General features: G+C 47.6%; 3 protein-coding genes across 3 annotated transcripts; 2 read left to right on the forward strand and 1 right to left on the reverse strand.

Annotated features, from left to right (window-relative positions):
* Window positions 1–10,550: 10,550 nt before the first annotated feature.
* CACFD1 (calcium channel flower domain containing 1) lies at window positions 10,551–25,379 on the forward strand. The gene is made up of 6 exons (XM_044306673.1): window positions 10,551–10,688; window positions 13,570–13,812; window positions 19,878–19,950; window positions 20,728–20,853; window positions 20,948–21,055; window positions 22,156–25,379. The coding sequence occupies exons 2-6, from the start codon at window positions 13,689–13,691 to the stop codon at window positions 22,229–22,231; spliced, it is 507 nt and encodes a 168-aa protein (XP_044162608.1). The 5' UTR covers window positions 10,551–10,688; window positions 13,570–13,688; the 3' UTR covers window positions 22,232–25,379.
* A 4,652-nt stretch (window positions 25,380–30,031) lies between these two features.
* On the reverse strand, window positions 30,032–39,999 carry SLC2A6 (solute carrier family 2 member 6). Its single transcript, XM_044306181.1, has 10 exons — window positions 39,858–39,999; window positions 37,696–37,858; window positions 37,323–37,529; window positions 36,256–36,355; window positions 35,334–35,545; window positions 35,097–35,249; window positions 32,754–32,862; window positions 32,495–32,668; window positions 31,474–31,619; window positions 30,032–30,441 (listed from the first exon to the last, which is right to left on the reverse strand). Exons 1-10 carry the CDS (start codon window positions 39,947–39,949, stop codon window positions 30,286–30,288), a joined length of 1,512 nt encoding a protein of 503 aa, XP_044162116.1. The 5' UTR covers window positions 39,950–39,999; the 3' UTR covers window positions 30,032–30,285.
* Window positions 40,000–53,340: 13,341 nt separating this feature from the next.
* On the forward strand, window positions 53,341–63,607 carry LOC122919528. The gene is made up of 2 exons (XM_044268601.1): window positions 53,341–53,397; window positions 62,466–63,607. The coding sequence occupies exon 2, from the start codon at window positions 62,477–62,479 to the stop codon at window positions 63,257–63,259; it is 783 nt and encodes a 260-aa protein (XP_044124536.1). The 5' UTR covers window positions 53,341–53,397; window positions 62,466–62,476; the 3' UTR covers window positions 63,260–63,607.
* Window positions 63,608–71,587: the final 7,980 nt, after the last annotated feature.

Raw genomic sequence — 71,587 nt, forward strand, 5'->3', positions numbered from 1 at the left:
CGATGCGCGAGCTAGCGCATGCGTAGTTCGTTCCCTGTGCTGATGCCAGCACAGGGAATGAACATGATGCCGACACTGCGCATGCGCTAGCTCGCGCATCGCGAGATTTTGGCGCTCCAGCTCTGTGACGTCAGCCAGCAAGGAGGAGATTCGGAGGACGCGGGGCGGTGCTGGGCTCCTGTCACAGCCTATGGTGTGTTTTGTGACACTTTCCTTCACTTGGTTGCCCGTGGCAACGTGTGGTGTTGTGTGCATGTGGTGGCAGTGTCTCAGCCCTATGGCTGATCCCCAGGACATGGTTGCCACGCATGCCGTTGCCCGCGGCAACAGGTGAAATGTGGGTTTGTGTGTGTACTTCCCCTTTAAGTGGCCGTCTTCCCTTGCCTTGTGTTGGAAGGGTTAACTCCCTTCTGTGTGCGTGATCACCTGGTGTGTCCGAGTGTGGGTGTGGCTACTTTGGGCTATAAAGCCTCTGCTGTTTTCAGTTAGCTGAGGGGTTCTTCAGCCATGGTTGCTGGAGACATCCTCCTGTTATACCATCTGCCAGTGGGGGCCACCCTTGTGGTCATAAGCTTTATGTATGGTGTTAAGTAGATGTTTCTTTGGTCTTTATTTATTGCAGCATATGGTTTTCTGGTTTCCCGTGTGATGTGTGTTGTGTGCTGTGTCTCTTGTGTTGTTGTGGACAGCAGCACTTATACATGGGTTCCAGGCTCTGTGTCGGTGGCAGGTAGGTGTGGTACTAGTCTCACTTACCTGCCATTGCCATATGTCTGTTTCTGTTTCCCCTGTCTTTATAGCTTGGCCAGTGAGACTCCTGTTCGTCCGTATCTAGGAGGAACAGGTAGTCTTACCCAGCTCCTAGTCCAGGGCCACCCTGAGGGCTAGCAGGAATATCAGGTTCTGGAGTATGAGCCCTCCTACCATCAGGGTCGGCTCATACATCAGAATTAGGGATTGTTAGGAGGTGACCTGCTCCCTGATTCCTGTCCTGGCCATGCTCTGACCATCCATCTGCTGATACTGCACAGCTGAGGGTTTTCCCCATCCTCAGCCGTGACAGCTCCTTTCCGCTGGACTCATCTCCGGATACAGGACACCTATAAGGTTCATTTGCATATGGATCAAAACGTTTTTTTTAACACAATAAAAGCACAGAGAGCTATGGAGACTGGGTATTGCAGATGTGCTAGCGGCCATCTAGCAGCCTATGTCCTCAGCTCTATGGCCAAAATCCTGGTGACAGGTTCCCTTTAAAGAAGAAGTTACAGTCTGTGAGAGCCAGAAATCTTGCTTGTTTGTATGTGACCAAATACTTATTTTATCGAGGAATTTACCAATTAATTCTTTAGAAATCCTACAATGTGATTTGCTGGATTCTGTCCCCCCATTCTGTCTCTCATAGTTGAAGTATACCTATGATGAAAACTACAGGCCTCTCTCATCTTTATAAGTGGGAGAACTTGCACAATTGGTGGCTGACTAAATACTTTTTTGCCTCACTGTATATAGCCACTAACTTATTTACTACCTTCATATATAGGGGCTCAGATTATCACCTTAGTTCTCTGTCCTATCAGCCCCTATTCAGATTTAGTTCTAAGGCACTTGCCTAAAATCAGCAATTTGGCTGTATGAGTAAATGTGCCACGAGTATACCGACTGTGGCTGTTGTAAGTGCGGAGGTGCAGGTGATTCTGTTGCTAGGCAGCTGCTCGTGTTGCGCCTCCGTCTCCAGGATGAGCTCCATTGTCACGTGACGACTCCTTCCGATCACAGGGAACCTGTCCTGTCTCCTGACCAGGGCCCGCAGCGACCCTCCATTCATTGTTATGGGAAATAATGTATTTTTTCTAAGGAATACCCTGATAGACTGGTCAGCAGCCGAGCTTATAATAACACTGTAACCGTCAAGCTCTGTAGCCAGTGGTGACTGTAACCGCTAAGCACTGCTATATTTGAGGGCTAGACCTTTTTCTATACGCAACTATCGTGTATACAGTATAGGCTTTTTGTATTCCACTTGACGGTTTCAGTCTTTCACTGAGGCACAGAAACATCCCTAAGGTTATAAATCTCAGCCACAGTCTCTGACAACTCCCGCTAACCACATGTGGCGGGGCACGTGGATCAGGGCTCTCTTGTCAGGGCCACACTATGGAGGGCATCAGACGCTCCCCTCTTCCCAACTGCCATCTTCCCCTCAACTGCCTCCTGCTGTCTCCTCCCCTGGACTGAGCCTTGACATCTGATTGGACGTCAGCCTGCTAACACTTCCCTGATTGGTGCTCGGCTCCGTTCAAGCCCCCTTTATACATCAGACGCCAGTAGGCAGACGACAAAGAGGACAGACGTCATACATGAAAGGTGGGACTCTACCTCTTACACGCAAAGCTTGAAACAATTTAAAGGGGCTGCTCGATCCCATTACAAACTGCCGTATCCTGGCAAGGCCACTACACAGAGGACGGAGCCTTTTGTCTCCATCCAATGTTTTGATTACAGGCTGTCAAAAACAGCTGATTGGTGGGGAGTGGCGAGTCCTGACGAAGGCTACCATATGGCCGGTAAACCACTGGCTTAGCCGGTATTACTGGCAGGAGGCTGGTGTCAGTAATCTTCAATAACAAAGGAGGTGTCAGGCTATATCTCAGGCTGCATGGCACCTAGAGGTATGAGCCTACGCTTTAAAGGCGTTTTCTGCGTGTTTAATACTAATGACCCATTCTCAGGATCTGATTGGCAGGGGTCCGACTCCTGGCACACCCAGCGGCCAGCTCTTTGAAGAGACCACGGTGCTCTGGTGAGCGCTGCGGCCTCTCCCTAGGCCATGTGACGTCACGTTCGTCAGTAACATGGCCTAGATGCAGCTCAGTCCCATTCGAGCTAATGGAGCTGAGCTGCGATACCAAGCACTGCCACTATACAATGGGAGGCGCTGTGCTTGGTAAGCTGTGAGGAGGCTACAGCCTCTCTAAACAGCTGATCTATGGCGGTCCCACTCCCAGCACCCCCACTGATCACATACTGATGACCTATCCTGTGGATCAGTGTTAGGGCTCATTCAGATGGCCGTATGTTGCTTTTCACATTTTTTTATTTAGATGCGGACCCATTCACGTCTATGGGGACCCAAAAGATGCGGAGCGCACTCCGTGTGCTGTCCACATCTATTCTTCCGTTCCACGTCTCTGCAAAAGAAACAAAACATGTCCTATACTTGTCAGTGAAAATCAGGACTTGGCCCCGTTAAAGTCTATGGGTCTGCAAAAATGCGGAATGCAGAATGCAATGTGTTTTTTGGGGGACACGCTGAACTAACCGCAAAAAAAAGGATCCGCAAAAAATATACGGACATCTGAATGAGCGCTCAGACAACCCCTTTAAAACAAGACTGTCCTGATGCTAGCTGCCATACAACCTGAGATACACCTCGGATCAGGAGTGAGATCTGCAGGTAATACGGCCCCCCAGCCAGTGCGGAGGAGGAGCAGATATGGGGGGCCGTGAGGGAAGTGCTGACCGGCTGCAGGGAGAGAAGAGGCACAGATCCTCCTGACCCTAGGGCAGGGGTACTGTCACGGCTGTTTAAGGGTAACAAGAGTATACACAGTAAAAAGAGCTACTGACCGGACCCAAACTAGGGAAGAGAAAGGGTGACCCCTGTCAGACCCTCAACACTCTCCCTATGCTGCTAAAGCACATGCCCGGATCCAAATGGTGGAACGAGGCATGCCCGCGTACCTTAGACTGATGAGCCCTGTAACCCCTACAATAGTGGAAGGGGCACGGCCTCCGATGCCCTGCACAGAATAAGGAGGGAACCGGGGCCACCTCAGATCCAGTCAGGAAATCACCAGGTACATAACAAAGTCTGCACACTTAGCTGATGGAGCTGCAGCCATAGAGAAGACGGATCCAAGGACCGCTGGCAATATCCGGAGTGCTTGCAGCAGCAGAACACAGGTCCAGAGAACTAGTAGCTAAAGGAGTGAAGATACTCAAGGCAGAGCTACAACTGAAAGGAGAAATATAATCCACGCCCTGCAATAGGAGGAGGGGTGATTTAAAGGCAGAGAAATCAAACGCAGGAGAGACAGCTGAGAGTAAGACCTCATCACAGGGGCGGAGAAACAGAACAGTGAGAAAACCTCCAACCCTAAGTGACATCATCACAGGGGTGGAGACACAGAGCTTTGAGAACGTCTCAAAGCTCTGGTAGTGACAGTACCCCCCCTTCTACGGGTGGACTCTGGACACCCAGGACCCACCTTCCCAGGATGAGCCCTATGAAATGCCCTGATAAGGCGAGTGGCTTTAATGTCCGACATCGGAACCCACATCCTCTCCTCAGGACCATAACCCTTCCAATGAACGAGGTACTGAAGAGAACCGCGGACAATGCGAGAGTCCACAATTCTGGAAACCTCAAACTCCAGATTGCCATCAACCAAAATCGGAGGAGGAGGCAAAGAGGAGGGTACCGTGGGCTGGACATATGGTTTTAAGAGAGATCTGTGAAAAACATTATGTATCTTCCAAACCCGTGGAAGATCAAGGCGGAAGGCAACAGGATTGATGACTGACAAAATTTTATAAGGCCCAATAAACTTGGGGCCCAATTTCCAGGAGGGAACCTTCAGTTTAATATTTCTTGTAGACAACCACACCAGATCACCCACATTCAGGTCCGGACCAGGCACACGTCTCTTATCAGCCACACGCTTATACTTCTCACTCATCTTTCTGAGATTACTCTGAATCTTTTGCCAAATGGTAGACAAAGACGAGGAAAATCTCTCCTCCTCAGGTAAACCAGAAAGAGCCCCTCCCGAGAATGTCCCAAACTGCGGATGGAACCCATATGCACCAAAAAATGGTGACTTATCAGAAGATTCCTGACGACGGTTTGTTCAAAGCAAACTCAGCAAGAGGGAGAAATGAACACCAATCCTCCTGGTTCTCTGCCACAAAACAGCGCAAATATGTCTCCAGATTCTGATTGAGGCGCTCAGTCTGACCATTCGACTGCGGGTGAAAAGCAGAAGAGAAGGACAGCCGAACCCCCAGGCGAGAACAGAAAGCCTTCCAGAACCTGGACACAAACTGCGTGCCTCTATCGGAAACAATCTCAGAGGGAATGCCGTGCAATTTAACAATATGATCGACAAAAGCTTGCGCCAACGTTTTAGCATTGGGTAAACCAGGGAAAGGAACGAAATGAGCCATCTTGCTAAAACGGTCCACGACCACCAGGATCACCGACTTCCCCGAGGAACGAGGAAGATCCGTGATAAAGTCCATGGACAGGTGTGTCCAAGGACGGGAAGGTATGGGTAACGGGAGAAGGGAACCTGAAGGTCGTGAACGAGGGACCTTAGCGCGAGCGCACGTCTCACAAGCCGCCACAAAACCCTCCACAGACTTACGAAGAGCCGGCCACCAAAATCTCCGAGCAATGAGATCTACCGTGGCTCTACTCCCGGGGTGACCAGCAAGAACTGTATCATGATGTTCCTTAAAGAGTTTGTGACGTAGCTCAGGAGGCACGAACAACTTCCCGGAGGGACAACGGGCAGGTGCCTCAGACTGGGCAGCCTGGACCTCGGCCTCCAAATCGGAATATAGAGCAGAAACAACTACCCCCTCCGCCAAAATGGGACCCGGGTCCTCGGAGTTTCCTCCTCCCGGAAAACAGCGAGAGAGAGCATCAGCCTTCACATTCTTGATCCCAGGGCGGAAAGTAACAACAAAATTAAATCTGGAGAAGAACAGAGACCATCTGGCCTGTCTCGGATTCATACGCCTGGCCGACTCCAGGTACGCCAGATTCTTATGGTCGGTAAAAACGGTGATAGGGTGCCTGGCCCCCTCCAACCAATGGCGCCATTCCTCGAAAGCCAACTTGATGGCCAACAACTCCCTATCTCCCACATCATAGTTTCTCTCTGCCGGGGAGAGTTTTCTAGAGAAAAAGGCACAAGGTCGCCATTTGGCAGGAGAGGGGCCCTGGGACAAAACTGCACCCACACCCACCTCGGAAGCATCCACCTCAACAATAAAAGGTAAGGAAACATCGGGATGCAGCAAGATGGGGGCAGACGCAAAACTCTCTTTAATCTTAGAAAAGGCTGCAAGCGCCTCCTCCGACCAAGAGGAAAAATCCGTCCCCTTTTTTGTCATGTCAGTAAGGGGTTTGACAATAGAGGAATAATTCAAAATGAACTTTCTGTAGTAGTTAGCAAAACCCAGAAAGCGCATCAATGCCTTCTGATTTTCAGGAAGCTCCCACTCCAGCACAGCACGGACCTTCTCCGGATCCATGCGAAAACCAGAAGCAGAGAGGAGAAAACCCAGAAATTGAATCTCTGATACCATAAAAAGACATTTCTCCAGCTTGGCATACAGTTTATTTTCCCGCAGTATCTGCAGGACCTGAAAAAGATGATCCTGATGAGTCTGAACATCAGGGGAAAAAATCAAAATATCATCAAGATACACCAATACAAATTTCCCCATTAAATGATAGAAAATACTATTAACAAAATGCTGAAAGACGGCCGGAGCATTCATCAGGCCGAAAGGCATAACGAGATTCTCGAAATGCCCGTTAGGGGTATTAAAGGCCGTTTTCCATTCATCCCCCTCTCTGACCCTGACCAGGTTGTACGCGCCTCTCAGATCCAATTTGGAAAACACCTTGGCCCCAACAATTTGGTTGAAGAGGTCCGGGATCAGAGGAAGGGGATAGGGATCGCGAATCGTGATACGGTTCAGCTCCCTAAAATCTAAGCAAGGTCTCAGAGAGCCATCTTTTTTTTTAACAAAAAAAAAACCCGCGGCAACAGGCGACTTTGAGGGACGAATATGCCCCTTCTCGAGACTCTCAGAGATATAGGTTCGCATTGCGAGTCTCTCCGGTTGTGAGAGATTGTAGAGGCGTGCCTTTGGCAGCTTGGCGCCGGGAATGAGGTTAATGGGACAGTCAAACTCCCGGTGAGGAGGTAGCTCCTGAACACCGCTCTCGGAAAACACATCCGAGAAATCAGAGAGAAATGATGGCAGAGTTTTAGTAGACACCTCAGCAAGAGTGGCTGTGAGACAATTCTCTCTACAAAAGTCACTCCACTCATTTATTTGCCTTCCTTGCCAATCAATAGTGGGGTTATGTCTAGTGAGCCAGGGTAGCCCCAAAACTAGAGGAGAAGGCAATCCGTTAAGGACAAAACAAGATATCACCTCCACATGAGTGTCACCTACAGCTAGCCGGATATTGTGAACAATGCCTTTCAGAGATCTCTGCGAGAGTGGGGCAGAGTCAATAGCAAAAACAGGTATATCCTTTTCTAATGTACAAACCTGAAAGCCATGCAAAGCTACAAATTGAGTGTCAATAAGATTGACGGCCGCTCCACTATCGACAAAAATCTCACAAGGAATGACCTTGCTCTCTAGCGCCACCCTGGCAGACAGGAGAAAACGGGAACTGCAGGTCAGAGGAAAAGCATCAAATCCCACATCAACTTTGCCCAAAGTAGCAGATGAAGCAGAACTTGATGATCTACCTCTTGAGGTTTTTCTCTTATTATCGCTCTTAGTACAGTTCAGGAATCTCCTAGACGGACAAACATTTGCCAAATGACCTATGCCCCCACAACAAAAACACACCATATTCTGAGGACTAAATCCTCTTTTATCAGGGGCAAGTCGGCCTAGCTGCATGGGCTCCTCCTCAGAGGGGAGCGAGACAGGATGAGACCCCTGCATACTGAATGAGTCCGCACCATTGCCCCTAGACTGACAATGGCTGGACGGAGAGGTCTTGTTTCTTTCCCTTAGACGCCTGTCAAGGCGTACCGCCAATGACATGGCAGACTCTAAGGATGTTGGTCTCTCATGGAAAGCAAAGGCATCTTTCAAACCCTCTGAGAGACCATGACAGAACTGACTTCGGAGTGCAGCATCATTCCAGCCTGAATCAGCTGCCCATCTCCGAAATTCAGAACAATAAAGCTCCGCAGACAGTTTGTTCTGGCATAGAACACGTAAGTTTGATTCTGCCAGAGCAACACGATCCGGGTCATCATATATCTGCCCCAGGGCCACAAAAAACCTCTCCACGGATCGCAGGGAAGGATCCCCTGATGGCAGCGAAAAAGCCCAAGTCTGAGCATTACCTCTGAGCAGGGAGATGACAATCCTCACCCTCTGTTCCTCATTACCAGAGGAGTGGGGACACAAACAAAAATGGAGTTTACATGCCTCTCTGAAGCGAACAAAATTCTCACTGCCCCCGGAGAACGTTTCCGGAAGTGAGACCTTTGGCTCGCAACAGACTCCATGAGCCGGAGCAGAGCCCAATGCTTGTAGCTGAGTCAGAGATTGACGGAGATCCGCTACTTCCAAAGAAAGACCCTGCATGCGGTCAACCAGGTCAGAAAGCGGATCCATGTCAACAAGGACGGTTTTGGTGGATTATAATGTCACGGCTGTTTAAGGGTAACAAGAGTATACACAGTAAAAAGAGCTACTGACCGGACCCAAACTAGGGAAGAGAAAGGGTGACCCCTGTCAGACCCTCAACACTCTCCCTATGCTGCTAAAGCACATGCCCGGATCCAAATGGTGGAACGAGGCATGCCCGCGTACCTTAGACTGATGAGCCCTGTAACCCCTACAATAGTGGAAGGGGCACGGCCTCCGATGCCCTGCACAGAATAAGGAGGGAACCGGGGCCACCTCAGATCCAGTCAGGAAATCACCAGGTACATAACAAAGTCTGCACACTTAGCTGATGGAGCTGCAGCCATAGAGAAGACGGATCCAAGGACCGCTGGCAATATCCGGAGTGCTTGCAGCAGCAGAACACAGGTCCAGAGAACTAGTAGCTAAAGGAGTGAAGATACTCAAGGCAGAGCTACAACTGAAAGGAGAAATATAATCCACGCCCTGCAATAGGAGGAGGGGTGATTTAAAGGCAGAGAAATCAAACGCAGGAGAGACAGCTGAGAGTAAGACCTCATCACAGGGGCGGAGAAACAGAACAGTGAGAAAACCTCCAACCCTAAGTGACATCATCACAGGGGTGGAGACACAGAGCTTTGAGAACGTCTCAAAGCTCTGGTAGTGACAGGTACGGCTCAGCTCACATTTTTATTTCCGTTGTTCTTCTGTATTCCAGGAGGTGTTTCCTTTGAACGCCACCTGACGGACCACACTATAATGGCATCTGGTTTCCATTATAAAACCTGGCGTACTGCGCTATTCTGTCCCGTATTTTTGACAGAATCTGCAATGCTCCGAGAACAGTTCCCCCATCAGTGGGCGCATACCTGCTCTCTGGAGGTCACATGGGGGGGGGTCATTTTTCCAGAACAGGAGTGAGAAGATGATCCCTCTCCGTTATATCCGCTCTGCTCCTAATTAGTGCATTTTATTGATGTTTCCGCGCGTCCTCATCACCGCGTCAGATTAGCCGCACCAAGCACACAGACATCAGTACAGTCTCCATGTTAAGCCTCCTGCACACGGCTGTATTTGGGATCCGCGTTTTTTTTTGCGGGTCGGACGCTCTTCCCATTCATTTCTATGGGGTCCACAAAAAGAAAAGGAAAAAACGGACGGCACGCAGACGTCATCCATGTGCTGCTCGTGTGGCCGCAAATGACGGAACATGTCTTCGTCAGGTGTGCAAAATGCGGCCCACGGACCCACTAAAGTCAATAGGGGTCATTTACTAAGGCCGGCTTTTTACGCCGGTCTTTGATGGGCCCCCCCCCCCCCCCCCCCCCGTGCTTAATTTATAAATTAGACTAATCCACGGCAGTCCGTGCCCCCGGCTGGAGTCGTTTTTCGCCAACATTGAAGACTGTTTCCAAGCATAAATTTGCAGGGGCACGCCCCGTCCCACCCGACTGCCGATCATAGACTAAAACTTTTTGTCTAAATGACGCCCAATGGGTGTGCAAAACGTGGATGTCACACGGACGCTAGAATGGATACGGTTATATAAGGGCAAACTGGGCTCCTGCATAGGGCCACATGGTTCAGGGGCTGCATTGGAATGGGTGAGGAGGAGGGATTCTTCCTGTTTTATGGATATTTTCTTCCCTTCATTCCTCACACTGGTCACACACGAGGCCGGGGCTGTATTTAATATTAAAATGACAGGAAAACAATGGTTTTTAAGGTGCAAAACTCAGAATATGATGAAACCATTGGTGCCCCCAAAACATGTCCAGTATTTTGCGCAACACGTGTTAGTTACATCATTATAGGCTAATTGGCGCATTACTTTCAGTCATGTACCTCCAGGGTTTCCAATGGGCGCCGCTCTAAGCCCCGTACACCTCATCCGTGCGTAAAAACTGGCGCGCAGAGCGTCACCCACAGCAGCCAATCAGAGTGCAGATTACTTACAGCTGTAAAATGAAAGCAGCGATCTCATTGGTTGCTACGGGCGACGGTTGCCTTTCAGGTCTGAGGATCATTAGCTGAGGGAAATTCGCCTGGGGAGGGTGTTTCCAACGTGACGTCACCGTGTAACCCCTCCCCCCTCAGCTGTAGGTTCCCTCCCGGCATGCATTGCGCTGGTAGCGACGTGTTCTATTGTCATCAGGATCCCGGCTGGAGGCTGCGGGCAGCGGAGGGAAACCGGGGCCGGTGCCGGAGGAGCGGGGCCCGCGGAGGTGCGTATCCTGTGTATATATATATTCTCATTCCTATAGGGGCAGGTTACACGAGGATTATAATGTGGCTGGGTGGCAGCAGAGCTAGCCGACAACCATCATAGCTTCTGCAGGGGTTGTCAGCCAGCTTTCCCAGGGCACTGACCTGACCACACAGGGGTAGAGCCTGGGAAAGGGACAAAGGAGGTGTCAGGAAAGTGACCCCCCCCCCCCTTCTCCTGTGACAGAAATGGAGTCGGACTGCTCCTTGTTCATACATCCGTGAAGGATCCGTGTTTGGTCCGTTTGTCATTGGTGTTTCATGGACACTGCTAGGCTGAATATTAGTTTCCAGAGCACCTTCTATCACGGACCAAACACGGATGATATCACCCCTCCCCCATCGATTGTAAGGTGCGTGACGGATCCGTAATCACAGACACAACAGGGTGGAAAACCACTGATGTGTGGAGGGGAGCAGAGCACTGACGGCACACGTCTGGGATTCACTGACAGGTGACAGAGCTCTTACAGGTCAGGGCTGTAGAGTATGTGCACCTGGTGATCTCCTAGTCAGGCAGGCTCAGGTCATGTGATCTCCTAGTCAGGCAGGCTCAGGTCATGTGATCTCCTAGTCAGGCAGGCTCAGGTTATGTGATCTCCTAGTCAGGCAGGCTCAGGTCATGTGATCTCCTAGTCAGGCAGGCTCAGGTCATGTGATCTCCTAGTCAGGCAGGCTCAGGTCATGTGATCTCCTAGTCAGGCAGGCTCAGGTCATGTGATCTCCTAGTCAGGCAGGCTCAGGTCATGTGATCTCCTAGTCAGGCAGGCTCAGGTCATGTGATCTCCTAGTCAGGCAGGCTCAGGTCATGTGATCTCCTAGTCAGGCAGGCTCAGGTCATGTGATCTCCTAGTCAGGCAGGCTCAGGTCATGTGATCTCCTAGTCAGGCAGGCTCAGGTCATGTGATCTCCTAGTCAGGCAGGCTCAGGTCATGTGATCTCCTAGTCAGGCAGGCTCAGGTCATGTGATCTCCTAGTCAGGCAGGCTCAGGTCATGTGATCACGATGCCGTCCGCAGCGCCCAGACCCTCCATGACCCGCCGCTCTAGCTCTCGATCGCTCTAGTTTGCTCTTTAGCCCACTCTAGCTTGTTCTCGATCGCTCTCTCTTTCGCTCTAGATCTCGCTCGCTCTTTCGCTCTAGATCTCTCGCTCGCTCTTTCGCTCTAGATCTCTCGCTCGCTCTTTCGCTCTAGATCTCTCGCTCGCTCTTTCGCTCTAGATCTCTCGCTCGCTCTTTCGCTCTAGATCTCTCGCTCGCTCTTTCGCTCTAGATCTCTCGCTCGCTCGCTCTTTCGCTCTAGATCTCTCGCTCGCTCGATCTCTCGCTCGCTCTTTCGCTCTAGATCTCTCGCTCTTTCGCTCTAGATCTCTCGCTCTTTCGCTCTAGATCTCGCTCTCTCTCTTTCGCTCTAGATCTCTCGCTCTCTCTCTCTCTTTCGCTCTAGATCTCTCGCTCTCTCTCTCTCTCTCTCTTTCGCTCTAGATCTCTCGCTCTCTCTCTCTCTTTCGCTCTAGATCTCTCGCTCTCTCTCTTTCGCTCTAGATCTCTCGCTCTCTCTCTCTCTTTCGCTCTAGATCTCTCGCTCTCTCTCTCTCTCTTTCGCTCTAGATCTCTCGCTCTCTCTCTCTCTCTTTCGCTCTAGATCTCTCGCTCTCTCTCTCTCTCTTTCGCTCTAGATCTCTCGCTCTCTCTCTCTCTCTCTTTCGCTCTAGATCTCTCGCTCTCTCTCTCTCTCTTTCGCTCTAGATCTCTCGCTCTCTCTCTCTCTCTTTCGCTCTAGATCTCTCGCTCTCTCTCTCTCTCTTTCGCTCTAGATCTCTCGCTCTCTCTCTCTCTCTTTCGCTCTAGATCTCTCGCTCTCTCTCTCTCTCTTTAGCTCTAGATCTCGCTCTCTCTCTCTCTCTTTAGCTCTAGATCTCTCGCTCTCTCTCTCTCTCTTTAGCTCTAGATCTCGCTCTCTCTCTCTTTAGCTCTAGATCTCGCTCTCTCTCTCTTTCGCTCTAGATCTCTCGCTCTAGATCTCTCTCTCTTTCGCTCTAGATCTCTCGCTCTCTCTTTCGCTCTAGATCTCTCGCTCTCTCTCTCTTTCGCTCTCTCTTGCCCTCGCTCCTATATAATATATATTTTTTTTTTTATCGATGGACTAGTTTTGTAATGAATAGCCCAGTGATTAGTGTGGCGTCCGTCGCGCTGCGATTCTCTTATCGGCCATTGATCGTCTTCCAGCCGGCGCTCTGTGCTAAGGAGCAACTGACAGAAGTGGCTTCTCTGGTCTTGTGCCATCAAGTCTCGCAGTCGCACCCGCCTTAGATTGTGGCTGCGTCACTTCAGCAAATAGCGTTTATTGTGTAGAGAAAGTTCATACAAGGCACTTACTAATGTATTGTGATTCTCCATATTGCCTCCTTTTCCATCACATTATACACTGCTTGTTTCCATGGTTACGCCCACCCTGCAATCCAGCAATGGTGGTCGTGCTTGCACACTATAGATAAAAGCGCCGGCCTATGCACACCCCCTGCTAGATTGCTCCTTTCAAGTGAGACAACCCCATTTAAAGGGGCTTTCCAGGCTCCGCAGGCTGATGGTCTATCGTTATCTGATCGTCTGGAACCCAAAACACCGCACTTCTGTCGATCGGATGTTCTGCAGTAGCTCTTACCAGCCCTTATCCATGCTTCGGGCTCTTACGATATTGGTGTCATGGTTTACTGCAAGAATTATGTTCATGAATCAGGTGGCTCAGGATGAGCAGTGTTAGTTCTTAGATCCATTGATTCATGCTTCATGTATGGTGCGAGGTGAGTGGATGACCATCTGAATCTGTTCTCTCTACAGGAGGTCATACAGTCGTGTGGAGCATGTAGGTTCCAGCTTATGAGAAGACGCCCTGATCCACCCCAGATTCTGCAGCGCAGGCGCCAAGAACGCAGATCGATACCCAAGACACCTCCAAGATGAGCACAGTAGAGCCAGACGCAGCAGCGCAGGGGAACCCGCCCGCCACCACGGCGCCGGACGATGGCATGACATGGTGGTACCGCTTGATGTGTCGGCTCGCCGGGGTCCTCGGGGGCATATGTAAGTACTGATCTGCCCAGCCATAGATTTTAGGCCTTCATCCTGTGGCTTACCAACTATTGCAAAACTACAACGGCCACCAGGGACCACATCTGCATGCTGGGAGTTGTAGTTTTTCAACAGCTGGAGAGCCGCCGCTTGGAGACCGAGATTCTTCACCAGCGGGGGCAGCCCCTCACAGGGGAAGAACTCTGGTTGATGAGGCGAATTAATTAATTTAACTTAGTTAAAGAACATCTATCAGCTAGATCTACCTTATTAAACCAGCAATACTGCCTGGGTAGGGTTGATCCTGCTGAGTAAAACAACACCTCAGTTATGCAGATCCGTTCCACCATTCCTCAGTAGTTTCAGGGCCTGATTTCTCATCCGGCCCTGTAAACTCACATATGCGCCGTAGACTACACAATTAGCGCATGAACAGCAGATCTGCCTCTCCAGCATCGCCGATGACGTCATCCTCCACCGGAATGAAGCTGATCATCTTCTGGGTGGAGGATGATGTCATCAGGTCGTAGTCAACTCTGATGCCGGAGCGGCAGATCTACTGCACATGTGCTGATAGTGTAATCTACTGCGCAGGCGCTAAATCACAGGACCAGATGTCAATCAAGTGAAAGAGAGAGTGGCCATCGACACAGAGTGGAGGTGCTCTGGTGCTCCAAGGAGGAGAGTGCCCACCCCCTGGTGCTCCAAGGAGGAGAGTGCCCACCCCCTGGTGCTCCAAGGAGGAGAGTGCCCACCCCCTGGTGCTCCAAGGAGGAGAGTGCCCACCCCCTGGTGCTCCAAGGAGGAGAGTGCCCACCCCCTGGTGCTCCAAGGAGGAGAGTGCCCACCCCCTGGTGCTCCAAGGAGGAGAGTGCCCACCCCCTGGTGCTCCAAGGAGGAGAGTGCCCACCCCCTGGTGCTCCAAGGAGGAGAGTGCCCACCCCCTGGTGCTCCAAGGAGGAGAGTGCCCACCCCCTGGTGCTCCAAGGAGGAGAGTGCCCACCCCCTGGTGCTCCAAAGGCCTAATGTACATATTAGTAAAAAGTGAAGTTACTCAGGAATGCCGTGATGTATCTGTATGATTGTGGTATTGTTTTACTCAACAGGATCCACCCTACCAGGCAGTATTAGGGTTGATCCTGCATATAGATGGCCTTTAATCAAACATACGTATTCTATATCCACCTGTACAACAAATTTGTACCCCTATTGTGACCTCCGTATCCAAAAAATGGTAGGCCTGTAAATTAATACTACCTTAGATCTACCCCCAAAAAACTGATACGACCAGGCCGCCAAAAGAGACAATTGCTCAATAGATATGGACAATTCCTATGAACCTGAATCCACGGACGATACCTGATTATTGGAGTTTCCGTTATATTGGAAAATATCTCTGGATTCCTGGTTAAGGCCTCTTTCACATGACCGTATGGCTTTTTCAGTATTTTGCGGATCCATTGTTCCGTTTTTTGTTTCCGTTGTGTTTCCGTTTTTACAGTATACAGTAATTACATAGAAAAAATAGGGCTGGGCATAAAATTTTCAATAGATGGTTCCACAAAAACGGAACGGACACAGAAGACATACGGATGCATTTCCATATCTGTTCATTTTTTTTTTTTTTTTTGCGGACCCATTGACTTGAATGGAGCCACGGAACGTGATTTGCGGGCAATAATAGGACATGTTCTATCTTTCAACGGAAATATGGAAACGGAATGCATACGGAGTACATTTTGTTTTTTTTTGCGGAACCATTGAAATGAATGGTTCCGTATACGGAATGCAAAAAAACAGTCCGCAAACGGGAAAAAAAAACCCCCCGGTTATGTGAAAGAGGACTAAGGCCTTATGCACACGACCGTTGTTGTGTTCCGCAAAATGGGGTTCCGTTGTTCCGTGATCCGTTTTTGTTTCCGTGTGTCTTCCTTTATTTTTGGAGGACCACCAGACATAAAGGAATGTAAAAAAAATTCTAAGACAGGTTTGCCATGCAAATGATAGGAAAAAAAACGGACGCGGATGACAAACTTGTGTGCCTCCGCGTTCTTTAGCGGTCCAATTGACTTGAATGGGCCCGCAAACCGTTTTCCGTGAAAATAATAGGACAGGTTATATTTTTTTTTGACGGACTGGAACCACGGATCACGGACGCAGATGGCAAACGGTGCATTAGCCGAGTTTTCAACGGACCCATTGAAAATCACAAAAAAACGGCGCAATGGACACGGAATAAAACAACGGTCGTGTGCATGAGGCCTAAATCTGAAAGACTGTTGTCTGGAAGCCCCTCCGTCCCAAGTCCGACTGTGTGTCTGCAGCCTGCGGATGACACTACAACTCCCATCATGCCCTGCCCGCTGCTCTAATGCCTTGCCCTAGTACACACTGATATTTTTACTGATCGCCTGCGTAACTTGCCCTTTATTTGCTGGCAGTGACAGCCTGAGCAGGGATGTGGGGCCCCTGCGCAGTCGGCTGAGCGGGCGCTGTCACCAGGTGATCCGGTTTATCTGATTGTGTTGCTGGCTCCCGTCCATCTGTTGTGTGGGATTAGTGAAGGTCAGGTAGTTTGGGCGTCACCGGCCTCTCCTGTCCTGACCCTTGCGGGGGAGGGGACTGATATTTCGGAGGACCATTATTATTGATGACTATGCCGACCGCCATCTACCAGCGTTTATTACCTCCTTATATCAGACGCTGTGCACATCTGCGCGTCCGTTGCCGTTTCTGCCAGGAAAAATAGCGCAGCCCCGTAAGGGTATGTTCACACTGGGTCATTTCTGTGCCCATTTTCAGGTGGGGGGCAGATTCTGCAAGGATGGACGGGAGACATTTTTTTTCAGCAGTGCAATTTAAAAAAAAAAAACAAAAAAAAAAAACGGCGTACGGTTTGATATCAGTTGGGAAGTTCCTCGCGCATTTTTTGCCGTGGAATCGGCGCCAAAAGTCCTCCCTAAATCAAGGGTCAGCAGGTAGGAAGTTACAAGAACAGCCCCTCAAGAGTGCATGCTGAGAGTTGTAGTTTTCCAGCAGCTGGAGTGGCAAAGGCTGCAGATCGCTGCCCTAAATCATCCAGGTCCTTTGGGCGCCCATGGTGTGACGGATCCAGCGGAATGTCGGGACGTCTGTTATAAACGTATCGACGGTGTGAACAGCGCCTTATGGAGTATATTGAAGAGGTTCTCCACCCGAGCTGTGTTAGAGGGGTTCCCAGATGATAAACTGATCACAGGGTTACCCCACTGTTAAGGACCCCCCCAGTAATCAACTGTACTCGGGGATGGGGGGGCAAGAATCGCAACAGAAAGTCTTCACTGTCCCCGCAGCACCTCCACAGGGGAAATAAAGCATTACCCAGAGTCCAGAATAGGAGAACTCCTTTCCATTAAAGAGGTATCCCGATTCTGGTATCCATAATTGACAGATCAAAAAATGGAGGGGGGGCGGGCGTGTTCTGCATTTGAAAAGAGCGACAGTCGAGCGTGCCCACTACTCTGTGGGACGGCTGGAGATACGGGGGCGCTCTAGTCTAGATTCAGCAGTCCCATGGAAATGAATGGATTGGCAGCACACCTGCTCGACTACTGCTTCATTCTTCTGTGGGTACTAGGGACCCCTGTTCTCATGATCGATGGGGGTCCAGCAAGTTTTCCTCTATCCATTTGATGAGGGGACAACGTGTTGCTGGAATACCCCTTTAAGTCAGAACTCTGCTTGGGTAAAGGTAGGGGGATGTCGAGGCCTTTGCCCAGCGGCTTTCCCCTCCCATGCCTGTCTACCTCTGATATCTGACAGACGGGTTGCTATGTGTGTACTCCCCAACAACACCTGTCCTGTCCGTCTCGTGTCTGTCCTGTCCGTCTCGTGTCTGTCCTGTCCGTCTCGTGTCTGTCCTGTCCTGTCCGTCTCGTGTCTGTCCTGTCCTGTCCGTCTCGTGTCTGTCCTGTCCTGTCCGTCTCGTGTCTGTCCTGTCCGTCTCGTGTCTGTCCTGTCCTGTCCGTCTCGTGTCTGTCCTGTCCTGTCCGTCTCGTGTCTGTCCTGTCCTGTCCGTCTCGTGTCTGTCCTGTCCTGTCCGTCTCGTGTCTGTCCTGTCCTGTCCGTCTCGTGTCTGTCCTGTCCTGTCCGTCTCGTGTCTGTCCTGTCCTGTCCGTCTCGTGTCTGTCCTGTCCTGTCCGTCTCGTGTCTGTCCTGTCCTGTCCATCTATTTCCTATTTATCTCATATCTATCCATCTGTCGTTGTCAGGCAATGCATCCCTAGCAAACCCAGCTGTCTGTCTAATCAAATTTTTCGTCCAGATGCATTTGGGTGGGGAGCCCCTTTAAGGGTCCATTCACACGTCCGCAAGTGTTTTGCGTTCCGCAAATTGCGGATCCGCAAAGCACGGACACCCACCCATGTGAGTTCTGCATTTTGCGGACCACACATGGCCGGCACGTAATAGAAATACCTTTTCTTGTCGGTGTCTGCAGACAAGAATAGGACATGTTCTATTTTTTTTTTTTTTTTTTTTGCAGAACAGAAGTGCGGATGCGGACGGCACATTGAAAATAAGTAGGTCCGCACCCGTTCTGCACAATCCGTAACGGGTCCGGCCCAAACTTGCGGATGTGTGAATGGACCCAATGGAAGGGCCAAACCTGGAAATCCCAATGTTCTGACCACCCTTCTTTTCCTTTTTTTTTTTTTTTTTTGAAAACAAGTAAAATCTCCTTTTAACCCTTGCAGCGAGTCCTTATGTAACTCCGCAGCCTGCAGTAATTATGCGCTGCCTGCGCCTTCCCACGCTCTGCGCCCGTCACCCGTGCGGCTGATGTTACACTGGTTAAGAATACTGGGCTTTGTTCCGGGTGCTGTCAGCTGAGAGGGGTGGGGGTATCGTATGTAGAGGGGCTATGCACTATTAATGAGCACGGCAGCTCACAGTGACGGGGCTGGGAGGCCGGGCACAGCTATTTGTGGCTTTGTCTTCTGCCCGCATTCAGCCTGGCATTACACTGAGCTCTGCTTCCCAAACCTGGCGCTCCCTGCGGATGCTGCCCATGTACAGCCCCACTTGGATGCTGCTGCGTCGTCCTATAGTGACACTGTGCCCCATAGGCCGAGCATTGCGTAACCGGAGCCGCTCAGCCATAACCTGCAACCTCTGAATGCACTTTGTGCTTACGTTCCATTTTCAAGATCTCCGCTGGCTGTCTGTCCAATTGTATTCGGACAGGAGCGGGGTTGCAGAGCGGTCTATGGCAACGAACCGGACATTTAATGGGTTTTTAGACTCTAGATCAGGGGTAGGCAACCTCCGGCACTCCAGCTGTTGTGAAACTACATCTCCCAGCATGCATACCTGCTCTGCTCTTCTAAGAACTCACATGGAAATGAATGGAGCATGCTGGGAATTGTAGTTTCACAACAGCTGGAGTGCCGAAGGTTGCTGATCCCTTCTCTAGATGTAATATCATTCAAAATGACTCCATTCGTTGACAGCATGCAGGTATCTTAAATATGGTGAGGACTTGGTACTCAAAGTAAATTACAACATTGCAGAACTTTTCATTACGCAGTGATTAAGGGGGGGGGGGGGGGGTGCTGATGGGAAGACCCCTTTAAGTCTGCAGCACATCTTGGACCGGCTCCTGTCTCCAGAACGGGGCCCACGAAATGTCCACAGGTGTGGCCGGCCTCTGTTTACTGCCATGGGAGTTGAGAAAACAGCCGAACACATTCCTATGGGGGAGTATGGCGAGGTGGCGGCGTTATAGTCAAGTGCGCTCACTCCCATGTAGATGGATGAAGAGCAACGCTGCACGTGCACAGTGTTCTCTCCTTCGAGGGGCCCTGTTCTCTAGAGAGGTGAGACCCGCTCCTATCTGGCATTGACGGCATATTCTAGCCCATATGGCCAACCCCTTTAACATCCTCACCAGGGGCCAGGGCCGCTGCGGATTCCAGACGCAGTGGCCACTATAGGGGAAATCTGGTACTGCATGCCAACCAGTCTGCGTTCACTTGAGCGGGAGTCGCCCGTAGCCGAAATTTAGACTGCACTGAGTGTTCCCTGTCCTTCTCTTACAGCCTGCGCCATCGCCGGCCTGTGGAACTGCATCACCATCAACCCATTGAACATTGCAGCTGGAGTCTTCATGATGTAAGTAGATCTGCTAGCTAATACGAATGATGAGAGTTATAGTCCAGGACTGCGTTTACAAATGGAGTCAGCAAGTTTGTCGCCACCGCTATCCGTTCAGCAGAGCTCCTGTTATGCAGTGAGGCAGTTTGCAGATCACTAGCGCAGGGAGTAGGTTTTGGCTGCGAAAGCTGCAGAATTATGAATGCAGCTCTGGAGTATAATAAAATGTTTTTTTCCAGGATAAGTAATGGAATGTATTTACAGAGTTTCTCAGGGCTGGGCCTTTTGGGCACTTGCTGAACTCTCCGGCACCTTCTTCGTCACGCTATCGGGGTAATATTTAGATTTGGGTGGAGGTAATAGTTTATTTTCAGCCAGCGATCGTCCGGCAGGGTGTCATTAGGACGGCTCGGTTTACAACGCCCTATCCCCTTGTGCTTTATCATAGCTTTCCTATCATGTTTCCCGTTTGCTTTTCCCAGCTGTAGTATCCTTGTCCTGACACAGGGTGGTGCTGCAGCTCTCCTCATATACTGTATTCATATATAGCTTACAGGTGAGGGTCCTGAAAGGGGGATCCCAACACGGAATGGACTAATAGGATATTAGAAAATCGTGGCGTTTTCTGAGATTTTTTTTATGATTATTTTTTTTTTTTTTTTTACTGATGACCTATCCTCAGGACCCCCTAATTAGAATATAGGGGGAAGGAAGGGGCCGTTTAGTAGGTGCAGAGGCCATGATTTTGTAGACTTGGTAGGAGGTAATGTTTCTCGGATTGTCTTCTCCCTGCAGGGTGAACGCGCTGGTCCTGTTCCTGTGTGAGGCGCCATTCTGCTGCCAGTTCATCGAGTTTGCAAATGTGGTCGCGAGTAAAGTGGACAGGTTGAGGCCCTGGCAGAAGGCGTTCTTCTACTGCGGGTACGGTAATACGTGGGCGCAAACCTGAGGGATTCTGACACTCGCTGCTCTACCCTCCGTAGCTGTGGGCTGATCTTCTGTTTCTTCTCCACAGGATGGCGCTGTTTCCCATATTTCTCAGCTTCGGAATAACCACTCTTTTTGGCAACGCGATCGCCTTTGCAACGGGAGTGCTGTACGGATTATCTGCCTTGGGGAAGAAGTAAGATGTGGCTTATTCTTTTCTTGTCATTCCCTTTAGATCAGTAGGCGCTTCGGTGAGGCACCGTATACCGGTTTAAAGGGAACCTGTCACTAAATCGGGGTCTTCTGCGCTGGATTTCCATCTTGTTGTGACCATAACTCACAGCGTGCCTTTATGGCTTGGCCCCCGTCAGTGAGCAGAGCACTGTATTCACCGCTCCTACTGTACTAATGAGCGCTTCTATAATAGAAGTGCTCATTAGTATTCACCCCATAAGACGAACTGACCTTATCCTCCCACTTCTGGGGGGGGGAAAGTGTGTCTTATAGGGTGAAAAATACAGTATATAGCGATATAATGTCCGTTTGCAATTATTAAGTATAAAGAACTTACATCACTGATTTGAGTAGGTATCATCTGACCACCCATCAGCTGGGGAACCCTTTTCACAGCGTAGGCCAGGGGCTAAATCGGGAAAAAACGGAGTTGATCCTACACAAGGCGTCCCTCTGTCGGTGAGCTTCTTCTGGCCACGCCGTGAATAGTCCCAGGTCTTATACCATATTGAACAACAAGCTAAGCAACCTAATGATACAACTAGCGCAGATACAATCTAAGGGCCCATTCACACGACTGTATCCGTTTTGTGATCCGTATATTGCGGATACGCAAAAAATGGGTATTGATCGTGTACATTCCTCATTTTACGGTCCTGCACATTCCGCCCTATGTAATGGATTAACAAAACTGATATGATTAACGAGCGCTTTCCAGCTTAAAAAAAAAAAGCTTATGTCATTGTTCACCTTCTGAAGGGGGAGGAGGGGGCCTTCAGAAGGTGAACAATGACATAAGCTTTTTTTTTTTAAGCTGGAAAGCGCTCGTTAATCATATCAGTTTTGTTAATCCATTACTTAAAAGGGGTTGTATCATCTCATACCTTGGGGGAATATCGCTAAAAGATGCCCCCCCAATGTCTGATGGGTGGGGGTCCCACACACAGCTCTAAAATGGAGCCCGCAAAGAGAAGGAGAGCGGCCGCCCTCCATTCATTTCTATGCCCCCAATGTATGAGGTGACACAACCCCTTTAATTACCCCTCTGCCTTCACATTACAGGGGTGACGCTGTCGCTTACGCAAAACTCCAGCAGCAGAAGAAGCAGCCGGATGAAGAGAAGCAGGCCGGGACCTAAGGAGCTCCGCACCACAACGTTCTTCTCTCATTCACTTTTTAACTTTTTAACTTTTGATTGATTTTTGATGTGCATTTTAAAGACTATAAACCTGGCGAGTCCCCGGCAGCGCAGCGGTGGTCGGATACAATGGGAGTCTTCCTGCGAGGGGTCGTCTTGTGCTGCGTTCGGTGGAACTCTGCCCTAAGGGTGAGGTTTGGTACAATAAGGGGGGGGAAAGTCTGTTCTTTGTTTCATGGAAACTTCAATCCGTGGTTTTATCTCAGTTTCTTCAGCAGAATCTACAGCACAATTTACCGGGTGCACGGGAGGGAAAGAGCGAAATTGGCGAATACTGGGAAGGGGGGTCTTCAGGATTGTTTAAAGGGGCACTAACTGGGAAGTCTCCTCTCTTCTCCGATCACTACTTATAATGCTCCACTATACAAGCAACTAAAAGGGGTTAGCTGCCCCTTTTTAAAGGGATTTTCCATCTTGCACGTCTATGCCCTATCCCCAGTGTGATTAGTGGGGTCTTCCCACTGAGACCAAGATTCACCACACATGTTAAAGGGGTTATCCCATCAACGCCATTTATCACCTATTTGTAGGGTAGGTGGGAAATGTATGATCCTTTGGGATCTGACCGCTTGGAGCCCCCAAGAGAACGGGGGTCCCCTGTGTGCACATGCCGGTCCAACGCTCCAGTCACATAAATGAGAAGTGATTAGGGTGCCCCTTTTCTGGGGGTCTCAACACCTTTGTTGATTTGGCATAACATTTTTATATGGACCCCCCCCCCCCCCCCCTTAAACCACCCTCGTAGTATTGCTATTAGTAGTCGCAGAGGGTTCCCAACCATTGGAGCTCCATCAGCACCCACCGTACCCCCCCCCCCCCCCCTCCCAATTGCTGCGCCACAAAGTGCATTGGAATCTGCGTGTTACATAGGCTGTAGGGAATACGTGAAATTTACAGTAGAAATTACCACAACTATTACAGTCACGTAGGTCAAAGAGGTCTTCACCGGGTTGGTCGCTGAGTTTCAAGCCCCTCGATCCTCCCTATGGACCGAATGGACATAAAGTCCTGGAATTTAACTGGAATTTACCTTCACACTTGAAAAAAAAACTCACCTCTGCTACATGATGGAGGAGCAGAGAGTTCGGTGACCGAACGGGTTGTTGTGTGGGTGCAACCATGGATTTTAAAGGGATACTCTCCTTCAGCCACCTGGATGGACACCGTAAAAAGTGACTATGCCCCTTTTAGAAGTACCAGCAATTTTACTTTGGACTAGTAGAATGTACTTGATGTAGCCGTTAATTTACTGTTTACATAGAGCGTAGATTTCTGGATCCTGTCGCACGAAGAAGTGAGCGTACTTCCATTCGCATCCGCCACGGGCATGATGGTTTTCTTAAAGGGGGTTCTCCTGAAATCTCACACATGTTTAAAAAAAAAAAAAAACTGTTTTCTAGGAGAGACAGCGCCACTCTTGCCCAGGGGCTGTATCTGGTATTGCAGCTCAGCCTCTTTCAAGGTCCATTCAGACCCTTTCATTTCAATGGTGCAGATAGCACATCGTGTGCTGTCCACATCCGTAGTTCCGTTCCGCGGCCCCGCAAAAAAAAAAAAAAAGAGAGCGTGTCCTATTCTTGTCTGCAATCACGGACAAGAATAGGCATTTCCTAACATGGGGCCGGCCACCATGTGCCGTCCACAAAATTCAGAACGCACACGGCCGGTATCCATGTTCTGCGGACCGCAAAACTCTTACGGACGTCTGAATGGACCCTAAGAGTGGTACTGTTTCTTATGCAAACCTTTTAAAGGGGGTTTTCCAGGAGTTTAATATGGATGGCCTCTCCTCGGGGTAGGTGATCGGTGAGAGCTGCAGCTTACCAAGCACAGCACCGCACATTATATAGTGGCTGTGCTCGGTATTGCAGCTCAGGCCCTTTCACTTGAATGGGACTGAGCTGCTCATAGTCCATGTGACTGAAGGATGTGATGTCACCAGAGCGCCACAGCCGATCGGTGTCGGGAGTCGGAGCCCCACCGATCAGATATTGATGACCTATCCTGAGGATGCATCATAATTAAATTCCTAGAAAAACCCCTCTAATGGAAACCGGCTAAACCTACACGTGCTCCGGGCATAATACACTGCAGCAGATTTATTTAGGCCAGAGTGCCAGAATTCTGTCTCGTAATGCTCCAAAAAACTGGCATAATTGCTGTATGTTACATTTATTAACAGATTTATGCATTTTTTTTTTTCTCTACTTTTCAAATGTCTAGAAAAAAGGGGGCCTTGACAAGTCCTAAAACGGAGCGGTTTTTTGGTGCACCATACTGGGCTAAAGTTAAGGTCAAGTAAAAAAAAAAGGCAAAAGAATAACTTGCAGATCCATCAGGCCTGTACCTCCGAGATCAGTTTAGGCTGTTAAAATGAGTACATCTGCCCCAATGTATAGGTTTTGCTCGGAGTGTTCCTTTAAAGTCTGTTAGTCCGGAAATCCAACATGGAACTAAAATCATGTCCTGAGTAGGATTTTTACCTGATGGTCCAGCATTGCATGACCATATAGGCCCATGAAGGAGAGCAGTGTCGGTCATCTCTCAAAGACCACATCTTAAAGGGGTCCTCTGCTTCAGTAGTGTGAGGAGAAGCTGCCAACCATGTAATGTGTAGCCATCTGATGGCAGATAAGGATCGGGCAGTAGGATTTCAACATGCCCAATCCTGTTGTCAAGGCAGATCAAACGGCGCCTGGCAGCAGCTTCCACCCCTTTCTCTATTTAAGGACATCTGTCAGCAGTTTTGTACCTATGACACTGGCTGACGTGTTACATGTGGGCTTGGCAGCTGGAGGCTTCTGTGTTGGTCCCATGTTCATACGTGCCCGCATTGCTGAGAAATAAAAGGATGTTTTATATATATATGCAAATGAGCCTCTAGGAGCAACGGGGGCGTTACCATTACACCTAGAGGCTCTGCCCCTTCTGTACTCTGACAACGCCAGACAGAGAGAACCTCATAACGACAGGCCCTGTCAATCAAATTGCAGCAGTTGCAGAGAGCAGAGCCTCTAGGTGTAACGGAAACGCCCCCGTTGCTCCTAGAGGCTCATTTGCATATAGTAAAACATCACTTTTCTCAGCAATGCGGACACATATGAACATGGGACCAACACAGAGGCCTTCAGCTGCCAACAGGTCAGCCAGTGTCATAGGTACAAATCTGCTGACAGATGCCCTTTAAGAACACATGCATGGCATTCTCAGCTTAGCCGAGGGTGCATGTGTATGGGGGGGGGGGAATAGTTGCTGGCTGAACGCTATGGCCCGTGTTACATACACTTGCCTAAAGTTCTGCAGCCAACCACCTCTGTATCTCCCACGTAGTAAGTGACTGAAGGCGGAGAACCCCTTTAACACTTCTTCTATAAACATTTGTACTTTCTTGGAGAACCCCTTTAAACACCTCACTGCTTCTTGAATACGTCTAAGCCCTAGAAATCTTTACTATTGATTAATATTGACATAAGGGAATTACAAATATGCTGCAAGAACCTCTCCCCTTAAAGCTGGGTGACGATCGGCGCGGTCGCCGTTACGGTTTTCCTCGGTAGTCGTCAACCAGTTCTACCCAATTAGAGATTGGCACCTTGACACTACGTACCTGGGCGGAGGCTGAGAAAGCTGGTCGTCGCCCAACTTTCAGTTCTGGATAAAAATAGGAAACAGGTTTGGCGGCAGAGGACGGCGCTGTTTTAGGAGGAAACGCTCGTGGGTTTTACTCTATAGAGGGAAGAACGTGGTCGGAGCAGTTCTCTATGGGTGATTGTCCTATTTTACCTAAGGCCTAGTTCACACTTCAGTGATTGTGAGCCAGAACCAGCAGAGATAAGGTAGCATGGAAAGATCTGACCCGCACAAGTGTGAACTAGGCCTTACCTTGTTTATCCATTAACAGCGCCACCCTCTGTATAGGCTGGGTATGGTATTGCAGATGAGTGGAGCTGACCTGCAATACCGGGCACAGCCTGTAGACGAGGGTGGCGCTGTTTCTAGGGAAAAGAGCGGAGGTTTGTGTTATTTTATAGATTTCATGTTCGGAGACTTTAAAGCTCTTCTCTACACACGGACGCGTAGAGAATGCAAACGTGAGATTATCGTTAATGTATGTCTTACCAGTAGGGTACACTGGGTAATTCTTCATACACTACAGCATGGTACAGGACGCCACACGGTGCCCGCTGCAGGACTTGCTGTCACTGACTTCAGGTAACGTCTTTCCAGCGGTTTCTCACGTCTCAAGACGTTTTTCCTTCCTGTCTATGCAGTGAATAAAGAAAATACCTCTCTACCTCCAGACACCTCCGCCTCTTCTTTCTGAGCTTTGTGCGTCTCCACTGGAAGATACTTTAATTATTTTTTCACAATTATTATTTTTTTGTTAAAAAAAAAAACCGCCACCTCCAGTTGTTAGCTGTAAGTCCATGGCAGAGGTCACTCCAGCTATTGTGAAACTATAACTCCCAGCATGCACACTTGCTCGGCTGTTCTTATACCCCCCCATAGAAGTGAATGGAGCATGTTGGGAGTTGCAGTTTCAGAACAGCTGGAGGTTGCTGATCCCTGGGAATATATATATTTTTTTATTTCACGATGTGTTATTTGGGCCCATTTTATATTTTATTTTTTTATTATTTTTTTATTTTTAAATGATTAGGCATCGTTCAGCCTTTCCGCTCTCTGGAGAACTCTAGGCACATAACGGAGGGTAGTTTCACATTAGCGGCAGGGGAGTCTGGCGGGTGTACAGCGCGTCGGATCCGTCCTGCCGCTAGTTCACGTGTGCCCCCGGACTGCCGCTCCGTCCCCATTGACTATAATGGGGATGGGGGCTGAGATCCGGCAGCAGCAGCTGCAATAAAACTACTACATGCAGTACTTTTAGTCCGGCTGCCTCTCGCCGCGCGCTGCCGCCGGGACTCAGCCCCTATCCCCATTTTAGTCAATGGGGACGGATCCGACAGGCTGTTCACCCGCCGGACTCCCCTGCCGCTAGTGTGAAACTAGCCTGAGCCGAATGGATCCTAAGGACCCCATAGACCAGGGCTGGCCAACCTGCGGCTCTCCAGCTGTTGTAAAACTACAATTCCCACCATGCCCTGCTGTAGGCAGTCTTTGCATGCTGGGAGTTGTAGTTTTGCAACAGCTGGAGGGCCGCAGTTTGGACATGCCTGCCATAGACTATAATGGGGTCCGTTAGGTTTTCGCTCAGAAGCTGATTTTGGAGCGGAGACAAAAGTCCTGCATGCAAGACTTTTGTCTCCGCTTCAAAAGTCTTCCTCTGAGCGGAAACCTAACGGACCCCATTATAGTCTACGTCTACGGGGTCCTTAGGATGCGTTCGGCTCAGTTATGTGCCGAGTCCATCCTAAACGGAGCAGGAGAGCGGAAAGGCTGAACGGTGATTTTTACTTTAGGTGCTTATCGCAATAAGGTCTCATGCACGCAAAGGTTCGCCGCCCATTCAGTGCATTGGGGACCGGCAATTGCGGTCCCCAACACACGGACACCATCCATGGTGGCTGGCGCAGATGGATGCAGACCCATTCAACGTGAATGGGTCCATGATAATGCCATGGACGCACTCCGTGCCTCCGCACCGTATCTTCCCGATTGCGGACCCGTTCAAGTGATGTGCGCATCGGCTGACAACGGCCGCGTACATGAGCCCTAAGAGAAAGTTCACCTCTCCGTTTCATATTCCGTTCGTCTCATCCGTCAGAAAAACAGAAAAAAAACCGGGATCCTGCAATGCATGCGGGACTTTTTTATTTTTTTTTCGTCTGAAAAAAACGGAAATGGCTCAAACGTATGCCAAATGTAAAACAGGATCTTGTTTTTTTGTTTTTGTTTTCAGGATCCTGTTTTTCTTTTCTGTTCTTGAAACGGAGATGTGAACTTTCCCTACGCGTGCATTCACAGGACCGTGTCCGTTTTGCGGTGTGTGTGCCTCACTGAAAATAAAAAAAGCCTCTTCATGTCTGCAAAGCGGACAGGAATAGGACGTGTTCTATGATTTGTGGCTCGTCCGCAGGGATATGGACAGTACGCGGATCACATTGGTGTGATGTGTGCATTTTTTGTGGCCCTATAGAAATGAATGTATCTGGCTGGCAGCGTGAGGGGGGCTCGGGCAGCCCCCTGGGCATCGGCCCACCAAGGAATTTCCCTATAGGGTTTATGGCCAGTCCGCCCCTGTGGGTCACTGACAACCACCTTGGTTCTCATCCACCTTTCCCAGAAACAGACACACATATATTTATTTTATAGATGCCCACTTTGACCGGATTGGTTGCATGGATTTGCATGCATTGTAGCGACCACGTGCGGTATAATATCTTCTATACCGCCATACAGCAGTGTACATGAGTGGACTATATACATAGAGATCAGTGGACCCGCCACATCACAAAATTACTTCTGTAGCATTTTAATGTCACAGACAATATTATAAGCCACGATAGGTATAAACTGCTCCAACATGCCGACTTATGGCGCTGATGCCACTCCATCTTGCCCCATAGACGCCCTCACTCCTGTGTCAGGGGACGTTACAAGCGCCGTTCCTTGTATTTGCCTTTGGGATGAGATTTAGCAGAACTCGTGCGATGAGAAAGTGCAGCGCCGGCCCCTGGGCAACTGCTGCTTTCTTCTCACCAGTTTTCATACATCACCCAATGATATAAGCGGTACTTGCCCTTTAAGAAGCATGACATAGGTGTAGTAGACGCCACCCTGCGGTCTGCAGTGAATGATCAGATCAGATTGCGCCGTGATTGCTTCTTTTATCCGGTTACTACATTTCCTGTTTTGACATCGCCCGCTCTAGTCATTATCATGGAGATGTGGTGAGGAGCGTCCCCTCGTGTCGTAATGTGCCTTAGATGTCGGCCACCGTGCCGCGGTCAGCTCCCGGCATGATGCTAAGTAAACGTGTCCGTGACAAGACCTCTGCTATCAGTGCGGTCAGGATTATTGCCGTTGTAACAAGCCTAGGCTACCATCCAAGATCTGTAAGCTGGACCTATGGACTACCTCAAAGCGCCCGCCTGCGGGTGTAGAAGGAGTATACCTATCTGGATCATTGATGGTGTACCTCTAGGATATGCGATCAATGACAGATAGGTGCAGGTCCCACCTCTGGGACCTGCTCTAATCTCTACAACGCCCCCCCCCCATGTGCGGCCACCCTTCGTTCACTGCTATGGGAGGTCTGAAAATGGCTTGACTATTTCCAGCAGTCCAATACAGGTGAATGGACAGCAAGCCGCGCATGCCCTGTGTGCGCTCCTTCACTTCGAGGGCCCCGTTCTGGAGATAGGAGCGGGTCCCAGAGGTGGGACCTGCAGTGGCGTAACTAGAAATGACTGGGCCCCACAGCTATTTTATTTTTAACAGGGTTCTCCCCCCTCCAAGCAACTTCCTCGCAACATCCGTGTGCATTCCGTATTTTGCGGAACAGAACAGCTGGCCCCTAGTAGAACCGTCCTATCCTTGTCCGTAATGCGGACAATAATAGGACATGTTCTATTCTTTTGCAGAACGGAAATACGGAAACGGAATGCACACTGAGTACCTTCCATTTTTTTTTTCAGACCCATTGAAATGAATGGTTCCGTATACGGAACGGACACGGAATGAAAATACGTTTGTGTGCAAGAGGCCCTTATAATGTCCTGCCCATTCAGGCCCTGGAGTATCAGCTCGGCCTGGAGGAGTGCTCCTTTAAGAAAACAATCTGAATAAATCCACACTTTAATCTTGATTAAATATTATCCTAGTATTTACATATGGATCTACCTGGACTAATCGGTCAGCCTGGCGTCCAAGATGTAGCATATGTCGATTTCTGACGGCGCCTTGAGCGTCCACGATGTCGCAGTTTACAGTTTCATATCACTGAAGATCTAGATGTCAATCAGGACTACGGAAAGGCCTTAAAAGACGACGGGTCTTGGTTTAGAGTCAGGTTCTAGTTGTCTGCCCGATGGCTACTTAATGAAGGAACGTCGACCCGTCCGGAAATAGGATTCGATTTGTTCCAGAGTCCGTCCCTTGGTCTCTGGGACACATAAATGAGTGAAGAGGATGCAACATGCACAGATGATGGCGAAGAAGAAGAACGGAGTCTCCAGGTTAAAGGCATTCTGGGGAAAAAAAAAGGAAACTTCCAATCAACCGACCATGGCGACTTTCCTTGTACACCACATCTCAATTAGGGAGCATTCACACGTCCGCAAAATGGGTCTACATCCGTTCCGCAATTTTGCGGAACAGGTGCGGACCCATTCATACTGATGGAAATAACTGGCCAAATAACTGAAGTGTGAACGTGGCCTTGTCTGCGTTGACCACAGTTCAGACACAACAACCAATGTATCATCCATAGAGTGTTACTGCCGCTGCTTTGCTCACCCACTCCAGGTCCTGGTGGTGAGGACCCTTCTTTCCAGCGGACCCAGCCACCAGGGGCTGCTCTATCCATCCACACAGGCTGCGGCCTGCTTAGCCTCTCTCGCTCTGCCCATAAGGTGCACACACGCTCCCTTCGGCTCCTAAAGGGGCAGCACACTCCAATCTTTAATAACTAATGGCTGACCACGTTGGGGTACTTAAGGCACCTGAACAATAGGACCTTTTCTGCTAGTGTCCTGCAAAAGTGAACTGTTATACATTTGTCTGCCCGTGTACCGACTTCTGTCTGCTTCCTGGATTTGAACCTTTACTGCCTGAGCTGACCCCTGGTTGATCTCCATACTGACCCTCAGCTGCCCGCTCTGACTTCAAACTGTGTCCCAGATTGCAAGTACTCTGCCTGTCCTGACATCGGCCTGTCAGGCTCAGTCAGCCATCAACCAAACAGTAACTAGGTAGTAACCTGGTGGTTCCCCTGCAGCGAAGTCCAAATCCCTGTATAGGGGTTAAAGGGTAAAGATCTGGGGACCGCCAGGAAAACGCCCTTAAGAGTAGCCATAAGTCACATCTGTGGACACAGTGGTTCCACTGCGTGAAATCGAGCCAGTATGCAACCAAAAACTAACCTAAGACATCCCCATGATCAGCAAGGTCACAAGCAAAGAAAGTGTTGTCCAAGTGTTCATAGAGTAAAACCCAACCCAACCACCTAAGTAACAGGACTGTACTGAGCCTGTCCAGCATGTTCTTTCCCTGGTACTCACCACAACGGGCAGGAAAGCTTCGGTGAGAACAAAGCCGGTGATCCAGCTGACCATCACACATAGTCCTGAAGCCGTTCCTCGGGCTTTAAGTGGCAGGATCTCAGACATGAGAAGCCAGGTGACGGGTCCCCAGCCAAAAGCATAACCTGAAGAGGAGATGGTGTTAAGGGCAAGGCAACGTCTACTCAGAATATGGTAAATAAACCGCCCCGAGAGGAGCGGGTCATCCAGTTTGGAAACCCATGAACAGGATTCACATCTCTTGGCCAAAATGGACAGTGGCTACAAACTAGTGTGGAGGACATGTCCTGTCTTGCATTAGACAGACAACCTATTGATTTGAATGGACACTGTGTAATGCTTCATTTTACCTGTGGAGGCGCTGCAGGGAAACTGAACACTTACTGTAGCACCAAGTTTTCCCACAAATTACCGTTGATTGCCAGCAGAAGAACACTTTGTGATTAGCTTATTGTGAAGGGAAACTTCTAAGAAGTAGGGATTGTCCAAAGTGAACAGCCCCTTGATTATGACAGGGGCAGTGCAGTCTTACAGGGATTCTCCACCTGACAGCTAAACCGTAAAGCTCCATTGATTACATCTTTTGAGGTGCATCCATACTTCATAGGTATTACAGCAGCACTTCCACACCTTGCTAGGAGGTGCCTTCAAATCGAGTGGGTACCCGGTGGTCTCAAGCATGGTGGACCTCATACTAGGTGTAGCTACCAGCCCAATGGTCATACTGAGGCAGATCAGTCCCTAGTGGACAGATAAATCCATCCAAAAACAGAAAAATGGCAGCACTTGACTAGGGTAGGTATACGCTGTGATGGCTAACCTCCGGCACTCCAGCTGTGGTCAAACTATGACTCCCAAGATGCACACTTGCTTGGTTGTTCTCAAAACTCCATAGAAATGAATAGAGCATGCTGGGAGTCGTAGTTTCACCACAGCTGGAGGTTAGCCATCACTGGCATATAGCATTACATGGGACTTATGAAAGCTCGTTGTCACTTACCTAAAATATACAGCATGATACACACAAGGGGGATGACTCCTAAATAGTTGACGGGATCGGCAAGGACGTGCGGGTCACTGGCGGTCATGGTCAGGTTGGTGGAATTGTTCTTCATGTCTACTGTGAAATGAACGTACAAGCCCATTGACAGGGAGGACACCAACATGAGAGCACCTGTCAAAGGAGGCAGAAGAGATGGATGAGGAGGACGCAGTGGACGGAGTCCATGAAGAAGCATAGATGAGGTCCACATACTTACTGGATACAAAAAGCAGGATTTTCCTGCCCGCTTTATCCATTACCAGAGCCGCCACCAGCACAGAGATCAACCTTACAAGCCCGACCAGGGCAGCGTCATATCCGCCTTTCTAGAAGAAGACGCCAAAGATTAGAGATCACCTACCTACAACTCCCCCTCCATACCAAAGCAGCGACGTATACCATTAGGCTACAGATCCGATATACAGCCTGGCATCTGCTGTGTTACCTCTACTCCGAGAGTCTGAGATATCACTAGGGGACCACAGGTGACAGGGAACCTCTGAGGAGGTAAGATTACTATTCGCTTACTAGGACTGGCTGCTGGTTTTAAATTGAGGCAAACTAGCCGGGCGACAATTTATTTAATACACACTGTATGGCGGTATTTGGCTAGGAAAGTCGATGAAGAGCTGCAGGAACATGAGCAGAAGAGGCAACTTGAAGGGTTGGAGGACCTCACGTTGAGTTAGTATAGGAGGAAAAATGGAAGATACTGAAGCAAATTATGGCACTCCAGCAGTTGTGAACCACAACTCCCAGCATGCACACTTGCTCTCCGTTCTCATGGCTCCCGTGGGATTGAATGCTGGGTGTTCTACAACATGCCAGGGAAAAACATTTCCGCCTGATTCTACCAAGGCCACTTTAACCATAGGGCAAATAGTAAAAGACCACTTGGCCCACCAGAGGCAATCACATGACTCACCCATCCCCGAGGGTTAGTCCCGACTTTGGCAGCTGTCCCATGGTCCTAGGAGGACAGCGGCATGGCATGTCCCAGTTTCAACTGTATCTGTGTCCTGAGGATGCAAATACGGTTGACTGCTCCCAGTTTCATCATTCCCCAGGCCGTACATAAGGCCTCATGCACACGGCCGTTGATTTTGGTCCGCATCCGAGCCGCAGTTTTGGCGGCTCGGATGCGGACCCATTCACTTCAATGGGGCCGCAAAAGATGCGGACAGCACTCCGTGTGCTGTCCGCATCCGTTGCTCGGTTCCGTGGCCCCGCAAAAAAAATATAACCTGTCCTATTCTTGTCAGCGTTTTGCGGACAAGAATAGGCAGTTATATTAATGGCTGTCCGTGCCGTTCCGCAAATTGCGGAACGCACACGGACGCCATCCGTGTTTTGCAGATCCGCGGTTTGCAGACCGCAAAACACACAACGGTCGTGTGCATGAGGCCTTATTGTGAGGGTGGCACTGAGGGGACAGCACGTTTGTAAGGAGGGAACAATGGGGGCAGCACTATTATCAGCGGCAATGGCGTAACTAGGACTGACTGGGCCCCACAGCAAATTTTTGAACAGGGATGGCTCCCCCCCTGTTTCTTCAGTCAAGCTCGCTCTCTCAGACCAGGCCCGGCAGCCGCTCCGTCCGTTTCCTACAAGTATATATGGTCATTGTCATGTATGAGGCCTCTTTCACACGACCGTATGGCTTTTTCAATTTTTAACGATCCGTTTTTTGTTTCCGTTGTGTTTCCATTTTTACGTTCCGTTTTTTACAGTATACAGTAACTACATAGAAAAAAATTAGGTTGGGCATAACATTTTCAATAGATGCTTGCGCAAAAACGGAACAGATTTTTTTTTGCAGACCCATTGACTTGAATGGAGCCACGGAACGGGATTTGCGGGCAATAATAGGACATGTTCTATCTTTCAACGGAACGGAAAAACAGAAATACGGAAAAGGAATGCATACGGAGTACATTCAGTTTTTTTCACGGAACCATTGAAATGAATGGTTCCGTATACGGAACGCAAAAAACGGCCCGTAAACTGAAGAAAAAAAAAAACGGTTGTGTGAAAGAGGACTAAATGTATAATACTGGTAAGGGGGGTCCTGACAATAACATCTTTCAGTCCTCCTCCTGGGTGGGCCCCTTCTGAGATTGGGCGCTGTAGCAGCCACTTCCCCTATAGCTACGCCCCTGGTGAGTAAGGGGCAGCACTATTATGTGGAGAGCACTAATTGGTCATTCTTACGGGGGCACTTACGGGGGCACTACTATGAAGACAAAAATAAAGCAGCATCATTACTGTGTGGCGGCACTATGGGGGGGGGGGGGGGCAAAGCTGGTGGGGCATTCACCAGGTGGTGCACAATTCTGCCCTGACCAAGTTAGATATAGGGATAGGGTGGCACATCTTTGCTTCTGCCAGGCTTTCCTAGAGTCCCGAGAGGCAAATGTGGTCATGAAGGAGCTGGAGATGTTTCGTGGCACAACCAGATTTGCCATTCTGATGTCCGATGTCTAGGACGGCCATGTTGGTTGTCAAGAATCGGACGACTCAGGGAATTGCATGTACTCGCAGTGAAGGCACCGGTCCTCACCAGGATGACCTTGGTCCTGTTGAAGATGGGCTCCAGGTAGGTCAGTATTGGGTTGATTCCGGACAGTTGCTGTAGGCACCTCATGGACACGGCGATGAGGATGGGCTTGTAGTAGTAGGGGTCGGAGAGCTCGCTGCAGGTCAGAGAACTGTTCTGAAATTATACAAAGAGTTAAATTTCCACCATCATCCCAATCACTACTCCCAGTATGCATTACAACCCCCATGGGAGTCTTACGGCCTTCAGGACGCTCTCCTTAATCCTCTGGTACTCCGCTCTGTATGCGGTCTTGGGGCCCCGGAGCCAGACCAGGGCCTGAAGAGCCTTCTCATCTTTACCCTTGGATATTAGGAAACGCGGGGAGTCGGGCATGAAGCAGAGGAGCAAGAGCATCATTAATACGGGCACTTCACCGGCCACTGCCAACCAGCGCCACGGCAGGAAGAGCCCTTGGAGGAAGAGATGGCGGTATGTTCATACACAAGAGGCCGGAGGGGGACGTGCGAATACATAGTGATATCACTAATCATTGTATAATGAAATTCGTTTGTGTTTCAATCACCCTGCTTGCTGTCAGTGAATGAAAACAGCTTAAGCCGGAATACTCCTTTAAAGGGCATCTGTCAGCAGTTTTGCACCTAGCTGACCTGTTGGAAGCTGAAGACATCTGTGTTGGTCCCATGTTCATATGTCCCCGTATTTCTGAGAAAAATCAAGTTTTAATATATGCAAATGAGCCTCTAGGAGCAACGGGGGCGTTACCATTACACCGAGAGGCTCTGCTCTCTCTGCAACTTTGACAGGACCTGGCTTTGTAAATGTGATCACCTCTGGTCCTGTCAATCAAAGTGCAGAGATCACAGCAGTAGCAGAGACAGCAGAGCCTCTAGGTGTAATGGTAACGCCCCCGTTGCTCCTAGAGGCTCATTTGCATATATTAAAACTTATCAGCAATGCGGGCACATAGGAACATGGGACCAACACAGATGTCTTCAGCTTCCAACAGGTCAGCCAGGTGCAAAACTGCTGACAGATGCCCTTTAAGTCATAATAGATAAATCTAGCATACGCCTCATTAACATAACTGACCACGCCCACTTCCCAAAAAAAAGACAAAAATTTGGAGACATTTGAATATATGATGGAGGATCAGACGTACCCAGTGTGTAGAGAACCAGCGCTCCACATACGGCCATCAACTGAGGACATGCCCCCAGCGCCCCCCGCACTCCAGCGTGGGAAATCTCAGATATATAAACCTAGAACACACAAAATATCACAAATATTACTTTGCAGGTCATCCTAAGCTTCCTGATTCATGAACAGAATGCCAGGACTGCAGTGAAGACTGACACGTAATTCTAAATTCAAGGAAAAAACAAAGCAGCTGCCACATTTGTACATATGGAAGGTTTATGCATTTTCCAAAAACGAAAGCGGTTTCCTGTGAGTAAAATCTTAATGATGTATCCTCGGGATAGGTCATCACTATATGATCGGCAGGAGTCCGACTCCCGGTGCCCCCGCCTCGTCCTCGGCCATGTGACGTCACGTTCATCTGTCATATGGTCTGGGTGCAGCTCCGTCCCATTCAAAGTGAACGGGGCCTGGGCTGCAATACCAAGGACAACCACTACACAATGGATGGTGCTGTTCTTGGTAAGCTGCGAGTAAGCCTGATCGAAGGGGGTGCCGGGAGCCGGACCCCCACCAATCTGATATTGGTGACCTATCCTGAAGGTAGGCCATCAATACTGTACTCCAAGAAAACCCCTTTAAAAAAAAAGTTTGGTTACCCAGTGTCCTTTTCCTCCCATTGTGTAGGGGTACAGCTATAGGGGGTGTAAAGGTAGCAGGTCCACCAAATCCTGGTCCCTCTGTCACATAAGAAGTCACCAGTATTATATATGGCACAAGGTAAGGTGGGGGCCCTCTCATAGATTTTGCTTTGGGAGTTCTGCTCACAGGAAGCTGAGATATGTGTTGCTGTTTGTTAGGAGTCTATCTGGCCAGGACTAGAAAAATATGGCTGCTTTCTTTCAAAAACAGTGCCACACCTGTCCACAGGTCAAGAGCGGTACTGCAACTCAGATATATTGATTTCAAGCTACAATACCGGACACAACCATGGACAGGGGGTGGCGCTGTTCCTGGAATAAAGCAGCCATGTTTATCGAATCCTGGACAACCCTTTAACCACCGAACGGTCAGAGACAAGTCGCTTACTGGTATAGATGATGACGTCAGTCCTCCAGCCAGGCCCGTAAGGATCCTGCCCAAAAGTAACATGGAGACATGTTGGGCACTGCCTATAAGCAGGAAGCCCACGGCTGCAGGAAACGCCGAGAACATGATGCTCAGTTTACGTCCAAGGCGGTCGTTCAGGACCATCGAGCTTATTCCTCCCACGCAGCAGCCGAGCGCAAAGACGGACTGTAAAAGGATAATAAATGACAAGTGAAAAGTAGGATTAGAAGAATATGGATGTTTTTTTTTTCTTCTAAAAACAGCGCCACACCTGTCGACAGGTTGTGTGTGGTATTGCAGCTCATCCCTATTCGTTTCAATGGAGCTGAGGTGGAAAAAAAATTATCCTTACCCCAAACCATGACTTTTCCGCATCAGTTATATGCAAAACTGGATCAGTGTTTTGTTCCAGAACTGGCAACACGGGCGAGGGGTAGACCAGGGCATAGCCGAATGAGAAGTTGCCAAGGACTGCGGAAAAGGCGGCCAAGAACATCCTCCTGTTGTCTAGGGTTCTGTACAGAAGAAAGCAAGGACAATATCGAAATAAGGCCCCCATCTTCTTGCCATCTCACCCCCACTTACTGGACAGAAAGACTCAGAGCTTGTCCCCATCACCTCTCAGCTACTGGACCCTCGGGGGCGGGGCCTTCTCCTTGGTTGATACCACCCATGAGGAAGATGTGCCCTGACAGGAAACATTTGCTGTTTTATGAAAATGGAAGCACCTAGTGCCCATTTGGATTTGCCACCCATATACAGAGACCACATGTGTCCAAGGAGAAATCCGGATAAATACAATACGGGGCGCACGTGTTCTATTGCTCAAGTGGCTTCCATTCAAGAAACACTTACTACATGTCAGAAGTGTCGTAACATCTCCAGAAGACGAGAAGTGACCATCATCCTGTCTGCTGCTTACAATGAAGCAATGGTCTAATCCCTTCAGTGAAGACTGGTGTAAATGTAAGGCCTCATGCAGACGACCGTTCTTTCATTCCGTGTCCGTTGTTCCGTTTTTCGTGATTTTCTGCGGACCCATTGACTTTCAATGGGTCCGTTGAAAATTTGGCTAATGCACCGTTTGTTACCGTTTGTCATTTTTTTCACGGAAAACGGTTCGCGGACCCATTCAAGCCAATGGGACCGTGAAAGAACGCGGAGGCACACAAGATTGTCATCTGCGTGTCCGCATCCGTTTTTTTTCCTATCATTTGCATGGCAAACTTGACTTAGACTTTTTTTTACTTTCCTTCATGTCTGGTGCTCCTCCAAAAATAAAGGACGACACACGGAAACAAAAACAGAAACGGATCACGGAACAACGGAACCCCTTTTTGCGGAACGGAACACAACAACGGTCGTGTGCATGAGGCCTAAAGATAATAGATAGATAGATAGATAGATAGATAGATAGATAGATAATGATAGATAGATAGATATGAGATAGATGATAGATAGATAATGATAGATAGATAGATAGATGGATAGATAGATAGATGATAGATAGATAGATAATGATAGATAGATAGATAGATAGATGATAGATAGATAATGATTGATAGATAGATAGATAGATAGATAGATGGATAGATAGATAGATAGATAGGTAGATATGAGATAGATGATAGATAGATAGATAGATAGATAGATAGATAGATAGATAGATTGATAGATAATGATAGATAGATAGATAGATAGATATGAGATAGATAGATAGATAGATAGGAGATAGATAGATATGAGATAGATGATAGATAGATAGATAGATAGATGATAAATAATAGATAGATAACGATAGATAGATAATGATAGATAGATAGATGATGATAGATAGATAGATAGATAGATAGATAGATAATAGATAGATAGATAGATAGATAGATAGATAAATGATGGATAGATAGATAGATAGATAATGATTGATAGATAGATAGATATGAGATAGATAGATAGATAGATAGATAGATAGATAGATAGATAGATGATAAATAATAGATAGCTAGATAGATGATAGATAGATAGATAGATAGATAGATAGATAGATAGATGATGGATAGATAGATAATGATAGATAGATAGATATGAGATAGATGATGGATAGATAGATAGATAGATAGATAGATAGATAGATAGATAATAGATAGATAGATAAATGATGGATAGATAGATAACGATAGATAGATAATGATAGATAGATAGATAGATAAATGATGGATAGATAGATATGAGAGACAGATAGATAGATAATGATTGATAGATAGATAGATAGATAGATAGATAGATAGATAGATAGATAGATGATAAATAATAGATAGCTAGATAGATATGAGATAGATAGATAGATAGATAGATAGAAGATAGATATGAGATAGATAGATAGATAGATAGATAGATAGATAGATAGATAGATGATGGATAGATAGATAATGATAGATAGATAGATAGATAGATATGAGATAGATAGATAGATAGATGATAAATATTAGATAGATAATCAGATCTAGCGCTCACTTTATGTACTTCTTCTCTGCTTCCCTCAGGACCTTCCCCACAGACTGATAGTTCGGTTTCCGGGGGTCGCTCAGGAGAGGTCTGCTGTCCATGGCGGACGGTCTGGTGTCCTCTGTACAGTCCCGCAGACTTCCTGCACTGAGGGCTCTCGGCATCACTGGGGAGGACACCGTCCTGCCCCCATCATTGTGTAATATAGGAAATCTCTACTTGTCACATATAGCATGTGCTGCCTGTCTCTGCCACACAGCGGTCCTGACCGGATACCATGGCAACTGTGAACAAGCTGCTGCTGACGGATCCGTTAGCTTTAGTTTATTATGGCTGCCGCAGTCAGTTATAGGGATCCAATAAGTAAGTCTGCACTATGGTTGTCTGAGACAGGCCTAGGAGTATCGAGACCATCTCCAGCATCCTGCTGACTGTCTCCATTGGTCCATGTAGAGAGCGTTAGGATGTTCTCATTTTAATGAGCTGTGCCACAGAAGACTGCGACCGAAGAGGAAAAACATGGCTGCTTTCTTCCAGAAATAGCGCCACACCTGTTCGTGTGGGGTATTGCAGCTCAGCTACACTGAATTGAATGTACTGCTATACCACATACAACCTGTGGGCAGGTGTGGCGCTGTTTTTGGAATAAAGCAGCTATGTTTTACTAATTCTGGACACATCTACTGTGTGCTGGGGAAATGTTCTAAATTCATTGCAAACGAGGAGGCATTTACTATTAAATCCATTTTTCGTGGCTCCATTGTGAATGCCTTGCATGGTAGACGTGGCTAATGGATCCCGCCATGAATATAATAGTCGTATTCTTCTTACTTTACATGGAAATTATTATTATTAGTTTGGTATAATCAGGAGGCTCACAAGTTACCGGTGACCCCCCTCCCCCGCACTACGGTGTGTAACGTACTTTCAGTTCCCCTTCATAGGGAACTATGCAAACTGTACATCTTCCCTCCGACCAAAGGGGCAATGCGAGCAGCCAGGGCTGGGGCCCCCCTTTCCAGGAGCCCCTGGTCTGCCTGTGTATATGTACCCCGCCATCAGGGAGGGGGGTTACTGTATAGCCGCCGTCTGCCCCATGCTATGCTTGTTGTCTGTTTTCATCCTCCCCGGCAATGGCTGATCTCATGGAGAATTGTGCAACTTCTGGGAATTCTCCACTTCCTCTTTCAAGGAAACGTCTTCAGATGAGGCTTCCATCTTTATTTCAGTTTAAGGTCTTGTGGTTTCACTTCTTAAGACTTAGATCTATAAAAACATTTTATTTTTATTTTTTTCAAGAAGAGAAATATAACAAGAGGGTTAGCAATAAATAAATCTATCTATCTCCTATCTATCTATCTTCTATCTATCTATCTATCTATCTATCTATCTATCTATCTATCATCTATCTATCTATCTATCTCATATCTATCTCATATCTATCTATCTATCTATCTATCTATCTATCTATCTATCTATCTATCTATCTCATATCTCATATCTATCTATCTCCTATGTGTCTATCTATCTCATATCTATCTATCTATCTATCTATCTATCTATCTATCTATCTATCTATCTATCTCATATCTATCTATCTCATATCTATCTATCTATCTATCTATCTATCTATCTATCTATCTATCTATCTATCTCATATCTGTCTATCTCATATCTATCTATCTATCTATCATCTATCTATCTGTCTATCTCATATCTATCTGTCTAACTCCTATTTATCTATCTGAGGCCTCATGCAAATGACTGTTGTTGTGGTCCGCATCCGAGCAGCAGTTTTTGCGGCTCGGGTGCGGACCCATTCACTTCAATGGGGCTGCAAAAGAAGCAGACAGCACTCTGTGTGCTGTCCGCATCCGATGCTCCGTTACGTGGCCCCGCAAAAGAAAATATAGCATGTCCTATTCTTGTCTGTTTTTCAGACAAGAATAGGCATGTCTACAATGGGCCGCCTGTTCCGTTCCGCAAATTGCAGAGGGCACACAGACGGCTTCCGTGTTTTGCGGATCTGCAATTTGTAGACTGCAAAAAACCGGAACGGTCGTTTGCATGAGGCCTAACTCCTATCTATGTATCTCATATCGATCTATCTCATATCATATCAAATCAAATCAGCTTTATTGGCAGGACTAAATACATTTTAGCATTGCCAAAGCAAGTGGGAAATAATTGGGTAGGGTTGGGGGATGGGTACATATACAGGGTGGGGGTATAGGAGTCCATGGTATATCAGGCTCCTCTCAGTCTATGGCAGGCAGTAATATATTGTGCTACTATGGCCGTTGTGTTCTCCTCTTCCCCCAGCAGTATGGAGAGTCTCTCTTCTTCCTCCATGGAGATGAAGTCTGGGCAGAGATCAGACAGTCTCCTGAAGTCAGTCTCCCTCACTGCTGAGTATTTGGGGCACCGCAGCAGGAAATGAGCCTCGTCCTCCACAGCCTTCTGGTCGCACTGCTGGCACAGTCTGCTCTCCCTGGGCATGTGCCTCTGTCGATGACGCCCGGATTCAATGAGCAGGTTGTGGGCGCTCAGTCTGTACCGGCTCAGGATCTGTCGGTCTCTTGGATTGGGGAGTTTCTCCAGATATGGGGCCAGTTTGTACTCCCTCTGCAGGCTCTGGTATACTGTCAGCTTCTGGGATGTTCTTATGTCCTTCCTCCAGACGCTGATATACTCCTCTTTGTACTTGAGCATCGTCTATCTATCTATAGATCAATCTATCTCCTGTCTATCTATCTATCTCATATCTATCTATCTATCTATCTATCTATCTCATATCTATCTATCTATCTATCTATCTATCTCCTATCTATCTATCTATCTATCTATCTATCTCATATCTATCTATCTATCATTATCTATCTATCTATCTCATATCTATCTATCTATCTCATATCTATCTATCTCCTGTCTATCTCTCTATCTATCTATCTATCTATCTATCTATCCATCTAGTATCTATCTATCTATCTATCTCATATCTATCTATCTCCTGTCTATCTATCTATCTATCTATCTATCTATCTCATATCTAACTCCTATCTATATATCTATCTAGAAAAGTCCCAAACTTGTGAACAGCACAGCAAAATCTGTAGAAGTTGGGTGCCAGCGGCTGTTGGAGTGATCCTTACTCCCAAAATACATAAACCAGTAAAGTCCGCGGCTCTTCCTTAGGTAAAGAAAGTGTAGATTTATTCACCAGTAGCAACGTTTCGTCCACACACTGGACCCTTTCTCAAGCAGTGATACAAACAGTGGGTGCACAACGCATGTAAAAAGGGTGATCAATATCAATCGATTATCAGCATAATTACGTGAAAAAACAGAATATCTATCTATATCATATCAAATTCAAATTAGCTTTATTGGCAGAGGAGCCTGATATATAAGAGTCCTTAATATATCAGGCTCCTCTCAGTCTATGGCAGGCAGTAATATATTGTGCTGCTGTGGCCACTGTGTTCGCCTCTTCCCCCAGCAGTATGGAGGGTCTCTCTTCCTCCTCCATGAAGGGGAAGTCTGGGAAGAGATCAGACAGTCTCCTGAAGTGCGGGTTCTTCACTGCTGAGTATTTGGGGAACCGCAGCAGAAAGTGAGCCTCATCCTCCACAGCCTCCTGGTCGCACTGCAGGCGCAGTCTGCTCTCTCTGGGCTTGTACCTCTGCCACTTGGATTCGATGAGCCGGCTGTGGGCGCTCAGTCTGTACCGGCTCAGGATCTGTCAGTCTCTGGGGTTGGGGAGTTTCTCCAGATATGGGGCCAGTTTGTACTCCCTCTGCAGGCTCCGGTATACTGTCAGCTTCTGTGATGTTCTTATGTCGTTCCTCCAGACTGCTGATATACTCCTCTTTGCTCTTGTGTATCGTCCTCTGGATTTCCCCCTTGTCAGGCTGTATTGGTTGGTGGCTTGGTCAGGCTGGGTTTGGGCGACCTATTGAGGGGTGTTTTAGTTTTTCTTCTTTTTGTAACAAGGCTTTGTGATGGTAGGAGCTGGGACCTGCTGCTATGCAGATAGGCTCTGAATGATAGTACTCTCTTCTGGACAGCAATGTATGGTTGGAATCTTCCCAGCTCTGCTCGACAGGCGCTGTTTGAGGTGCTCCTATGGACCTGGAAAAGGTGTTTACAAAATTCTAGGTGGAATATTTCTGTTGGCCCAGAGTCCCACTTTGACCAGTCTGGGTATGTGCCTGGGCCCCAGACTTTGCTGCCATACAGGAGGATTGTATTAGGGATTTTAAGCCAGACGGTCAATGGTGCCTTAAGATGATACAGACACCTTCTGATGGCATAGAAGGTTTTGCTCGCCTTGTCTTCCAGTGTTTCTATGGCTTTCTAAAAACTCCCAGATTGGCTGATCTCTAGGCCCAGGTAGGTGTACCTGTCGGTTTCTGAAAATGGACAGTTGTTTAGTAGGAAGGGATGACGCCCAGCTGCTTTCTGGTTTCATTTCTGGAACACCATGATGTTGGTTTTCTTTGGATTGATGGGCCATGCCCACATGGTGCTGAATTTCTCCATAATTTTCAGGTAATCTTGGAGACCTTTTTTCAGTTTGTGACAGTAGCAGGAGGTCGTCTACATAGAGCAGAAAATTTACCTCGGTGTCATGGAGGGTGAGACCTGGTGCTGAGGAGGACTCCAGAGCTGGTTGGACTGAGGCTGCAGCCCTGTCTGACTCCTCGGCTCTGCCAGAAATAAGCTGTCTTCTTCCAATTCATCTTAACGCTGCATCTGTTCTCAGTGTAGGAACTTCTGATGACATCATATGTTTTTCCTCTTATTCCGCTTTCGAGAAGTTTCAGGAATAAGCCTCTGTGCTACACTGAGTGAAAGGCCTTTTTTTAGGGTCCACAAAGCAGGCATAGATCTTTTCATGCTTTGTATTGTGGACCTGGCTCTTGATGAGGCTGTGGAGGGTGTAGATATTGTCCGTGGTGCAGTGGTTTGGCATGAAGCCTGCTTGGCTTCTGCTGAGGATGTTGTGCTGGATGAGGAAGCTGAGGATCCTCTTATTTAGGATACTGCTAGGAGTTTACCCAGGTTGCTGCTGACACATATGCCTCTATAGGGGGTGATGATGCCCTGGTTCCAACTCTGAGGGAAGTAGCCGGCACTCAGCACAACATTGAAGAGCTTCACTATTGCGGCCTGGATATCTGGCGGGCTGTATTTGACCATTTCTAGGGAGGATCTCATCTGGGCCGCTGGGTTTTTTACTCTTTATCACTGACATCTTCTCTGTTATCGCTTGCAGTGTGATCGGTGTATCCGGAGGGTTTTGGAAATATATGATTTTTCCCTCCATATCCTTGAGCTTTTTTCAGTTTTCTTTTTGTTCTGGGCTTTAGTCCTCCCTCGAGATGTCTTTGTAAAGATCCTTGAAGCACTGGAGCCAGATGTTCCGTTTTGGATGTGGAAGTAGTTGGTGTTCTTACTGGACAAGTAGCACATAACACAGTAGACTTACTGCACTACATAAATATATTCAATGTACAGTACCTCAAACAGCCTATGTTCACATAAAAAACTTAGATTATTTAAGACACTCCCCAGTTTATTATTATAGACACAATCCGATAGCTTAGATGTCTTTTAGGTATAGAGGTAAGCTGCCAGTATCTTCTTTTCCCCAGGACCTACATTCTCAAGGTCACTGCCGGGACCCCCACATTCAATCATCTGGTAGCATCTTGCTGCTGTGTGAGAAGGTAATATTTGAATGTATCCGTACAGTGGGCCCCCAAAATACATTTTAGTGGTGGACCCTAAGCACCCCAGTCCGACACTGCTGGTTTTGTCCATGTTTTTCCATAGTTCCCAGAAGGAGTTGTCCTGGAGAGCGTCTTGGAGTTAGAGGAGCTTGGCTCAGATGTTGCCTTTCTTTTTCTTTCTGAGGATGGTTTTGTATTGCCTTTGTATATTGTTGTAGGTATCCTCAGACTGGGGTTGTTCGGATCTTGGTGTTTCCTATTTGAGGCAGTTCTTAGCGCCTTCCTTATATCTTTACACTCCTAGTCAAACCAACTGTTGGGATGTTGCTTTCTTTGCCTCTTGTTGTTGCATCTTTTGAGGTCAGACTTTTCCGGCATGGTATAAAGTATATTATTTAAGTCCTTTACTGTGAGACTTACTCCTTCTGGTTTCAGCTCATACACTTTATTATGGAATTTATGGAGCACCTTCTGTATCTCTGCACTGTTTATGGTCTCTATATAATTTGGCGCTGACATTGGACCATTTAAAAGATGGGGGTAGGCTGAAGAGTCCGGTCTGCTGTGGTGTTTGTGCAGGTGGTTTGCTTGTGGATTTAATGTGTAGGAACTGATGGTTGTGGTCTGACATATGTCTGTAGGGTGACTATGAAGCCACCAACATTTGTGGGGCCCGTATCTGTGATGGTGTTTTCTACTACACTGCTACCTACATAAGGGTTTACGGTATGTCTACCAAGAAAGTCTCCCTTAGTGCGGCCTTTGAGAATACGAAGTCCAAGGCTTAGACATAAGTTCAGCAATTTTCTGCCACTTTTATTGTATTTGCTGTTCCTCTCGGTACGCTCCGAATATATAGATGTTTCCATCAGTGGTCAGGTAGTCTCTCTCCCTCCCTGTTCTTGCATTGAGGTCTCCATAGATGAGAACATTGCCCAGGGCCTGGAAATGGGTGGCTTACCTCTGTAGTATCTCAAAACTGTTGGGGTTGAAGTATGGAGACTCTGGTGGAGCTATGTATGATGCACAGGGGTAGATGTCAGCCCGAGATGCGAGGATGGAGTGACCTATTCTTACCTAGATTTGGCTGTCTCTTCTCTTCACTGGTCTGATTTGATCACGGAGCTCCTCTTTATACCAGACTAATATTCCTCCTGAGCTCCAGGCCCTGCTTGACACTTTTGTTTTTCAGGGCAGGGACAGAGATCTCCCTGTATCCGGTGGGCACCAGGGATTTATTCTCCGCATTACTCTATGTTTCTAGGAGGATCGGATCTGTATGTCAATGTTTTTCAGTCTTTGGGTAAAGTCTGGATCGTGCGTCTTACAGCTGAAGACTGAAGCGTTCAGGCCCCAAATATTCCAGCTGCTGATACTAAGAGATGTCATTTGGTGTCCGTATACCCTGTAATGAGCTGCCCTGTGTAGGACAAGCTGGATTCTTGACTGGTGGTCATGTTGTAGCAGTTTGGTCCAGTCAGTTTTCTGCACAGAGTACTGGGCAGGGTCTTTATCTCCTTCATGTTTTTGCTCTGCATTACTCTGTGTGAGGCAGGTGGATTCCTCCATGGTTTGCGCCTCTGATGGCCATATTTTGGGTAAAGGTCACCATTTGTTGAGGGGTGTATGAGGTTTCAGGTCTATTTTTTGTCGGTGACTTTATTATAGGTTTTTGTCTCATTTATCTATCTATCTTCTAATATTTATCTATCAATCATAACTTTATCTATCTACTTTGCAAAAAAAGAGGCAGCACTCCAAATGTGAAGTTGAAGGGACGCTGCAAGTAGCGTTTTGGTGTCCGCCTCCAAAGCGGAATGGAGACGGATCGGAGGCAAACTGATGCATTCTGAGCGGATCCTTTTCCATTGAGAATGCATTAGGGCAAAACGGATCCGTTTTCGGACCGCTTGTGAGAGCCCTGAACGGATCTCACAAACGGAAAGCCAAAACGCCAGCGTGAAAGTAGCCTTAGTCACAGTGTACACCCTGTAATTAAAGGAAGTCCTCCCAAGGACCATGATAAGATAACTACTTATGACCGAGGTAATCAATATGAGGAAAGTCCATGATTGGCAAAGTCCAGTGCTGGGATCAATGCAAAAATAATGAAAATTAAAACACCATAAATCAAAACCCAGGAGAGCCCATACGTAGGCACAGCCTTGTAGATTCTTGTGGTCAAAATTGTTCTCCCTGGAAGAGATAAACATAGATAAATAACGTAATATTATAATATAGTCAATTACTGTGTACAGCAAGGGTCTCACCCCCTAAAGCAGGAAAAGGCCAAAAAGCCTAACAAATCTGGTGAGCGGAGGGCTCATAATCATAAACTGCCATCTGAAATCCCAGATTTAGTCCATGTGGTTTCCATGTACATCCAATTATCTATGTTTCCATCATCTATCTCTCTACCTATTTATCTAATATTATTATCTATCTCATATCTTTCTCATATCTACCATATTTTTCGCCTCATAAGACGCATTTTTCTCCCCCAAAAGTGGGGGGAAAAATGCCCCTGCGTCTTATGGGGTCATTATGGAAGCGCTCATTAGTAGCGGAGGACCAAGAAGCACTGAAGGCTCTGTACTCACCGCTTCATGGTCCTCGGCTGTGACCTCACGCTGTGCGCGGCAGTTCGCAGCACAGCCGACAGCAGGAGGAAGCAGATCGCGGGTGGTGATGAGCGGCGGCGTTCAGGACCTGGAGAGGTAAGTGGTTTATTTATTTTATTATACATGAGACGCTGGGTGCCAAAATGATAGGCAATAGGGGGCTGCAGGGGGCTCCTATGAGCCAATGGGGGCAATATGAGAGGCAATGGGGGCTACAGAGGGCTCCTATGAGGCAATGGGGGCAATATGAGAGGCAATGGGGGCTACAGAGGGCTCATATGAGGCCATGGGGGCAATATGAGAGGCAATGGGGGCTACAGAGGGCTCATATGAGGCCATAGGGGCAATATTAGAGGCAATGGGGGCTACAGAGGGCTCATATGAGGCCATGGGGGCAATATTAGAGGCAATGGGGGCTACAGAGGGCTTATATGAGGCAATGGGGGCTGCTAGGGGCTAATATGAGAGGCAGTGGGGGCTGCTGGAGGCTGATATGAGGTCTGATTGGGGGTCTTGTTAAGGTCTTATTAACATTTAGGGTCTGATTGGGACTGTTAGCTGAGGTCTGATCTGAGGTCTAATGAATTTTTTTTTTCTTATTGTCCTCCTCTGAAACCTAGGTGCGTCTTATGCGCCTGTGCGTCTTATAAGGCGAAAAATACGGTATCTATCTATCCATCTATCTATCTGCTTTCTCTCTCTCTCTCTCCATCCATCTACCATGATGTATGCTTTAGTTCTTTTCCTGGTCGTGTACGATGCTACCCGGCCCCTTCACCCTTAAACATTTATATGTCAGTTCACCTTCATAACATGGAAAAAACTGAAGTTTTTCAAAAATTCACAGAAATTTAAAGTAAAATGTAATAGAAAAAGACGGTTATGCACGGCATCCTCCGCGTTCTTCGGCAGGTGGCAGAGGGGGTACCGGCACCTGTCCTGTAGATTTACCAGAATGTCCAGATGGGACAGCCTCATTAATATGTGCACTGCGGTTTCTGTTATAAATGGGAACGAAAATAGTGGCAGATGTGACGTCTAATGGACAGCAGCGCGCCTGGCAGACCCCGCTGATTTACGATGATGTCCGCCAGATGTCGTCGTCTTGACGGAAAAATTGTGCTGCGTGAAAATCCACATGACTGAGGCCAGACTACAGATGTGACAACCACTTAAAAAGGGAACAGCCATACTGGACCTCTGTGTGACTCTGTACGGCGGTGGTCTTCTCTAGAAGCACTGAAAGTGGAGACACCATTGGGCCCTAGGGCCACATCTACATGGAGTCTGTATGCCCTCCATGTGTCTGCATGGCTATTCCACATGACAGCCTCGCCCGCCCGGATGACAGGGGTTGTCCCTGTGTCACAAGCTGTACGTGTATGACTGCACTTCCTCTATGAAGTCTTTCACAATGAGCTAAGGTCATCCCTGAGGCTGGTGCTAAAGGGGAGCTCTGACTCCAGCAAATGGCACTTACTAATCTATTGTGGGTGTCCATATTGTCTCCTTTGCTGGCTTCATTCATTTTTCCATTTGCTCTATTATACTGCCAGCTACAGTGCTCATGGTTATAAGGGAAAATAATAGCATTCTGAATACAGAATGCATAGTAAAATAGTGCTGGAGGGGTTAAAAAAAAAAAAAAAAAAGTTAACTCACCTTCTCCTCTTGATCGCGTAGTTCCCGGTCTCTTTACTTCTTGACTGATGAGCTGTGGGCTAAAGGCCCTGTTGTGACGTCAGATCACATGCTCCAATCACATGGTCCATCACCGTGGTGATGGAGCATGTGATCTGACGTCACCACAGGTCCTTTAGCCCACAGCTCATCATTCAAGAAGTAAAGAGACCGGGAACTACGCGATCAAGAGGAGAAGGTGAGTTAACTTTTTTTCTTTTTTTTTTTAACCCCTCCAGCCCTATTGTACTCTGCATTATGTATTCAGAATGCTATTATTTTCCCTTATAACCATGGTATAAGGGAAAATAATACAGTGAATAGACTGTCACCTACAACCATGCGTGAAAATCGCACCGCATCCGCACTTGCTTGCGATTTTCACACACCCCATTCACTTCTATGGGGCCTGCGTCGCGTGAAAATCACACAATATAGAGCATGCTGCGATTTTCACTCAACGCACAAGTGATGCGTGAAAATCAACGCTCATGTGCACAGCCCCATAGAAATGAATGGGTTATGGATTCAGTGCGGGTGCAATGCGTTCACCGCACGCATCGCACCCGCACGGAAAACTCGCCCATGTGAAAGGGGCCTTACAGTGATAACAGAAATATTAAAGTAAGATGGCAGACACCCCCAAGCAAAATGCACAAACATACATGTGGCAGAATTTAGGCTACTTTCACACTTGCAGTAGCAGGGTCCGGGAGCATGTTCCGGCAGGGGAACAGCCTGCCGCATCCGTGCTAACGCTAGCTCACCGTGCCCCCGGAAGTCCGCTGTAGTTTTTGCCTGGCTGCCTCTCGGCATGTTTGCCGTGCTGCGGCCGGACCTCCGGCCTGCCCCTATTATAATGAATGGGGCAGTAGTGGACCTCCGGTGGGCTAGCCTAAGCATGGATCTGGCAGGCTGTTCCCCCACTGGACCCTGCTACCGCAAGCGTGAAAGTAACCCTACACATATATGGATATCCTGCTCTTAAGTCAGTCAGAAACAGGACACATGCAGTTCCTATCACACATAGGAAACACGCAATGCAAATGAAAGAGAACCGAGGGCTAGGCCCACAGATTCAGAAGGTACACGATGCCACACAGACAGCGGTTCTGTTACAACACTTACGTTTACTGAACAGTTATAGCGAACAATTAGCTGAGCATGCATATACAGACGGACCGTCAGCCACGTGTTACCTGGGGCCGACGCTACAAGTATCTTCCTTGGGGCTGGTATCCGTCTCCCTTTCTGGCTCCACAGGGGTTCTCTCCTGACGTCCTCAGCATTCACCAGACTCCTTTCCTGCTCTCCCAGGAAACCCCTTTTCAAAGTGTAGCCTCAAACCTGCATTTACAGTTCACTATCACCCTCCTTAGGGTCCTAGTAAGTCTCAAAATTGTCATTATTTAAACTTTGAAAGTTAAAACATATAAACTTCTCTATATTGAACAACTGCATTGAAAACATTATATGTACTTTGTCACCATCTACTGACAGAAAAGCGACATTGCATGCATAACACACTTTACATTCAATGGCATTAGTGAATGATGCTTACACCCTTACACACGCACTAAGAATTTTTTTGTCTAACCCTATTAAGTGTAGCACACTTAAAGGGGTTGTCTTACTTCAACAACATATTGCTTCCTTTGCTGGCTGGATTCATTTTTCCATCACATTATACACACTGCTCATTTCCATGGTTACGACCACCCTGCAAATTCATCAGCGGTGGTCATGCTTGCACACTATAGGCAAAAGCGTCAGCCAGACATGTTCTCTCCTCCTTCACAGCTGGCGGCCCCAGAAATCTAGAACTGGGATGCTCAACCTGCGGCCCTCCAGGTGTTGTAAAACTACAACTCCCAAAATGCCCTGCTGTAGACTGATAGCTGTAGGCTGTCCAGGCATGCTGGGACTTGTAGTTTTGTAACATCTGGAGGGCCGCAGGTTGGGCATCCCTGGTCTAGAAGATACAGCAGGGCCCTCACAATTTACACCAGTAGGAGGCTGCATCACTGTGTGATACTGCCACCTAGTGGCTGCAATAATTATCTCTTATGAGAAAGGAGAAATAATTACTCCTCCATCTTATCTGGGGCGCAGGAGACTGGGGGCCCACCGAGGAATCCCCCACCTCCCCGATGGGCCAGTCCGAGCCTGCCTATTATAGTGCCAGATTCAGTGCCCTATTATAGCGTATAGTGCCAGCTTCAGTGCCCTATTATTGTACCAGCTACAGTGTTCTATTAGAGTTCCAGCTACAGTTCCCTACTTTACTGCCAGCTACAGTGCCCTATTATACTGCCAGCTACATTGCCCTATTATAGTACCAGCTACAGTTCCCTATTTTTCTGCCAGCTACAGTGTTCTATTGTACTACCAGCTACACTTCACTATTATAGTGCCAGCTACAGTGCCCTATTATACTGCCAGCTACAGTGCCTTATTATAGTTCCAGCTACAGTGCCCTATTATACTGCCAGCTACAGTGCCTTATTATGGTATAATCTACAGTGCCCTATTATACTGCCAGCCACAGTGCCCTATTATACTGCCAGCTACAGTACCCTCTTATACTGCCAGCTACAGTGCCTTATTATAGTACCAGCTACATTGCCCTATTATACTGCCAGCTACAGTGCCCTATTATACTGCCAGCTACTGTGCCCTATTATACTGCCAGCTACTGTGCCCTATTATACTGCCAGCTACTGTGCCCTATTATAGTGCCAGCTACAGTGCCTTATTATAGTACCAGCTACAGTGCCCTATTATACTGCCAGCTACAGTGCCCTATTATACTGCCAGCTACAGTGCCCTATTATAGTGCCAGCTACAGTGCCCTATTATACTGCCAGCTACTGTGCCCTATTATACTGCCAGCTACTTTGCCCTATTATAGTGCCAGCTACAGTGCCTTATTATAGTACCAGCTACAGTGCCCTATTATACTGCCAGCTACAGTGCCCTATTATACTGCCAGCTACAGTGCCCTATTATAGTACCAGCTACAGTGCCCTATTATAGTGCCAGCTACAGTGCCCTATTATACTGCCAGCTACAGTGCCCTATTATACTGCCAGCTACAGTGCCCTATTATAGTGCCAGCTACAGTGCCCTATTATACTGCCAGCTACAGTGCCCTATTATGGTACCAGCTACAGTGCCCTATTATAGTGCCAGCTACAGTGCCCTATTATACTGCCAGCTACAGTGCCCTATTATACTGCCAGCTACAGTGCCCTATTATACTGCCAGCTACATTGCCCTATTATACTGCCAGCTACAGTGCCCTATTATAGTGCCAGCTAGATGTATACATGTGTATATACAATGTATGAATCTCTATGCACATAGCACAGTGAAGGGGGAGGGTAGCTGTGCTGTGTTCTAGGTCTCTAGGGGCGTGTTACCTGTGCTGCATTCACCTGCCCTACCTGAGAGGGAGTGTCCTCAGCATCTATCAGTTCCAGGAGCCTCACAGACTATTCTCGTGCTGTTGGGGTAAGTACTCGCTGCTTTATCTCCAACCAGATTTTTTATTTCGTGTCCTGTGCTGAGCGTGCTTAGCAGAATACAGACTACCTCAGCAGGTTCTGACCTGTTTACCTCTGGCAGTTGTGAAACTACAACTCCTAGCAATGCTAGGAGTTGTAGTTTTGAAACAACCGGACAGACACGAGTCTGGACTATGCCGTGCAGCTGCCCTGCTCATTATGGCTCATATGAATGTAATTGAATGAACTCTCTAGGCAAGGCTGACACATTATGCTACGACTAATTCAGGGTCTAAGGAGGCGGAGCATGACATAAATGTTTGTGTCATGCTCCGCCCCTCAGCGACCCAGTTCTGGACATAACACGGTGTCTCTTTAAATAGGTTGTCCAGGACTAGAAAAAGATGGCTGCTGTCTTCCAAAAAATCCATCCATGAGTTGTGCCTCGTATTGCAGCTCAGCTCCATTGAAGTGACTGGGGCTGAGCTGTAATACCACACACAACCTGCGGACAGGGGCGGTGCTGTTTTTTTTTTTTTTTTTTTTTTTTTAATAAAGCAGCCATCTTTTTTCTCGTCTTAGACAACTCCTTTAATAATACAAAGTGTATTATCTGCCTGTGATCCATGCAGTTAAAGGGGTTGTCCAAGATTCTAGGTAGAGGTCACCCATAGTGTTGAGCGAACTTGTGTTTTAAGTTCGGCGTCTAAAGTTCGGGTTCAGGTTATCGAAGAATCGCGTTACGGATTCTGGCACCGCGGACCATAACGGAATTTAGAATCCATAACGCGATTCTTCGATAACCCGAACTTTAGACGCCGAACTTAAAACACAGGGTTGCTCCTTCACTCGCCCACCAATAGTGGGTGAGGTGAAATGGGCGACTCTGTGCATTGCCACCAGCTTGGCTATAAGGCCAGGCTCTGCAGCAATATAGGTGCGTGGAATGTACCATTACAAAAGTAGGTATGGAATGTACCATTACGGAAGTAGGTGGCTTTTCCGTGTTTTTTTTTTTATACTCAAAGTGGAATTTCCATCATTTCCCTACATTCCCCTCATGTTGCCGCTGGTTCGGGTGTGGAGCTTTTCCTATTGGACACTGCGCTTCTCAGATCTGGGCACTTTTACTCTGGTTGCCATGGGGACTGCCCCAGAAATGGGCACAATCTGCCTACTTTGGGGGCAAATTTGCACAAACTCTGCCCCTTTGCGGTCATGTCCCATTACGAAGACTCGTCCCCTATCCACAGGGGTGTCTGGTCAGGGGAGGGTCCGACCGCCAACGATTACAAGAACAGGGGGGCTGTTGGAGCAACAGACACCGGTGCTTCATTCAACTCCATGAGATTGCCAGAAATAGCAGAGCACGGCTGAATGGAGCGGCACTGCGCAAGCGTGATTGCCGCTCCATTCACAAGGGGGGAGCACAGGCCTCCGTTCTCATCATCGGCAGGACCCCCCACCGTTCAGGCCCTGCACCAGTTGTCATAATTGGACATCCCCTTTAAATTCCTACGCCAGCCTTAAGGAAAAAAAATCTGATGAAGTCACATGACACAAACTACACATCATTGACGTCAATGTTGTCATCTAGCCCCCGACTAATGGCAATGGGGACCCTTACATAAGGCGGGGGTTGCCATGGCAACCCAAATAATAGCATCCTGTGAACGGAAACTTGGGGGGGGGGGGCGCAGCAACGATAATGGTACAATGACTAGGATCCCTATAAAACCGGGTGACAACCAATGTTTGTCACAAGCATGGTTGCCAAAATAGGCCACGGAGGGGGGACTGGGGGCTACCGTGCCTCTGCTGCGCCCCCAGCATCCGAGCTAAGTACCTGTTGTTTTCACAGTCTCCATTGTACCAGTGACTGGGGCTTCTGAGGGTTACTACGGGTCAAGGCAGAGGAATAAGTGAGGAACGCGGCAGAAGACAAACCTGTTGTGTTGGTTTTACAGCCAGTGATGTAGCGTTTACCAACGGGGGAAGTACGGATAATACCAGCTATTTATCAAGATGAAGGATCTAGCAATGATATGTCCTGCCCGTATCCCATCTGTACAGGGAAACTCTGACCTACTGCCTAGATGAATATCAGAATTCTGAATACCTGCTGTCTCCACTAGGGGGAGCTCATATATAGTATAGACCTTAAAGGGCATCTGTCAGCAGTTTTGTACCTATGACTGACCTGTTACATGTGCGCTTGGCAGCTGAAGGCATTTATGTTGATCCCGTGTTCATATGTGACCGCATTACTGAGAAAAATGATGTTTTAATATATGCAAATTAGCCTCTAGGAGCAACGGGGGCGTTGCCGTTACACCGGGAGGCTCTGCTCTCTCTGCACTTTGATTGACAGGACCAGGCAGTGCAAACATCATCACATCTGCCTGGCCCTGTCGATCACAGTGCAGAGGACGCGGCAGTTGCAGAGAGAGCTGAGACTCTAGGTGTAATGGTAACGCCCCCGTTGCTCCTAGAGTCTCATTTGCATATATTAAAACATCACTTTTCTCAGCAATGCGGACACATATGAACATGGGACCAACACAGATGTCTTCAGCTGCCAAGCGCACATGTAACAGGTCAGCCAGTGTCATAGGTACAAAACTGCTGACAGATGCCCTTTCATATTTGGCATATCTGTTCAATTTTGTCATATTAGGCACACAACCGTAGTTCTGGTCCGCATCCGAGCCGCAGTTTTTGTGGCTCGGGTGCGGACCCATTCACTTCAATGGGGCCGCAAAAGATGCTGACAGCACTCCGTGTGCTGTCCGCATCCGTTGCTCCGTTCCGTGGTCCGCAAAAAACAAACAAACATGTCCTATTCTTGTCCGTTCCGCAAATTGTGGAAGGCACACGGGCGGATCTGCGGTTTGCGGACCGCATAAAACGGAACGGTCGTGTGCATGAGGTCTTAGACAGACTGGTTGCTGGGATACCCAGCCCAACAACTGGAGGCTTTTATATTGGGTTGCTAGGTAATGTGTGTCCTTAGCAACCTGTCAGTTCATTGCAGAAATGGAGGGAAAAGGCGTTTTTTTGGTCTAACCATGCCTCTTGCTGCCCTAATAATCAGATTTTACATTTAGGCGGAGATCCCCTTTAAGCCTATCAGGATTCTTGGTCAGCATCGGGACTACGAATAATGAGCCTTTGCTAATTAGCCTGTTGCATTACCTCGTTAATTAGGCTGTTTAGTACAGTAATTAATCTGGAGGCTGATCCATCCCTGCCGGGCCAAGGGTAGGCATTAATATGGCCAAAGGTATTAGTGGTCAGGCGGCAGGGCATTCTGCCAACTAGATTGGGTTAAATCAGTGACAGGAGTTTATGGTACCCGCAACTGCAACAAACATTTATTCACCCATTCGTTCATTCACTGACAGCAAGCACAGGTGCTACAATAGTCACTAAAGAAACAAGAAATGTCAGCTCCCTCTTTTTTGGGTGCGACATTGCGTTCAGATATGAATGGGGGGGGGGGTTTGTATAAAAAGATTAGGGTTTCTTTCGGAAACAGTGCCCCTCCTGCCTGCAGGTTGTATGAAGTATTGCAGCTTCACACGATAAAGGGCTGAGCTGTAAAATAAAAAACACAATCCATGGGCATGAGGCGTGATATTTCTGGAGGAAAGCAGTCATGTTTTTCGGATTTCATACAACCCCTTTAACTTTAAAGGGACGCTGTATGACGGATCTGATGATCAGCAGAAGCAGATGTCCTGGATGTCATTTCTATAAGGCACACGCAGCGTCATTGGTGAAATGCGGGAAGGGAGGGCATATCCCACTGCTATCCTGCTTAAAGGGGTCGTCCGGGATTTGAAAAAAGATGGCTGCACCTCACCTGTCCATGGGTTCCATCTAGTATTACTGCTCAATACATTGAAGTGAATGAGCTGCAGTACCACACACAACCTTTGGACAGGTGTGGTGCTGTTTTGGGAAGAAAGCAGCCATGTTTTTCCAATCCTGTACGATCCCTTTAATTGTTTTTAAAGCTGAGCTGCAATACCAGGCACGGCCAATACACGAGAGGGGGGCTGTCTTTGGAAAGTCTCGGGCAGCCCCTTTAATAGGATGGCTCATCTTAAAAGGGGAAGGGGGGGGGGGTACAGCTTTAAGTATATAGGCATAATAAAATCTCTGCATTCTGTCAGTGAATGGGTGAGAGCTAAAAAATGATTTTTATTACGACACCATGTGCAATGAAAACCATCCCAGGCTTGAAAATGTTGCAAAGCATCATGGTCCCAAATTCTGGGAACCGAAAAAAAAAAGTTTTTAACGTATAGGGGATAAGTATTTGATCATGAGGGTCCGACACCATTCTCGTGTCCCAGTGGTCAGCCCCCCACCAATCCTGAGAGCGGGGGGACCCATTCCCCCATATGAGGGCATGCACAACCCCTTTAAGTGGTTGGCAAATTTTTTGTTAAATGCATCTAATGAGGCGTGAGTAGGCAACTTTCTTGGCGGTAGCATAAACGCTCACCGCAACTAATCCGAGAGCAATTAGACGAGGTGGCATATTATATCCTGGCCCCGCGCCTGGAGCTGACGATGGATGGGGCCCAGTGCGCAAATACTCCCCGGCTGATAGGGATGTTTGACTTGGCTGAGGTGTTAATAAGGTGAAAAGACACAAGCCTTCCACAGGAGGAGATTTGTCATCTAGAGTCAGATTAAAGGTTTTTTTTTTTTCTTCTAATCCTGGACATCCCCTTTAAGGTCAGACATGGGTATCAGGAGTTGCCTAGAGTGGATCAATTTGTAGCAAACTCTCCAGTATTGGATGTGAACAGGAATGATGTCCCCCATTCACTGACAGCAAGCAGAGATCTTGACAGTGGTGGGGCATGCCTCCCAGCATGTCCTCATTTCCACTGTATTTGTGTCCTCAGGAGGCAGATAGAGCTGAAAATAATGGTGAGGCCCTCAGCTCCACCTTTCACCCTACGACCCCCCACCGTCGGCTATCAGCGGAGGCCAGGAGATGCCGCCACCTAGGGATTAGTTCTGTTCATTGTGGTAGTGGAGCTAGGCGAGTATAATACAGGCAGTAAGGGTGCTAAGTGTGAATTGTACTGCATGCGAGGCACTATGGGGGCATCGTACTGCATGGGAGGCACTATGGGGGCATAGTACTGCATTAGGAGGCACTAAGGGGGCATTGTACTACATGGGGGCACTAATTGGTCATCATAATGCAGGGGAGCACAAAGGGGGTATCAAACTGCATGGGAAGCACTATGGGGTCATCATACTGCATGGGAAGCACTATGGGGGCATCGTACTGCATGGGAGGTACTATGGGGTCATCATACTGCATAGGACGTACTATGGGGTCATCATACTGCATGGGAGGCACTATGGGGGCATCATACTGCATGGGAGGTACTATGGGGGCATCATACTGCATGGGAGGTACTATGAGGGCATCATACTGCATGGGAGGTACTATAGGGTCATCATACTGCATAGGACGTACTATGGGGTCATCATACTGCATGGGAGGTACTATAGGGGCATCATACTGCATGGGAGGTACTATGGGGGCATCATACTGCATGGGAGGTACTATAGGGTCATCATACTGCATAGGACGTACTATGGGGTCATCATACTGCATGGGAGGTACTATGGGGGCATCATACTGCATGGGAGGTACTATGGGGTCATCATACTGCATGGGAGGTACTATGGGGTCATCATACTGCATGGGAGGTACTATGGGGGCATCAAACTGCATGGTAAGCACTATGGGGGCATCGTACTGCATGGGAGGTACTATGGGGTCATCATACTGCATAGGACGTACTATGGGGTCATCATACTGCATGGGAGGTACTATGGGGGGCATCATACTGCATGGGAGGTACTATGGGGGCATCATACTGCATGGGAGGTACTATAGGATCATCATACTGCATAGGACGTACTATGGGGGCATCATACTGCATGGGAGGTACTATGGGGGCATCATACTGCATGGGAGGCACTATGGGGGCATCATACTGCATGGGAGGCACTATGGGGGCATCATACTGCATGGGGGGCACTAAGGGGACATCACTATTGGGAGGGGGCACTAAGGGGACATCACTATTGGGAGGGGGCACTAAGGGGACATTCATTACTCGCTACTATAAATCCTTACTGTGTAGCAGAAAAGGGCATTATTCTACTCTGTGGTAGAATTGCGCATGTTTGGATAGGGATCGGGTGGCTGTGCCGGCTGGTCTCGTTCCGTTGGGAGCAGGGGCGTAGCTAAAGGCTCATGGGCCCTGGTGCAAGAGTTCAGCTTGGGCCCCCCTTCCCTCATTGCTTTGTGGCCAGGGGCAGGGAAGCACATTGCCTTCCTGCTGCCTGAGGCAAAAATTGAAACTGCACCCCCCACCATGCCAAATTCTTGACCTAACACCTTCCCTCCAGCCAGAGGTGTAACTTGACCAGCATGCACCTTCTATAAAACAGGTGTCTTCTCATGTGGTTCAAGGGTCTTTGGGGCCCCTCAGGCTCCTGGGCCCGGTAGCGACTGCTACCGCTGCACCCCCTATAGCTACGCCCCTGGTTGGGAGGTGCTGGAGCACAGGGTATAGTAGAAAGTTGTAAAACATTTCCACACACAATGATTGACCAGCTTTATGGCAGGACGATCCCGGACCATAAAGGTTTGTGCCTCCCTGTATTACACAGTGGCGGCGTTGTGTCCGCTGTGTGGAGGATTTGGGAGGACGTGTGACTCCAGGGACCGGCGTCTTATTGATCCACATTCCAAGCGCTTTCTGACATTGTAACCTGACAAACAAGTTGTTCATCGTTCCAGTCCTTGGTGACTTCTAGCGCTGGAACACATTGTCCTGGGGACAGACGTGACTAGCGGCCGTCAACATCCTCAACAGTTAATAATAGGTCTAGTCTATAGAGGTATCTGTTCAAGGAAAAGCTGGGTGACAACCAACGCGGCTTGGTATTGCTTTTTGAGGATATGTTAATCTACGAGGGCAGATGTTCCTGTTCTGTGCTGGGACTCGCCTCTCCATCTGCCCGGGGCGATGCTAATGAGGCCTCCGATCGGGTTTATTCTGAGATTCTCCTCATTCTGTGCAGCATGGTGCCATGGGAGCAATAACTTAAAGGGGTTCTGCACTTTCATTTAACTGATGATCTATCCTCTGGATAGATCATCAGCTTCTGATCGGCGGGGGTCCGACACCCGGTGGGGGTCCGACACCCTATCAGAGGATAGATCATCAGTTAAATGAAAGTGCAGAACCCCTTTAAACTATAACAATTACTTAACTAAAATAAATACAAACCAAATTGTGGTGAAAAAATGGCCGTGGTCCTTTAAGGGTTCCATAATATAATAATAATGATAATAATAACCATGAATAATTAAATAACCAATAAATAAATACTCATTAAATATTCATTAAGTCCACAATTGTCTGTGACTAAGCCCCCTCTAATTCAGGACCACGACTTCTTGACAGGGGAGGGCGGGCGGGACGACGTCCTCTTCTCCCAGGCTCCGCGGCGGACAAGCTCCGGACCTGATGGGACCATCTATAAATACTTGAATTTCCCGCCCCAGAACTTCATCCACCAATCAAATGCTGGCAGAAAACAGGTGCCTCAGTAACAGGTAGGTAACCAGGAACCAATCAAATACTGGCAGAAAACAGGTGCCTCAGTAACAAGTAGGTAACCAGGAACCAATCAAAATCATTTGTTAAATTACCTCAGAATCACTGTAAATAGGCACACAAGTTAATATGAAAAAGGGGGGGATGGAAGAAATAAACATACTACTACTCCCATTATGCTCAATGCCACCATGGTGGGCCTTCAGCATACACTTCCGTGCCCACTATCATTATAAACTCTCATCATTCCTAGGGACCATATCATTAATGGTATAATTCTGGACTGGGGTCGAGACCAGTCAAAATGGCTAAAGGAAGCCAACCACAACACAGGGATAGTAAGTTCAGACAGACCATACTTCTGTTCTTAGGAAAGCTGGGTGACAAGCAATATGGCTGCCACAACAATTCCGCCAGGGTTTGTCCCTGTTGTCGACCCTGAGCGATGAATCTACCCATTAACATACTTGCCAACATCTGAATTTTAAACCCCGCCCACATCCAAATAAAAGACATGCCCATTTATATTCAAATTAGAACAACTCCCCGCCCCTGCAGACCCGATTCACCACATTGTCCTGCAAATGTGATTTGTGGGGCAGATTTGCCAAGTTGGGTGACAACCCCTTCCAGATTTTAGGGCTTAAAGAGGACCTATCGCCCCTCCTGACGCATCTGTTTTAGTGACTACTGCCATTCCCCACGTTCTTATGAATATATGCTGTGCCATTCCTTTATTATTCCTGCTAGAAGTTAAGAATGGCGTATTAGCAGTTTGCAATGAAGGTCCAGGTGGGTGTTACCAGCTGGGGGGGGGGGTGTCCCTGCATTGGCAGCACTGATTGTATATTGTCAGACTGTGTAGGGACATGCCCCCAACTGGTAACACCCATCTGGACCTTCACTGCAAACTGCTAGAAATTCATTCATAACTACTAGCAGGAATAATAAATGAACGGTACAACATAGAATCATACGAACAGATGCTCCAGAATTGTTATTACATGGGGGATGCAAGTAGTTACTAAAACAGACATGTCAGGAGAGGTGACGGGTTCTCTTTAAAGGGGTTGTCTCACTTCAGCAAATGGCATTTATCATGTAGAGGAAGTTAATACAAGCCACTTACTAATGTATTATTATCCATATTGCCTCCTTTGCTGGATGGAATTTTTCCATCACATTACACAGGGCTCCTTTCCAGGGGTTACGACCACCCTGCAATCCAGCAGTGGTGGTTGTCCTTGTACACTATAGGGAAAAGCACCGGCCTCGTGTTCCCTCACAACCCTTATATTTGTTTGGCTGCAAAAGACCATAGGGGTCGATCATATTGTCCATGTTGGAGTTTCCCTTTAAGTATTAGTTTGGTTTTTCTAAGGCCTCCACCATTTTGTATCCTCAGATGCAGCCAGGATGGCTCACAACCACCACCATGTCTCAAATACAGAATCTGAGAAGTTACTCCAAGTACAAGACCAAGAAGGATGTCCAGACCCTTCTCCATCAACAGCGCTGATTCCTAAAGACTCTGACTTCTTTCCTTCTGTCGCTCTGGCGGCTGCCCTGCTACTCATCTTTGTCTCTGTCCTTCCTCTGTTGTCCCAGTCTGGCACAGCCTTTGTCCCATTCCAAAAACTGGGTAACTTTTCCAGAAAAGAGGCCAATTTCCACCCCCTCCTCTACATTCAGCCTCGGTCCACACAGTTAACCTTAGAGGCATTAGCCAAAAACCATGAGGAGAACATCACAGTGTTGGCCGTGGCCAAGGAGCAAGCAACTCTGACCCTTCTTTGCTTCTCTAAGAATGTCTTTTCTCTTCTGTCAAAGCAAAGCCAAGGTCTTTCTGTCATCAGACAGGTCATGGAAGACATGAGGAACAATAGTAACGCAAGATCTTCAGAGGTCTTCTCTGTCTCAGTTGTGACTCAGAGAAGAGGACACGGTCCTCACTGCACAGTTCTAAGACCTCCAAGCCCCGTGACTGGTAATGTCCACCTAACAGAGATAAGTTCACCTCAAGAAAAAGAGGTGACTGAGCAGAGAGAGTCTTTTACCATAGCCCGTGAGCTCCTGGAACTCATGTATAAGACCGGACTAGTCCCAGAGACTTTTGAGGTCAAGGGAACATCAAGACATCATGTGAAAGTCATGCATGTACTTGGTGACCCCTACCTTGAGAGTGGCATCGTATGTTGACTTAACTGTGATGACCGAAACATAACTCGTTGGAAATTGTTTGGTCTCCTAACATGGTCGGGTTCATCACCTAACTGTCTGATCACAGATGCACTCACTGGAGATAGAACCTGGATGTGGAGAACTGGAGATAATCTATTGTGTGTGTTCTCCGGAGAACCTGGACGTGAAGAACTGGAGATGATCTGACTAGATGACATGAACTTTGGGACATATTATGCTCATGGATATTAGGTGTGCATGGTCCTTTGATCCACTACTGACCTACAGTTAAAGTGTTTTATCAATCTGTCCACTAGATGGTGCCAAAACTCCATATTAATTATACTGGACGCTGGTACGTATAGGCGTCATGCCGTCATCATGTTATCAGAGCTCCACATTTCTGATACGAAGTTCCTATGCTCCCATTAAAAGTGTTGTCCCACCATAAGAACGTATCACCTTTCCGCAAGAGGGATGATAAATATCTGACCGCTGGGACCCCTACCAATCACGAGAATGCTGTGGATAAGTGTTGACTTCTTATGGTGGGATGACCTCTTTAAGTCTAAGTTTTAAAAAGGTTGTCCATCTCACAAACTCGTGGCATGATATGCTACCAATATCAGATAACTGGAGGTCCTGCCTCAGGGACCCACACCTATCTTTGTAACAGGGTTCCCAAAGTGAAAGAGGACGCACTACTGCGCAAGCGCGGCCACCCTCCTTTCACTTCTATGGGATTGTTGAAAATAGCATGCACCGGCTCGACTCTTTCCATAGAGGTGAATGAAGAAGTGGCCGCGCTTGCGCAGTGCGCTCAACACTTACTTTTATGGGAGTCCTGGAAAAAGCTGAGCGCGCTTACTCGCCTCTTTTCAGACCTCCTATAGAAGTGAATGGAGGCAGCCGGGCATGCACAGTGCACTCTCCCTCACTTTGGAGGCCCTGTTCTGTGTGTGTACAAACCCTTTACGTCTGTCTATTTAGTGGATTTGCAGTAGCCATGCTGAACAATCACTGACCCTTTTCTTCTTTTATTTGAAATAAAATATATTTTTGCTAAATTTCCCAGTTCTTATTATAAGTCTACAGGGTGCTGATGCATCGGAGAAATAAATCTATTCTATTTCCACATAACAGGAAGACTGGAGAAAATCCTACACCGGGGCAGTTTAGTGCAGTTTGTGTTGTGGATCCTCGAGGGAGGAGCCATAAACTGTACTGTGTGAACCTCAGGGGCGGGTATGGACGCAGTGTCCTCCTGTGCAGGGCAGTATATCGGTCCTTTACTTGTTAGTCAACATGGAGTCACCCTCGAGTCAGAGTAAAACCCTGACGTTACAGCAACTCCGGCCTCAGCTTCAATGCTTCACAATGTGGAGCTACCTTGAGACCGTTGTAAAAAATCTGGCCCTGTTTCCGTGGAGCCGGAGCGGAGTGGGATGCTAGTCCTAGACCGCCCGTTACTGTGAGCAGTTATAAGAAATATCCTTTACGAGCAATGTGATAAACAGCATTATTAATAGCAATGACCCCCCTTCCTCCTTGCTTGCAGCTGCGCCTGTGTTCTTAATAGGAGGAGTGCAGTAAGCCACCTCTTTGAGAACAACAGGATCGGGCATGTTGAATTTTAACAGGCCGCTCTTTCATACTCTTCCAATGCTGCTGAATTTGGCAGGAATGTCATTCGTGTAATGTTTATGGCGGCCTCTAATGCCCCCCCGCGGTTACATCTTAGAAGCACACTGACTTAAAATCACTGACAGTTTTTCCTGTAGTTGGTGCGCCCTCTAGTGTCTATTTTCTAGTAATGCTTTTAAAAATTGCAATACACAATAATAGAAAAAATTTCTTTCCATCCAAGTTGACCTTTTATTTATCCATGGTCAGAGGAGGCCATGGTGATGACGTGAGCACGTTGCGTCACGCCCCCCCTCCTCTCCCCCGACCCTGCCTGTGCCGCCCGCTTGCCTGATCCGTTGTCGGAAACCATGTACGGCGGCGGGGTTTGCTGACTGACCACGGGGGCTCCTTTGTCTCGGATTATAGATGTTCGGCTGGTCCTCTGTAGACATCGATTGTACCGTTCTTCCCCTGGTCTTTCCGGAACTAGATGCTCCCGATCTTTTACTGTCTGCCCGCTGCCCTAGTGGAAGACAGGTCGAGACAATGCAATGTGAGAATTCTGGGGTTAAAATGCAAAATGCCAGACCGCAGGGGCAATATGTGAGTGTAATGGTGTGCCGAATGGGTGTAGTAGTGGTACTCACTTTTTCTGTAGCTCCCTGGGCTGGCCTTGCAGTGGAGGGGAAGACGGCACTAAATCCTCCGGGGCACTCTCTATTGCAGGGAACACCAGCCAGATGGAAGTTGAGGTGCCCTTGATGGTAGTGGGTACGCTTAGGGTGCTTTGGTGGCTGGGCCCCTGTGTTCGTGACGCCAGCACCGTTAGGTGCAATTAGGAGATAGAGTTGAATGATGAGAGAGGCAGTAGTTGGACCAAACAGGAACTTTACTTGTAAATTGTAGTCTTGCAATAAGTATCATCCAAAAGCAGCACTTTGTCATATATCAAGATGGTAGAAATGCAAATCCCAATAACAGGCTCAGTGATGTGGTGTAGGTAGGTTTCCAGCTCAACTGTGTAGGAATGATGATCTTACTATACTCTGGTTACTCAGCCTTTCAATATAGTGTGGATCCTCTGTAACTAAATATTCAGCACTTAGCGATTCAGCAACCCAAGGGCGATCTCCCTCATGGCAGGCAAACTCTCTGCTCCATTCTTTGTAAAGGTTGCACAAGATACAGCAATTATTTTCTTAATCCCTGGAAGGGGTATTGCAGTAAATGATCAATAAGTCCTAGTCTTGGACTACAAAGGTTCCAGTAGTATGGTCCCCTGGGCTAGGCCCAGGAGAACATAGCCAAGTCTGTCTCCTCTGCTCCTCACTCCTCATCTCCCACTAACTTCCTCTATAAATGGTGTTACAGAGACCTCTAGTGTTGGATGTATGTAATGCATCCACTAGCCTGAAATAGGAATTTAGCAGCATTGACAAAGGAAAACACAATAAATAGTGCAAAATGACATAGGATGGCACAGACAATTTTGGAGCGTACCCATCCACCTGGAGTGGGACACGACAGAATGATACAGACTTTGATTTTTTGAGAACTTTGGAAAAGAGCATTTCTCTCCATTATTTTTGTTGGAGAGGGCACATCGGGTCCCAGGGGGCAAACCAATTCCCGGAAACCAGCTACGGGTACTCATGGCGAAGATACTTGTTTTACGGGATAGAGATATGATTCTGAAAAGGGCTAGGGCAGGGATGCTCAACCTGCGGCCCTCCAGCTGTTGTAAAACTACAACTCCCACCATGCCCTGCTGTAGGCTATCTGAGCATGCTGGGAGTTGTAGTTTTGCAACAGCTGGAAAGCCGCAGGTTGGGCTAGGGAGTATCCCCCTATTTCATATAATGGGAGCAAACTGTGTTTTCCCCCCGATTTTTCTAAAGAGATTCAAGAGAAGATACAGCAGTTTTAGGACTGCAAGGAAAGGATATTAAAGGGGTTGTCCAGGTTCAGAGCTGAACCCGGACATACCCTTATTTTCACCCCGGCAGCCCCCTAGAGGTTATCTAGGTTTAATCTTAAAATAAATATTTCCGGTCTGAAGGGTAGTTTCACTCCTATAGTGTTTAAAATAAGATTGCCAGAAATTGGATATGAGTGGGCACTCCCAGAATACATGGGTGAGGGTTCCTATCTGGTTGCACCCTCTCCAGCATATGCTAGATGTGTTCTCATAAATCTTAGACAGTCTATATGGTGTGTAGTAACATCTATATATATAAGTTTACAATATGCTTCATGGTGGTTTGCGGACCGTAGGTTTGCCCCATAGAGAATGAATAGGTCCGCACCCGTTCCCGATATCGCAGAACGGATGCGGACCCATTTGTGGACGTGTGAATGGACCCTAAGGCCTGTTGCACACGAACGTTTTCTTTTTCCGTTTCTGTTCAGTCTTTTTTTGCATTCCGTATACGGAACCATTAATTTGAATGGATCCGTATGCCTTCCGTTTTTCCGCTCAAAGATAGAACATGTCCTATTATTGTCTGCATAACGGACAGGGATAGTACTGTTCTATCAGGATCCAGCTGTTACGTTCCGCAAAAAAACGGAATGCAGACGGACGGCACCCGTATTTTTTGCGGATCCGTTTTTTGCGGACCGCAAAATACTGAAAAAGCCATACGGTCGTGTGCAAGAGGCCTAATAGAACAGTACTATCCTTGTCCATTATGCGGACAATAATAGGACATGTTCTATCCTTGAACGGAAATACGGAAATATGGAAACGGAAGGCATACGGAATACCTTCCGTTCTTTTTTTTTGCGAATCCATTGAAATGAATCTCCAACCCAAAAAAACTAAAGACTTGCCTGAATGCATTTTTTCCATAGGAATGTATTAGTGCCGGATCAGTCCTTCCAGTCTGCGCATGCGCAGACCGAAAAAAAAGGTGAAAAAAATAAATGCCGGATCCGTTTTGCCGGATGACACCGGAAAGACGGATCCGGCATTTCAATGCATTTTTCTGACTGATCAGGTATTTTTAAGGATCCTGATCAGTCTTACTAATGCCATCAGTTGGCATACGTTTTGCCGGATCACTCTGCCGCAAGTGTGAAAGTAGCCTTACATGAGTCTGGTTTTCACGAAACACCCCAAAGTTTAATGCGCGGTATAAATTGGTTAACAAGGTAAAAAGTTACAAAAATATCTTATATAAGCAAAGAAATACTGGGGAAAAATGGACCAAGGTGTGGGGAGACTGGAAGTTCTAGGTTCCCCCTGCTTATATCCCCTCCCATCCGTTTTTTTTTTTCTCTATCATTTTTTTTTAAGAGGCGCATCGCAAAGGGAGGGAATAGAAGAGGAATAGGGGGAGGTGGGTAATTGTCTAAAAGGAGGGAAACTAAATAATACACTACGTGCAGAATTATTAGGCAAATGAGTATTTTGACCACATCATCCTCTTTATGCATGTTGTCTTACTCCAAGCTGTATAGGCTCGAAAGCCTACTACCAATTAAGCATATTAGGTGATGTGCATCTCTGTAATGAGAAGGGGTGTGGTCTAATGACATCAACACCCTATATCAGGTGTGCATAATTATTAGGCAACTTCCTTTCCTTTGGCAAAATAGGTCAAAAGAAGGACTTGACAGGCTCAGAAAAGTCAAAAATAGTGAGATATCTTGCAGAGGGATGCAGCACTCTTAAAATTGCAAAGCTTCTGAAGCGTGATCATCGAACAATCAAGCGTTTCATTCAAAATAGTCAACAGGGTCGCAAGAAGCGTGTGGAAAAACCAAGGCGCAAAATAACTGCCCATGAACTGAGAAAAGTCAAGCGTGCAGCTGCCAAGATGCCACTTGCCACCAGTTTGGCCATATTTCAGAGCTGCAACATCACTGGAGTGCCCAAAAGCACAAGGTGTGCAATACTCAGAGACATGGCCAAGGTAAGAAAGGCTGAAAGACGACCACCACTGAACAAGACACACAAGCTGAAACGTCAAGACTGGGCCAAGAAATATCTCAAGACTGATTTTTCTAAGGTTTTATGGACTGATGAAATGAGCGTGAGTCTTGATGGGCCAGATGGCTGGATTGGTAAAGGGCAGAGAGCTCCAGTCCGACTCAGACGCCAGCAAGGTGGAGGTGGAGTACTGGTTTGGGCTGGTATCATCAAAGATGAGCTTGTGGGGCCTTTTCGGGTTGAGGATGGAGTCAAGCTCAACTCCCAGTCCTACTGCCAGTTTCTGGAAGACACCTTCTTCAAGCAGTGGTACAGGAAGAAGTCTGCAAGGTAAGAAAAACATGATTTTCATGCAGGACAATGCTCCATCACACGCGTCCAAGTACTCCACAACGTGGCTGGCAAGAAAGGGTATAAAAGAAGAAAATCTAATGACATGGCCTCCTTGTTCACCTGATCTGAACCCCATTGAGAACCTGTGGTCCATCATCAAATGTGAGATTTACAAGGAGGGAAAACAGTACACCTCTCTGAACAGTGTCTGGGAGGCTGTGGTTGCTGCTGCACGCAATGTTGATGGTGAACAGATCAAAACACTGACAGAATCCATGGATGGCAGGCTTTTGAGTGTCCTTGCAAAGAAAGGTGGCTATATTGGTCACTGATTTGTTTTTGTTTTGTTTTTGAATGTCAGAAATGTATATTTGTGAATGTTGAGATGTTATATTGGTTTCACTGGTAAAAATAAATAATTGAAATGGGTATATATTTGTTTTTTGTTAAGTTGCCTAATAATTATGCACAGTAATAGTCACCTGCACACACAGATATCCCCCTAAAATAGCTACAACTAAAAACAAACTAAAAACTACTTCCAAAAATATTCAGCTTTGATATTAATGAGTTTTTTGGGTTCATTGAGAACATGGTTGTTGTTCAATAATAAAATTAATCCTCAAAAATACAACTTGCCTAATAATTCTGCACTCCCTGTAATGTTAATTATTAAGCATGCATGTAATAATTGTCTTGTTTTCTAAATAAAAAGATAAAAAATAAATAAATACTTATCCTTGGTCAGCACCAGATGAGCCCCTAGGGCAGGCATGCTCAACCTGCGGCCCTCCAGCTGTTGTAAAACTACAACTCCCACAATGCCCTGCTGTAGGCTGATAGCTGTAGGCTGTTCAGGCATGCTGGGAGTTGTAGTTTTGCAACAGCTGGAGGGCCGCAGGTTGAGCATGCCTGCCCTAGAGGTTGCCGCTGCTGACACCTGATGGCCTAAAACAAGTGCCGGGAATGACGGATCTTATACAATGCATTTCTGATTACTCTTAAATGATGCTGACGAGCTTTGTTCACCTTCCCGCAAGCTCAATGACGTCACATGACCACACTGGGGGCCCCAGGTCCTGCTGCCTTCACTGCGGAGCAAGTGCTCCCTTGTGTGGAGGTGGAAGACATGAGGATTTCTTTTTTAAAAGCCACTTTTTTCATGCAGTCGACCCATTTTTAATGGCTGCTAGACAGATGCACAGGATTTTAATGGGGTCCGTCTGGCCGGGAAAGCAGCCAAAAATAGGACACCGGACACATCCTATTTTTTGATGCCTGCTATTCACTGGCCGTTAAAAAACAGCCACCATAGACATTAAGGCTACATGCACACGACAGTTGTTTTTTGCGGTCTGCAAATAGCGGATCTGTGTTCCTGTTTTTTTTTTACATCCACATGTGTTCCGTTTGTCCGCAAATTTTGTAGGTTGTGTTTCCGTGTGTCTTCAGTTTGCAGCAACTGTAGGCTGCAATTCTTGAAATCTAATATATACAGGTTTCCCAGCAACCATCCACAAAAAAAAAAAACGGATATGGATGGCTTCCGTTGGTCATCCGCATTTTTTTGCGGACCCATTGACTTCAATGGGTCCGCAAAACGTTTATTGCGGACAAGAATAGGACATGCAATACTTTTTTGCGGAAGTGAAACACGGACAGCGGACGCGGACAAGAAATGGTCCACCGCATTTTTAACGGATCTATAGAAATGAATGGGAAACCATCCGATCCGCAAATAAAAACAGAACGGAGGCTGCAAAAAACCACTGCAGTGTGGATGTAGCTAAGGCCTCATGCACACGGCCGTTGTTTGGGTCCGCATCCGAGCCGCCGTTTTTGTGGCTCGGATGTGGACCCATTCACTTCCACGGGGCCGCGAAAGATGCGGACAGCACTCCGTGTGTCCTACTCTTGGCAGTTTTGCGGACAAGAATAGGCATTTCTACAATGGGCCGCCCGTTCCGTTCCGCAAATTGCGGAAGGCACGCGGGCAGGTTCCGTTTTTTGCGGACCGCCAAAAATGGAACGGTCGTGTGCATGAGACCTAAAGGGGAGATTTATCAAAACTAGTGCAAAGTAAAACTCCGCCTATCATTTTTCAGAGCTCCATTGCCAGTTTTCCTTTGCACCAGTTTTGATAAATCTCCCCCTAAGGGCACATGCACACGTTCAGGATTCATGTGCGGAGAATCCGCACTGAAATCCGCAGGTAAATCCGTGCGGTCAATCCGCATCAATTGGTGCGGATTTTGAAGTGAATGAAGAAAATCCGGTCAGGAAAAATTAAATAAATTGACGTGCTGTGGGTTTTAAAATCCGCACCGAAGTTCAAAAACCGCGCGCGGAAAAAAAAATCGGCATCGTGTGTATTGAGAATTTCCGATTCTCATAGAATACAATGTACATGACCTACGGTGCGGATTTTCTGCGTGGAAAATCCGCACGCAATC

This window comes from Bufo gargarizans, chromosome 9 (assembly GCF_014858855.1).
Source record: "Bufo gargarizans isolate SCDJY-AF-19 chromosome 9, ASM1485885v1, whole genome shotgun sequence".
Classification (NCBI taxonomy): Eukaryota; Metazoa; Chordata; class Amphibia; order Anura; family Bufonidae; genus Bufo; species Bufo gargarizans.

Bases quoted from the DNA above. Each gene is read 5' to 3' on its own strand.
- CACFD1 (XM_044306673.1), top strand. From the start codon at position 13,689: ATGAGCACAGTAGAGCCAGACGCAGCAGCGCAGGGGAACCCGCCCGCC. The intron at 13,813-19,877 runs GTAAGTACTGAT...CTTCTCTTACAG, and splicing joins CGGGGTCCTCGGGGGCATAT to CCTGCGCCATCGCCGGCCTG. The intron at 21,056-22,155 runs GTAAGATGTGGC...TTCACATTACAG, and splicing joins TTATCTGCCTTGGGGAAGAA to GGGTGACGCTGTCGCTTACG.
- SLC2A6 (XM_044306181.1), bottom strand. From the start codon at position 39,949: ATGGACAGCAGACCTCTCCTGAGCGACCCCCGGAAACCGAACTATCAG. The intron at 35,250-35,333 runs GTAAGACTCCCA...GTATAATTTCAG, and splicing joins AGGAGAGCGTCCTGAAGGCC to AACAGTTCTCTGACCTGCAG. The intron at 30,442-31,473 runs GTGAGTACCAGG...TTTTTTCCCCAG, and splicing joins AAGCTTTCCTGCCCGTTGTG to AATGCCTTTAACCTGGAGAC.
- LOC122919528 (XM_044268601.1), top strand. From the start codon at position 62,477: ATGGCTCACAACCACCACCATGTCTCAAATACAGAATCTGAGAAGTTA.